General features: G+C 40.9%; 1 protein-coding gene across 1 annotated transcript; it reads left to right on the top strand.

Moving 5' to 3' along the window:
* The first annotated feature begins 4291 nt into the window (after positions 1-4291).
* Bdnf (brain derived neurotrophic factor) lies at positions 4292-34770 on the top strand. Its single transcript, XM_051144303.1, is given in 3 exon segments — positions 4292-4630; positions 4632-4787; positions 32983-34770. Coding segments are annotated over 3 exon segments (1086 nt in total). The 5' UTR covers positions 4292-4468; the 3' UTR covers positions 33751-34770.
* Positions 34771-72089: the final 37319 nt, after the last annotated feature.

Raw genomic sequence — 72089 nt, forward strand, 5'->3', positions numbered from 1 at the left:
TCTGTCAATACTGGGCCTGCCTGTAACAGGTGTTGGCCAATTTGGCTATGTCTAAGAATGCCATAGAATTATGCTTATGCTTTATAAGAATCTTACAGAGAAGTGCTATTCAATGAATAAGGAAACTGTTTTTCCCTTAAGGTGTTTTTCTCAGAAAAAGCCTTATTCAGTGATTTCAAAGACTGTGAATGACACAGTTCAAGGCCAAACTAGACCTTAGAAATCATGCTGCATGGATTTGAAAGCTTCTCTGTAACTCTGCTCATCAGGGAAGTTTTCTGTTTACTTACTATTTTCCCTATGTTAATTACTTTCTCTAATTTTCAGCAGTGTTTGGGGTCAATTCATTTGATACTAGACTTTTTTTCTTTTTCCAAAGAAGAGTGAAGGCAGGAGTAACCAAGAAACTTCAATAAACACAATTAAACATAAAATGCTTAAAGAGATCGTAGAATTGACCTCATCCAATTAAAATTATTAATAGAAAAACATGTCAGTATCAAATCTGATCCTACTGCCTCTGTTCTCTCTTGGGTAATGAGGATTAGTTTGTACTTCCTGACAAGAATAGATGGGAAGTCACATTTCTGCCTCACTTTTGTCCTCTTGAAACGTTAAGTTAGGACAGTATTAGGCAATAAACCAAAGGAATTAGGACTTAGACTCACACAAAATTAACTTTTAAGCTCCACAGTAATGGCATATCTTTTCTTCATAGTTTTTTCCTCCTTTTAATGGTAAAAAAAAAATTGGTGTCAAAAACTTAGAAGGAATGCTTGTGCCCCAATCACCATCTTTTATGTCAGAAACCAATATTTAAGACAAAAAAATATGTGCTTCATTTTATCAAGCATTGCCTTTGAGCATAATATGAAAATAATGTTAGTGCTTTAGCATGCACCTGTATCACAGGGTGCTCAAGAATACAAAGCGAACTTGAGCTAATAGTAAGACCTGTTCAAAAATAAAGAAAAGAAAATCTTTCTGTAAAAAGCTTGATCTTAAGCCCTTAAAACTAGTTGAATATGTTACTAAAATATTTTTTAAAGGTTGCATGACTTTCTGCAAAGTGCTAGCACTTTATTCATCTTGGTTTTGTTGTTCTGTGTTAGGGGAAATTTCTATGGCAAATAGATAAGTTTCATAAGTCTGGACTCTTAACTGTTCAGGTGTTGCTATAATCACAAGTCAGGGAGTTGGAAAATACTCAAAAGTGAGAAGAAATCTACTTTCTCAGGGTTATCTGAATTAGCACCTTGATCTTCTATCCTTGAATGCTTCTGCCTTTCTGACTCCTTTGGCTTTTCCTCAGTAAAAATGCACCACCCACTGGAAAGGAAAGACACCAACATTTATTTCTATAATGTCAAAGGAGAGTAGGAATAACAAGATCAGCCATGTATTCAGAGCCTTAGGATGAGAACATGGTTTTCTTCAGCAGAAATGCTAGCAGGGCAATATGAGTGTGGTGGAAGAAAGATTTGACATAACATCTACCTGAACAACAATGACAATGCTAGCAAAGACATTTGCTTACAAAGTAGTTTTCAGGAAAGAAGTAAATTACAAGCAAGTTTGAAAACCTGGGCTCAGAACTCATTCCTAATAAATGTGAAGTTGGAAAGTAGGCATCAGCTTGAAGCTGACTTAAAGTTATTTTCTTTTTGAAATTGAGGGTAGGATTCCTCCAGTCCTTTTTAATAATATACAGGTAGTTTTAAAGATTATAATATAGTGACCTAAGTTATAACCATAGAAGAAATCATAGTTGCATTCAGCCTATATTCCCAGGAAGAAATAGAGGGTATTTTGGGTGGCCCAAGGCCAGCTTCACATCCTCTCTATTTCTCTCTATTGCTCTCTATTTCTCCTGCACATTTCATATACATTATTTCACAACAAGCAGCACCGGTCTGTGCAGTAGGGTCCTTTGTATTGATCACGTGTGCCATCAAATTGGCAGAGGTGCAAAGCTAGCTGTGAGTGACACTCTAAGAATGTGCATATATTTAAATAACTTGACTATTCAGACAAACAGTTTGCAAACGGACTCTAAAGGACCTTGAATTCTGATAACTTCCTTTTACTGAAGGACAGAGAGTAGAAGCAGGGGGCATTTCTAACTGGAGCTTTTGAGACCTTTGAAGGTGTATCTCTGGTATGTGCACTTGGGTAATCACTATGAAGTATTGAATCTCTGGGTTTTCCACTTATAAAATAGAAACAATGATTTCTGTCTGCAGTTTTTAGAAACTTTCAAATACTGAATTTTAGTAAGTTCACTTTGTTAACCATCAACCCTCGGGCAAATGAATCTCAGCATACGATACTATCATCTATTCTGCTCAGTAGCTCACTCTTGATAACCACAAGACATCTGGGAAAGGGAACTGTTCAGATCGCTTTTCCTCTGGCAAATTTCATATTTGAACATTTAAAAACATATTCGTACATCGATGCCTTAACAATGATTAAGTCATTTGGATCCCATAAACATACACAGTCACACACAAGGGCCCACAGAAGTTGGGGTGCCAGAGTCTGTGATACTCATTTTTGCCTCTTCTATGAGTCACAGATGACAGTCTTCCATGGTATGACATGAGACTGTCTGTAAAGGAATTGCTTATTAAAATGCTAATCCCTGGGCCCTGCCTCAGCCATACTAAAGGCCAACCTCTGAAGAAGGAGCTTCCCTTTTGACTTTCAGCCAAGTGATATGTTCACAAGAAGTGGTGACTCCGTGATCAGTACTGCCCTCTTGTTCCCCTCCCCCGGAAAATTAAGGTCTCCCCTAGCATTTACTTAACGTCTGGATTAAAGGGGGAGGGGCTTTAACAAAGCAGGAATGCAGGTAGATGCTTGGCAGAGCTAAAAGAAAATAGTCCTCCAACCCCTAGCCATGTAATTCTCTTAACTACAGGTGAAAACAGAAGCCCAAAGGGCACCAATCCAGAGAACAGGGGCTTGGTGAGCTACTCACCTCATCCCACCCACCCCTCGCCCTAAACTCTGGTTAAAGATTTTTTTAAAATGTGTTGTTGCTGCCCAGATAATGACAGGCTTGGCTTGTGTGTGCATGAATTCGCTGGGACTGGAAGTGAAAACATCTACAAAGCATGCAGTGCTCTGGAACGGAATTCTTCTAATAAAAGATGTATCATTTTAAATGCGCGGAATTCTGATTCTGGTAATTCGTGCACTAGAGTGTCTATTTCGAGGCAGAGGAGGTATCATATGACAACTCACGTCAAGGCAGCGTGGAGCCCTCTCGTGGACTCCCACCCACTTTCCCATTCACCAAGGAGAGGACTGCTCGCGCTACCGCGCTACCGCTCCCCCCACCCACCCCCGGCGAGCTAGCATGAAATCTCCCAGCCTCTGCCTAGATCAAATGGAGCTTCTCGCTGAAGGCGTGCGAGTATTACCTCCGCCATGCAATCTCCACTATCAATAATTTAACTTCTTTGCTGCAGAACAGGAGTCCATACCGGCCACCAAAGACTCGTCCCCCTCCCCCTTTTAACCGACGAGAAGGAGAAATATATAACAAGAGTCTAGGACCCTGGGGACCGGTCTTCCCCAGAGCAGCTGCCTTGATGTTTACTTTGACAAGTAGTGACTGAAAAGGTGGGTTTCTTTTCTTTCTCTTTCCTTTTTTTCTTTTTCTTTTCTTCTCCCCCCCCCCCTTATTCATTTCTTTTTTTCCGTATTTGGTCTGCTGGGAAGCATATGGCTTTAGTGAGGTCTGTTATTGCCTAGGCTTCCCGGCTAGAAACAGTAACTTGGTGTAATGCTATCCGGAGTTATTCATTAATAAAAAATACTGTTATTATCTTGATTGAATTCTATTAGGCAAACTCCGGAGAGGTCAGGGCGCGAACTCTGGTTAAGCCTGTGTGTTTAAAGAAGCGGAGTAAACCATAACCCCGCACATGCACACACTGTGCAGTTTCATTGTGTGCTCGCTTTTTCCTAGCTCTGTGGTGCGGGAAGGTGCGGGAAGGTGTGTCTGGGGCGGGGGGGGGGGGCGGAAATGCACGCCCTCTCTCACAGAACTTGGGTGTTGGGCTGGGAAAGATGGGGAGAGTTAAAAAGCAGGGGAGAAAGATTTGGGCGAGTGCTAGTCACCCGCGCATCCTCCTGCTCTAGGGCACCCTGCCGAGATCAGGGTTCCTGGGAATTGGGATTCCACCACCCCTCCTAGTCCAGGGCACCCTGCGAAGGCCGCAGAGGGCAAGCACAGGGCTTTGTGGGTTAAGTGGCGAGTTCCCGGGAAATGGAAAGAAGGAGGTGCAGGATGATCAGGGGTTCCCCAAGGACTCCCAAGGGTTGAACCCCCGCGTGGAAAAGGCGCGGCGTCCCCTTTAAGCAGCCGCCCCGAATGGGTATCGGTGGCGCGGCGGAGCAGGGAGGGGATAGGGGCGGCGCTGTTGGACCAATCGAAGCTCAACCGAAGAGCTAAATAATGTCTGACCCGGGCGCCTGGCGCTGGCTGAGCTCGGGGTGCCCGCCACTGCCGCTGCGCCCGGGCGCACCCGCTAACTGGCTGTCGCACGGTCCCCACCGAGCCCTGGACTTGCGGGCCTGGAGAAGGAGGCCGCCTGGGGCGACGCGCCACCTCCGCCTAAGGAGGTTTTTGATGAGACCGGGTTCCTTTCGCTGCCACCGTTGCTGTCGGGTGGACTGGAAAGCTCACGGAGCCGGGGGCAGGGCGCAGGGGCCAGGAGCGTGACAACGATGTGACTCCGCCACAGGGGATCCGAGAGCTTTGTGTGGACCCCGAGGTAGGCGACTGCGGGGCGTGGGGCTAAGCGCGGGAACCAGCAGCGCGCGTGCACCCGGGAAAGTTGACTAGGGGACTGAGAAGTTGTGGGACCGCAGAACTCCCGCTTCACCTTGGTCCTGGGACAGCGGAGGGGCGGGGTTGCTCCTAAGGAGCTCTCTCCCTGGAGCCCAGGTCGCGGAGGAACAGCGGGGACCCCGGGAATCCCTTCAGTGAGAGAGAAAAGGCCAAAGGGACTGGACGGCTAGTGGCATGGGAGCTAAGCCTGCGTCCCGGGGATCGCTGAAGTCCTTCCGCAGACGAGGAAGGGTGGTGAGAGAGATGTAGGGCGACAGCTGTTTGGGGCTCAGACGGAAGGCACCGGGTTAAGGCTGGGATGGGATCCCTTACCGCTGTCCACACGGACTTGGACCTGGGGTGGTTTGTGGTAGGAGGAGTGGGTCTTTGCGCCCTCTGCCCTCATCTCCTTTCCTGGGTATCACAACAGGCTGTACACTGTCACCTGCTCTCTAGAAAGTAATACCAAAGCTTACTTAAAGCTCTAAGATAACTGGGAAAACTTGGGACCGTTCTTGCCTCTGGAACCTGAAAGGGTCTGCAGAACTCCGGGACAGCCTGCATCCAACCCTCTGCCCATCCTGCACACCTCCCTTTGGGCATCCTCACGCGGAAGTGAAAGTTTTGACTTTCATCGCTGAGTAGGTTGGGTGTCTATGGAGGGTAAAAAGACTGTTTTGGGTTTCTGGGGATGTTGGAACAGGAAGAAGAATGGATGAGAGCTCTACATCTGGAAAGAAATAGCTGAGGAAGGGATTTTGTGTGTGTGCTTGATGACAAGGGAGAAGGGGAAATTTCTGCCCGGGAGGTGAGCCACAGGCTGCGGGTGAACTAGTGTTTTAGTGAAAAGGGTTCGTGAGTTGGGGGTGAAACCCGGACTAGGAAATCGAGTGTAGGGAATGCCGGAGGGGGGTTGCGGAGGCGGGGGAAAGGAGGGAGCAGGAGGTAGAGAGGGAGGATCCAGAGGAGGGAGGAGGCCAGGAGAGATGAGCTAGGAAGGTAGAGGGTGCCCTCTGCCGGCCACACTGCCAAGAGCAGCTCCTGGGGGAGGTCGGATGGGGGTGGGGAAGAGCTTAGGGGCAGCTGTGTGGATCCTTAGAGATGTTAGGTAAAACTTATTGAATGGTGTTTCTGAATAGCTTCCTGAGATGTGCTGCTCAGGTTGGGAATTTTGACTTGCTGCCCTTTTTTCCTCGAGTTGCCGGGTGCTTTGATGAGCCACCTTCGACAATGTGCTGGGATGGATCTTACTTCAGAGTCCTCAGGGTATCTTGCAGTATCTGTCTCCTCAGCCTCAACAACAAGCAATGAACATTTCTCTCTCACACACAAGAATGGTTCTCGGCTAGAACCGTATTTCTGCCTGTTTATTTCGTCTTCTAAAAGTTATCTTTCGAAAGAAAGTGGTGTATAATTAAGAACGATGATTGTTATCTAATTCTTTATGGAAGGATCAACTTACTGAAAATGTATCTCTTTTAATTCTTCTCCAAAGTTGATTTTTTAAAAAATACATTAGTTATAAGGTCAAAAGCCATTTTGATTATATGAGTGATTTGTTTGGTTGGTTGGGTTTTTTGTTGTTGTTGTTGTTTGTTTGTTTTGCTTTTGCATTATTATTTATCTATTTACGGATTTGATTCCACTAAGTGTTAGGGCAGGCCACTCTTAAGTTTGCAACAGGCGACCCTGTTCTCAGGTCAGAGGTATCTGAAGTTAGAACGAGAGCGCTTCAAACTGTTACACATAATAGATTTAAGTCGGTGCAGGGGCGGGGAGGAGGGCAGGATGGGGGGCTGAAATTACACCACAGAATCCCTGATTTTGCATAAGGCTTGGAGTTTTGTTTTGTATTTTTCAAGTATACCTTTGAAGGCAAGAAAAGAGGAAGAAGGAGAGAGGAGAGAGAGAGAGAGAGAGAGAGAGAGAGAGAGAGAGAGAGAGAGAGAGAGAGAGAGAGAGAGTCGAGAGGGATGAGAGTGACCGAGAGAGAGAGAGAGAGAGAGAGAGAGAGAGAGAGAGAGAGAGAGAGAGAGAGAGAGAGAGACTTGTTGAAATGTAATCTTTACTGGAATTTGAAATATGGCAGTTACCATTATTGGAATTCCAGAATCATAAAGTTGTTTTCTATTTTCTTCTATACTATTTTGTAAAATGGGATACATATTGGTAAATATTCACAGTAAACACTATGAAACGGAGTGCATGTTGTATAGGGAACTATTTAAGTCATTAAAATTTTCCTGCTCATGAATGATTTAGGAAGAAAAGAAATAGTTTCCAGATAAACAAGACTGTTGTCCATGACGTACATGTCTTGAAGCATGAGACCACTGCAGACACACTTAGACATAACATTTTTTAAAACAGAGTAACAGTAATTTTTCACATGCTTTCAGAGTCTCTCATAGCCCATTCAGAGCTAAGTTGGTAATTAGAAATCATATTTATTTTTAGGGTGCTACTTAAGGTCATTCATGAGAACTGTAAACCTTTATGTATCTAGAAATTAGAGCATTTAAGAAATCTGTTTTAGGATGCCCTGGAAATGTGTAACTTTTATTTGCAAACAAGAGGATCCTAGAAAGTGATCCTTTGCCTAGAGTGCCACCGTTCTTGCCTCAGTATACTTTTATTCTATGTAAATTGGTTGCTTAAATTTCCTGAAGGTCCCAAGAGAGAAAAGAAACTGGGTTATTTCTAGTTCATTTTGACTTGCTGGGAAGGAGAAATCGTGTTAAATGGAAATGTATATTTCTAAATTCTTAGCACAAAGCCTTAGATTTTCTTTTAGAGGGGGCACCATCAAAATGTAAGCTGTTCCCTGCTTCCTGTAATGTCTTAAGAGTCCAATATTTTAGTAGTCAAAATGTAAGTGATTGGTAATCTTATTTCTTCCAAATATAAATAGCTCTGGGTTGTAGCTTGGCACACCAAGCAGGCTGAGCACGCCCACCTGATAGTATAGCAACCAGCTTGCTTTTATTCTTTTTTACATTCATCTTTGAAGCCTTCAGTAAAGTCCCTCCCCCACACAACTCTACATCCCTATATGTTGTAAAATGTAGGACAGTTGGCAGATTTGAGTTCCATAGATACTACCTTCTAATCATCAAGAGAACCTAAGATATATTCCATGGAAGGAGAGTTCACACACAAATAGTTCATTAAAGATGTAAGATGTAGGAATTTAGTCCCAGAATAGAGCAAAGAGGTTGTGGATTTCCTGAATGAAAGCAGAACCCAGAGAAGGGACTGCAGCTGACCCTCTGACTGCCTTGCATGAAAGGCATTCTGGTTGCAGCAGTTATATTCTCTACTGATTTCATTCTAATGGTTAAAACATAATTTTCAGCCTGTGTTTGTCTCATTGTGGGAACATTTTCATTTTGTTTGAGGGGGCTCTTTTAGCCCTGTGAAAGTGAATATATCTCTTTAATAGGGTAATTGCTCACTTGTCTCAACTTGTTTTCAAACAATTGTTATGGAGCACTCCGTTTCCACTAATTGCAAAATTGCTGCTTAATTGAAGGACTCTCAGCAGCCTAGTGCAGCCATTCAGCCCCTGGCAGGCTTTGCGATCTCAAGCTGTGAATTGCATTTTAAAGAGGAATCAGGAGAGAATTTTGCAGAATTCCAAGTTGAAAATTCTGGCTGTTGTTCAGTGGAGGCAGAAGCCATTTGAAGGCTAATCACTTTTAAGTTGCATTATGATAAATTTGCGTTATTAGGATGGATAGCATGCACAGATGGGCGTTAGAAGTGAATGAACAGACATACTGGTTACATTCTGCCTCCATTTATTCTGTCTAGTATGGAGCAATGCTAAGCAATAAATGACGTTGACAAATGAAATCCGTCTGTCACTAGCATGGGGGAATTAACCCTTGAAAATATTAGTAAAGCTTTACTGCTTTTATACTTAGGGATGTGCTTCCTTAAAGTTCCTCCAACTTCCATGAGAGAAGGAGAGAGAGAGAGAGAGAGAGAGAGAGAGAGAGAGAGAGAGAGAGAGAGAGAGAGAGAGAATATTACAAGTAGTATGGCAAATTTCATTTATGTAAGTCCTCGAGTGCAAATAAAAACTGTGAGGCACACTCTTGCTGAGGCAAGTCTGACCAAATACAGTGAGTGGCTATGAAGTTGCTCCCTGCCCTGAGCTTTCATTTATAGAAGGTCAAGGATGGTTGCATTGGGTGAGTGAGGGGGCAGGGTGTAGAATAGGAAAGTGACTGAAGCGGGCCATATAAATTCACAGGCTTCAGTGGCAGGCAAAATAAAGTAAAAATTCATCCCCAAAGTTCCTAGAGAGGAACAAATGTTATGTAGTTTTCCCCAAAGCTTCACTTGAAAGAACTTTTCATTGGTTGTCAGGATCGTAATGTCCTGGGTTTGAGAGCTTACAGGACCTTGGAGCTTTTAAATGTGCTTTCATCTTGGATGCTTTGGTCTGACTGGGGTTTTATGACGACCTTCTGTGTTTTTGAGATTCCTCTGCATTTTTGGAGGGAGGAAGGCAGGCAGAGGAGGATATATTAATTTCAATATAACCAGAAAAAAATTTAAATTTTCATGATTTAAAAAAAAAAAGCCGTACTTCAGATTGTTTTTCAAAACCTAAAACAGCAGTCTGTGGGTTGGTTTTTTTTTTTTTTAATTTCAGCTAGTCTATGTGAAATTTCATAAATATGTAATAGAAAATCAGAAAAAATTTAAATTAATTTAAGGAATTCATCAAACACTGAAATCACAGTGGTTACTAAAGACTTACCCCAGCCTTACCAGTAAGTCAGCTTGTTGCCACACAAACCACTTTCCAGGCCACCTTCGGCAGCTTGGGGAGCATGTGTGTGAGGAAGGCGAAGGAGAAGGGAGGGAAGGGCAACACTTATCACTGCAGGTGAATTTTAAGGTAAGCAACTCCACAAGTCAACTTATACACTAAGTCTTTTAAGACTCTTAAAATTGGGTGCCAAGAATCAAGGCCCTCCCTCTCTCTCATTTATTGTTTTCAAGGGGTTTGCGCTGTCGCTTTGAATCCAAACGTTTTGATTTTACACCGCTGCCACAGGCAGTTCACTCCACTTTCTGAGATATAATAACACCAAATAAATGAAGTAGAAAAATCTCAAGGAATGTCTTTTTATCTCTGATCTAACTTTAACCCTAATGATTTCAGAAGATTTAAGAATAAAATAGGCGATAATAGGTGGGGTGGGAGTTTTAGACAGCACTCTGCCCACTGCACACCACTCCCCTCAAAAGAGGAAAATACAAGAAGTAGAAAGAGATGATAAAGATAAACATAACGTAGGAATAAATAGCATCAAAAAGTGATGAAAACAGGAACCAGTAATTGTAAGCCTGCTTAAACTTCTCTCCGGTGACAAAACTTGGTTTAGTTAGTGTGCCGCTGCATGATCCCACATCAGCATCCAGGTCAGTGTTAACTAGTTAGCCCTAATTAGAGGCACATTGGAGAGAGCTGTTAAAGGAATAGATAGAGTCATCGGTGGTTGTCTGAGTTTCTGCATTGTTAAATGTAGTTGGTGAAAGGGCTTAATGGTTTTAGGTGGAAATGTTTATTTATGTTGCTGGCAAGGAGGCAGAAACTGGAGGAAATGTTTAATACTCATTTTCCCCCAGTACCTATTGTAAAAGTCATTTAGTTAACTTAGTTCTAAAACTTCTCGTGCATAATTTCCTTTACTCATGAAATTATGTTTAGAAACTTTGACACCTTAAAGCTGATTGAAGTGGAAACTACAAGCTTACTGGTGGCACTATTTTTTAATGTCTTCCAGTGTTAGGGTGCGAGCAGAGCAGAGAGGCTGGTTCCTGTGTATTTCAGGGACTGAACATCGTATGTGTTAAGCGTGTGCCAGTGTCTGGGAAGAAAGAACAAACGGCATTGCAACCCAAAAAAGTAATTGTCCTCTACATGCTTTGTGTCATCTGTAGGAGAATCAGAAAAACATTCTTATTCAGGAAAAAGAAGAAAGAAAGACAGGCAGAATAAGAGAGGAGCAAGCAAGCAAGCAAGCACTTGTACATACCTCAGCTCCCAGCCCCCACTCCCCAGGAGAGAGAGGAGGACACATGAACGTAGCAGGGAAGCACCTTCAGTAGGTCTTGCCACCTGGCATTGAGTCTAATCAGTCTTGGATTTGGAGTTTCTGTCTCAGCGATTACATTTTCTGTGGACTCCTTTGCCTTTGAAACCTGAAACTAGGCCCAAATTGAAACAAGTTTGTCTATGTTTTCACATGTGCATTTGTTTCTTGGATGTGTTTTTTTTTAAACACAGACTACTTTCTCTTACGTTACATGGAATCTAAAAGTCGAGAAATCTACAGTCACGATGCTGGAGGGAGATGCTTGGCAGAGTCCCAGGCCACATTCCTAGACCAAAGACTCCAAGGTGTTCTCTCTTATGCAACATTGGGAAAGTACACCCAGCGCGAAGTGTTGGCTGATAATGTGTCTGAAGGCACAGACGATATGCTTATCACATCAAAACATAAAGCCAACAGGCACCGTAGACGTTCTGCTGCAAGATAAAAGTTGGATCATATATATTTATTTAATGTAAAATACTGTAACTAATGTGTATGCGTTGTGTGCATGTAAAATATGTTTATGTGTGTGTGCCTGCGTGAATGCATCTGCACATGTTTGCCTATAGAGACCAGAGGAAAACTTTAGTGTCATTCCTTAGGGATGTCATCTGCCTTGCTATCAGAGACAGGGTGTCTCCTTGACCTGGAGGACATCAAGCACACTACAATTGCTGGCCAATGAACTCCAGTTGTCCCATCTGTCCACTACCCTAGTGCTGGGATTACAAGTAGATGCCAATGCACTTCTTGTGTGGGGTCTGAGGACAGAACTTTGACCCTTGTGATTTGAAGGCAAGTGCTTTATGACTGAGCTATCCATTCAACCTCAACTGCACCACTCCTGGAGATTCCCTGATTACTCTGCTCCAGGAGTCCCTCTAGGAAAGTGAATTGCTTTCAATCTGCAGCCAGTAGGTAGAGAGTTCCATAGCAGGGTCATCCTGGAATCTTGTCTCTTGTCTATGTTGTGTCATTCTCTCAAAATGTTTCTGTGCCAATTTCTTGTTCAGACAATTGCATCTGCCTCGTGGTTAGAGTATGCAGAAAACTGTAGCCTCAAAAGTAGATTTCGCTTCCCATTGTAGAACTTTGGAAATCACTGTTTTTAATGGAAGAAAAGCAATAATTAAATCTTTATTCATCATTAAAATGTGCCATAATTAGCATTACTGTTTATTTCAAAATGTTCTTCCTGCATTTACTGAATATTTTATTTTATTTTATTTTTGTCCTTCCTATTTTCCACTAAAGATTAAACTCAAATTCCTGTGCATGCTAAGTAAATGTTCCCACTGGGTCACACATCCAACCTATGATTTCCTTATAGTGCAATAATGTTGATTACTTAAGTCTCTGGTTTTTCTTTACATTCAATATCCTATAAAGCATAGGAGAAGATCCTTCTTGTCTCTGGCCAAGCAGTATGAAGAATTGCCTTGGTTCAGTGCCCTGGGCAGGTGCTGCTATCAGGACAGAAGTTCATCTGCTCTTGACTGGTTTGTTGTTGTCACTACAATTCTAACATGGTTCCACCAGTTGTAGTTCAATGTAGGGAGGCTCGCATGCATCGATAACAATCATGTCCTAATTGGTAGTTATATATACAACTAAAAGAATCAGGTTTTTTTGTCATTCCATTTTGTCTTACAATTAACCTTCCAAAAAGATAGAACAGACAATGTATTCCTATATGACAGAAGAAGAAACTGAATCCCAAAGAAGCTAAATAATATTATTATGCAGCACACAAGTGTATAGAACCAGAACACTGGCCATGATGCAATGATTGCTCCAAACCCTGGCCCATGATATTCAAGTGAGAAGACATACAATGCATTAATATGAGGTTCTTGGGCCTGTGTCTCCTATTCATCATAATCCTAGTCTAGTGCCTATCATGCTCCCTATTCAGAGAAGCACCCTTTCCATCTGTTTATGATGTGTTTTGATTAGTTTCTTCCCTACATGCTTTCTTATGTCCTTCCCATCCCTATCACAGGCCCCACCTCCTCACTGTAATGCCAGTGGGCACACAGGTGACCCTGGTTAAATTCAACGGGTCACAAAAGCAAACCACAATTCATGAATCTAGAAGGAGCATGTAGTCTAAGGGATATTTCAGTGCATTTTATCTTAGTTTTTGGTAGACAAAAGAAGAAAAAAAAGGAAAATGGATATAGGATTCGGAGCACATATTTCATAAAGCTGTAGGTGAGGGTAAGCGAACTTTGAACAGAGAAGTAAAATGGAACGTAAGGAACACTGATTCCCAAGCCAGGTGACCATCATAAATGCCTTTCCAGTTTTTAAAAATATATACACAAGACACTAGACATCTGAGACCAACCCTGGGAGTGTGCTGTGCTTGGTAATTTGCCGTTGTCTCAAGCGTAGAAAAACATTTGAGATCTCTTGAACTAGAAGCCGCATACACGGAATAGTCTGTGATTTACAGGGACTTATTCATTTCACTGCCCAAACACAGATTAGAACATGGCTACAAGAGATTGGCAACTCTCCAAATAATCAGGTGTTTAGAGTCTCTGAATGAGTGGCCAAGTAAATATTGTCCTGACTTGGAAGGACTTTTCTATCAGAGACTTCCAAAGAAGAGCGTAAGATCAAAGTATGTATTCCCGAATCCAAGGGTGGAGTCGATCGACCGTCTACTAAGCCTGTGATCCCAGGCAGTCACTTACTCTGTGCCTCAACCTCTTGGCATGGTAATGGGGTATTAAATGTGTTAATACATGTAAAGTTTAGACTAGCACTTGCTGTTATCATTGTGCTATATTTTTTATCACTTCCCAATTACCAAAAGAAGACATTTTAGTACTTTATCATCAAAACAGTAAAATGCCTCACTGGCACACTTCATGTCTAAATGTGCTTTACTTTATGGCAAAAGCAACAAGATCAGAAATCTATTCTGCTACAATTCTGAGACTAATTTATTTATTACTTTCTTGACATACAATTATACCAGTTCTTCAAGACACATCAGGAGTTCTGTTTCCACTAAAAATACTCCTGCCCATGATAAACCTCCCCTGTCTGACTTGTTTTCTGCATCTCAGAGCACAATGATTAATTGTACAACCATTAAATCATTGTGTATCGTGTCTGTGTCAGATTAGATGTTAGGAGCTTTGGAGGTGATGCCTAGTCTGAAAACATGATTTAGAACATTTTAGGGCAGTCCATTCTCTTCATATCACAGAAATATTTCTGAAATAGAACTTGCATGAGGTAGCCCAATACTAGTAACTTTCCTGGATCTAATGATTAAATTTGATTCCACCCTCATTCTTGCTTGTTGATCTTGAGAAAGTTGTGTAAGTTCTGAGGTCTACAAATATGTTTAGGAAATCATTTGCCCATCCTATGTTGCTCAAGAGGGCTTGCTTCAAGCAAGCACTGTCTGAGGAAGAATATCCCTGCCATACCAGCATCCGTATCACTTTAATATTACTGACAGGTCCCACTAAAATCCATCTTCTAAGCTGTGTTGCGTGTGCAGGTCTCTTGTCTCGTTAATGGGAGGTCCACAAATACGTTGTGTGAGTGAGTCAGCTTAGACACAGCTGGAAACAAGAACCAGGAACTTCACAAAGGGTCCCTCCCTAATCAAAATAGAATGGAGGGCTCTATTTGCTTTTACTGGGTTCCAAGTAGCTGGTTTCCTGTCCCAGCATCTGGATGTTGAGATGAAGTTAGAACAGTGCCAGTGAACCCCAGGTTACAGCACCAACATGTGGTCATTTCCAGCCTCTTGGAATGTTTCACTCTAGGAAGGTGAGGAAAACAGTGCTTAGATTTCTGTGATTAGTTGAACATTATGGGACAGCTTTGACTATCCGTTTAATGGTAAATCTGCTTTCCAGATGACTGTACATATGGAGAGGAGAAGCATTTTTGGAAAAGAGGTGCTTTTTTTTTTTTATTTAAAGAAATGGTTTTTCATTCAGTCTCTAATTTCGGGTAAATGGTCCTCTGGGGAACATTTTCAGAAATGTTTGAAGTTTCCATCTGATTGTGGAAGTAAGTTGGAAGCCACCTGTGTGAAGTGGGCACTTGCTCCAACAACTATGCTGTTCACAGAGTAAGGGCCATCCTACTGAGTCCTTCCTTCAGCATAGATCTCATGTGTATATTCAAGTTTGTGTGCTTAGAGCTTCTTCTATAGCTGCCTCCCCAGTTCCCCTGCTAGACTTTACAGAATTTAAAATACTAAGGGTAACCACATATGGAGTCCTTTAGCCACACATCTTCCTCTTGAAGTCTATGTCAGCTTGTTCTTGTTTTCTGTTTGTGTTCAGGAAGCTTACTTACTTAGTCACTGTTTCAGTGCTTTAGATAGTTTGGAAAACAGGTTGTACTCCCCTCCTCTATTTGCCTGTGGTGACCTCTCAGTCTTCTTCTGTGTTTTGTAACTGTTGCTTTAGAGTTGCCCTTGTAGTTTACAAGTCCCTAGGCCATATACCAGTTCTTTTTTTTTTTTTTTTTTTTTTTTAAAGTGTGCACAGAATCCAGAAGGGTTAGTACTCTCAGTATAAAGCAGAGTTATGGTACATCCTCTTAAATTCATCCACCTATGAGTTTGTTCAGTTTTCTGGTTAAAAAAGAAAGTCAAATGACTATTTAATGGGGTTAACTTTCTATGAAATGTAAGTAGAAAGAACAGACTTCATGTCTCCAGTTCCCAGGTTCCATCCCTGACCTTGTATTAATTGCTTCCAGGGAAATGTACCAAAAGATGGAAAAGAAAACTCAGACCACAGCAGTTGAAGATATTGATCTTAACATATAAAACCCCTAGGTTAAATGTTTTTGTCTTTAACTTTCTGCTTGGTGAGTTAATTAGTTATTAGTTAATGTTTTGAGGCAGAGCTCTGTGGAGTATAGGCTGAACTTGAACTCACTTTGTACACAGGTTGGCCTTGAATTCTTATTCTTCCTGCCTCTGCCTTCCAAGCATAGAGATTACCAGCAAGTACCATCCTGGCCTGGAGTTAATTTAAAAATTTGTAGTTAATTTATTTATATAATTTAAATGTCAAAATAGTATTAAAAAGCAGGTCATACAAAGGAGTCTGCCTTCACTTGCACCTCCTACCCTACACACACCACCTGTATTTGTTTTAAAACCATTATTGTCTGCTCTCTAGAAATATAAGTACACATGACTGCGATTGTCTAACCACTCATTTCTAAAGGAAAGATGGCACACTGTTCTGCACTGTGATTTTAGCACTTAGTTAGCAAAGTATTTCAGAGACCTTTCCATTGCAGCTTACAGGGGAAAGAGCGTGTTCTTCATGGCTCCCTGAATGTGACTTTAAGGCATATGGACTTGTTCTAATATACAACTTATTGTAATTAATGACCATATATCTAGACTATATGGGCTCATATGCATATATGCACTTGTCTGTACATTTGTCTTAGCAGTGGAATTGCTGTACTGTAGGAAAGCTCACTTACAGTTTGGATAGTTATTCCCTAACCCAGGCTGCAACAGTTTGTACTCCCACTAACTGGATGAGAATACCCTAGCTCTCCATAGAGTTACCTAAAATGTGCCATGGTGAGATGAGAAATGGAGAGAAACTTCTAAGTGAATACTCAGCCTTTTATTTTGTCCCTGGCTTTCAGTGGGACTATGACACAGTGGAGATAATGTCTCACTGTGGGCATGGGCTTATGCCAACTCCAGTGACACACATAGAATAGGCCCATGTCGCCACTTGTAGAACTCCCTGTAATGGAAATTTAGGCATACTGTCACTATTCACCTAACTAGCAAGGTTGGTTCTGAAGAGCTCTAGTGTTTACTGGAACAGAAAAGAAAAAAATTTCCACCATGATGCTCTGTATGCCAGGCTTTCAATGCTCTCTTTTCCTTACCAACCTTGTTTCCAGGACAGAATTCAAAATATACACTTCAGGGCACAGAGAAGTCTTGCTTAGAGCATTCACACTCAAGGGATGCTCTTTTGAAGAATAATTCTGTGCTTCCTCCAAGGCTTATAATTAAATAATTAGTATCTTATACAAGAAATTAAAATTCCAGAGCAGTCTAAAAACTGAACGGTGGTTCATTGTCAGTACACTTTGTCCTTGGTGTTGCCAGGCAGCCTCCTGCATTATACAAATAGGGAATCATATGAAAGCAGGATGACTTATGACTAGATAACATCTACACATTGTGAATGGTCCTCCCATAACTCTTTCAATTCTCATTGGATTGACTCTTGGTCTCATTTTTCTCTAAGGATAGTGTGCCTTATTTAGAGAAACACTATTCCACCAGTTCCACTGCCTAGGAGAATGTGGCAAATGGAGCATGGCAGAGTGGCTATCCAATTCAACTAGGCATTTGTGTATTTATCTGCTTACTCATTTGTGTGCATGTGAAAGAGATTTTGCTCTAGCTCTGGCTGGCCTGGAACTCAGTAGGCAGTCCAAATTGACTTTGAACTTGTGGCAATTCTTCTGCCTCTGCCTACTCACTGCTTGGATTCCAGGTGAGCCACCATGCCTGGCCAAACAAGATTTGCTAAAATAGAATTTTGACAGGGCTGTGTTAAAGGGGTAAATTCACTTTCTTCCCCTCCATGGAGCAGGTGAATTTGGGTAGTTTCAATGATGAGTGTGTCTGGTCTGCCTAAGAGACCATCCCTGGGTCTATAAGTAGACTTCCAAATGCTAGCTGATGCACAGTGACTAAGACCCACTTGGTTTTGTTAATGACTGCAAAGGCTTTCACAACAGGCATTTCCAGTTTTCTTCTCAGGCTCCTTGAAGCCGCTTCTCTCAAAGTCTCCTCTCTCCCAAGGGCTGATGATAGCCAGGAGCAAGATGTTCTATTTGTGATCTAACTCAACACACACATTTAGGGTGCCAACCACCCCACCCCCACCCCCAGCCCAGCTCCAGAGTGCTGCTTTTCCAGGCTGGACCATCTCTTCTGCCATCTTTGTGGTTTTTACTACTTCTTGAGAATACATTTGAGATTGTCTTAGCCTATCTTAGCCACCCCCCAAGCTACAATCTTAAAAAGTCAGATAAAGGTCACAAATAAGATGGCGTATAGTATTAGACATCCAGGCACAGGTTTTTACAAAGATGTTATGTTATGGATATATTTTTAAAGGCACTTAATACTTGGGTATTTATTGAAATAATATTACTCCAGCAATTAACAGAAAAGCATGTGGTTGGGGTGTTCATTGTCTATAAAGTACATGGTTCTGTTCCAAAGTCCAAAGAGTTCCCAGGCAAAAATGTCTCATACATCCAATGAAATACCTTCATGCATAACTTTGACACTCAGGCCTGTTAAATATGTATGTATGATTGATAGTTAAGGGAATAAGCCATGTTAGGGACAGGGTAGTGGCAAAGAAACTTTTGTGTTATATTCACACTCCATGGAATCAGACTTTAAACACACCATGTATCAGAAACTCTCATATAGGATGTTGCTGAAGTAAATTAAAATGTGGAATACAGAGACTACAGAATGTTTTTGCTATGCAGACTTTCAAAGACACCATATTCACATCTGAATCTATACAGAAGAGATAAATTCTATCTCCATCATGTTGGGCATAGGCAAATTTGATGGATCTTTCTGTATCTCAGATACCACAGTAGCAAACTGTGGTTCATTTGATTATATGGCTCATAGTTAATGAGAGTTAACCATCCAGTGGTTATTTTTAATTCAAAAATCATATTAGTAATCTTTAGTACTTATACAGCTGCCCAGATCATCTTCTAATGTCCATCCTCCATCCATATGACTGCTACCAACAATGCTTTTTTATTTACAGGTAATAGGTAAAAATGTAGTTTCAACCCCACTACTTAGGTAAAATATATTGATATGATTTTCATGTAATTGACTCAAACTTACAATTGATGAAAAGAGAGAAAGATGAAACTCACACTGCCCTGCTATTCATGGCACGACAGGTCTTACTATTTCTATACTTACCAATGCGTAAGTGGTGGTGGCATTTTCTAACCAGCCATATAGATAATTTGTTTTCTGATATGTTACTATTTTCCTTATGTTCTTTAGTGGTTCAAAGCACAGTATTTTGAATATGGTTCACATGGATCATTATGCACAGTGCACAGAAATTTCCTTACAGTAACACTTAGAAGAGTTGAGAGCTGGAGTAAGGTAGTGGGCAGGGAAACATATTTTATTTTTCCTCCCACATTAAGCTGCAAATAATGAGCACTTTCCTGTGCATTGCAGTAAGCAATTAAAAGAAATTATAGAGTTGGATGCAAGCATAACCCGAAGGACAACTGGATGTGTGGAACCACCAGTTTTCTCCATGTGTGCTGGCTAATCCTTGTTAATACTCAGAATGTTGAGTTTCTACAGAATGGGTTGCATGTCTGTACATGCTTTGGCATCTACCCATATACTTTTGTGTGGTATGACTGTGCATCCCTGGAGGAAGGCTGTGGTGTGTGCTTCTGTGCCTCAGTGGAGTAGAACAAACTGAATGCTGAAAATGGTGTCATAAAGGTGAGCAACAAAGAACTAGTAACCTTCTCTTGCTAATGTAATCTTTCCCCCGGATACTGTGATAGCAATTAGAAAAGGAATGTTGTTCTTCTGTTGCCAGGAGCAACTTATCTTCTCATTACCTTCCTCTAAATATATTTTTTAACCTCATTTTTTAAAGTTTGGCATTCTATGTCTTCAAAAGGTAGGGTCTAACCCAGAATGGTCCCTTGTTAAGACAAAACATAGCCATCTTTCTGGAGGGATGATGTTGAAGCCTACAAGTTTGGCTCTAAAATGGGTTTAAATGTATACAAATATTCTTTCCATATTGGAAATTGTGCTAATAGCCACAGGATTATATTGGCTATGGACAATTTCTGGAGCATCGTCTCTAGAAAAGCTGGCAAGGGCATGTTTTTAACCACAGCTCTGCGCTCCATTAGGTGTGTGGCTGTGTGGCAGTGGTTTTTGGTAAGGTGTTGGCTCTCAGCAGTAAGAATCCTGATAACACATAATGGCAGGAAGATAGGGGTATCCAACAGTACTCTAAAAACAGAATTTAATTAAAGTAGCTAATTGTTTTTTAAAAAAAGAAATTGAAGTAAGACAGACTGCTTTCGCTTCCTTTTTTTTTTTTTTTTTTTTTTTTTTTTTTGGTCTCTCTTGTTTTGAATTTTGATGGTTCTGGAATGTTTCCAATTGACATATAACAGCAAACAACACTGCTTAAAAGGGAATTCCCTCCATCCTCTGATCTAAGAGTTATCACACATCCTCCCTTTAGGGACAAAGAATGCAAATGCATCCATCTTGTATTCTGCTTTTGGTGCACAGCACACTTATTGACGGGAAGAAGACAGTGCTTGGCTTTCACACTGTCCTCTGCCTGTGTGCTTGCACATAATCTGGAAAAGGCAATCTTTTAGTGTGCTGGCATCTGTGCCTTTCAACTTGTGGTTCAAGGTAGAACTCCACAGTATCTGAGATGCCAGCTGAGAATGTGAGACAGTGCATGTCAGCCCCATAAATCTGCACACAGTTTGCTTCACTGGCAGGGTTCCCAGTGCAGGGCATCTTCATGTGGACTGATGAACCTGGTGAGTTCTTGGTGTTTGGAATCTAGCAATCCTCACAATCTTTTGTCAGGAGTTCAACAGTGGAACGGTCTCCAGTCTGCTCACAAAATTGTTTCGACAACTCCCTCATATTTTTGGTCAATTCCAAAAATTGTAAGCATTTCTTTCATTTTTAACTTTAAAGAAAACATTTAAGGTACTTGTCTTGAAGCAACTGATTTCAAATATAAATTGTGCTACCTACTGGACATTTGTTGTAGTGTCCAGCCTTAGTTGGAGGAAGGACTCTGATCCTTGATACACACACACACACAAACACACACTTTATATATAAATATATATTCTATATATATATATATACTATTTATAATATGGTTTGTTGCCAGCACTGTGTTAGTGAGACCTTAATGATATTTTGAATTTTGTGGTGCATAAAATGTACACATGGTAGGAAAGAGTAGGAGAACTGTTGGCTTCTGGACCAACTCTAAAATAAGAAATCTGCCCGAGTGGGTAAGTTCTCTCCACTTCTGACTCTCCTTTACCACTTCAGAACACAAAGGACCAGAGACATCTGGCTGAAAGCAATTTGACATCTGGCTGAGTGCTTGGAAATCTACTCTCAGATCTAGTTAGTCATGTCATCTCCAGTATGGTTCTCATTGAGTGGGTGGTATCAGACTGTGTGAACTGATTAGGAGAGCTAAATGTGTTTGCATTTGCCTCATAGCACTGGGGGAAAATTAGTAATTGAATAGCAGTTCAGATTTATATCAGTGGTATCCTATGAATGCTCATTTAACAATTCACATTTATTAGATATCCTATAGTCTATGGTATGGACAGAGTAGAAAATCCAGCTGGCAAAAAGAGATCCAAGGTTTTCCTTCAGGAGGAGAAAGGGAAAGTTGCCATGTTGCATTTCTTATGAGCTTCTTGGTGATGCCTATGCAGCTTGGTCATTGAGCACACTTTGAGAAAAAGGGCTCATTTAGTTGGAGTACATACCTATGTGTCCTAAAACTCTAATTTAAGATGCCATAAATTTCTTATTTTGTTGGAACATTTTTCTTAACAAATTTTTATTATTACTATATTATTGTTCCAATGTGCAATGTGTGTGTGCTTGCCTTCACATTTACAAATGTGAATGTGGGTACATGGGCATCACAGTGTCACAGAACAGCCCTGAGTGATGGGCCTTACCTTCTACTTTGTTTTGAGATGAGATCTCATCACTATTGTATACACCAGGCTAGCTGGCTCAGATGCTTCTGGCTGGTGGGGGTGGGTGGTGGGTGGGGGTGATTCTTGTCTCTGCCTGTCATCTCCCTGTAGGAGATGCTAAAATTACCAATGCTCATATAGTGCACATGTCTTTTACATGGGTTTTGAAAAGTCAGACTCAGGGCCTCCTGTTTGTGAAACAATTGTTTTATTCACTCGGTCATATCCTCAGCCCTTTAGTGACAATTTTGAATTGCATTAATAAGCAATTAAAAATGTTCATTGAAAATGTTACCTGATGTTTGAGACTTTAGGCTGCATAAAATTAATTTCAACCTTGAATTTTTTCTGTACATTCAAAAGTATATATTTAAGTACAGTTTAGTTGTAAGTTTAGTTTAGAAGTGCTCATCACTTTCAAAGCTATCGTTTTCTTCCATAAAAATTCCACCTATAGGGCTATAGAGATCGCTCAGCCATTAAGAACACTAGATGCTTTCCCAGAGAACCAGGGTTCAATTCCCAGCACCCATAAGGTGGCTCACGACCTTGGAACTTCCCAGTTCTAAGAGAATTGGATGCCCTGTGTTGACCTTTGTGGGTACCAGGCATGCACTGTTTGACAGGCATAAATGCAAGAAAAACACACATAGATAAAATAAAATGAGATAATTTTAAAAATCCCACCCATGTAATTGATGAACATCTGTCACTACACATGATGCTTACGTGATAAGGTTATAGGTTGTGTAATACAGGGTGAGTTGGTAAAACTTAATCATACTAATTGAAATTAACAATATTTGTCTACCACATATGAGATTCTGGCAAATAATGCATTGTTAAATCTAATTTTGGTGAATGGTAGCAAATCTTTCATGGACTTCTGAAAAAAGTAAAATCCTACTTTTAAAAGATTTTACTTCTTGATTGTCAGCTGCCAGTTGGGTCTTATAATTAAAAATAGCTGCTCTGCAGGATATGTAGAAATGCATGTTTGATATGTAAGCATGGTAAGAGTGCCTGGTGCTGAGGCTTGTTATCTAGAGTCATGTGCCACTTAGGTAAAGGAGAAGGGCAGGGATGAACAGGTCTTTCTAGGGGACTATAGCAGTCAGGGACCTCCACTGGTCAAGAGGAACAAGAGGTTGCCTGAGACACTGTTAGTGGCAGCCCATAGGACCTCTGGAAGGGTGGCCACTGTGCCTAAGGTCAGGATGTCAAGGTAGAGAGTTCTCTACCCAGATCTCGTCTTTGTATAAGATTATTTTTTATTCCTTTTGCCCAAATCCAACAGATCATTTCAGTTGATACTAAGACTTATGGTTCATACTTTAACCAAACCTTCCCCCAAATAATGTGGTAACGGTGCCAACATAAAAACTACTGACTCATTCAGTAGCTAGAGAATCTGGTTGACATAACGTACTCTACAACTCACTCTGGGTAAGGAATCCTGAGGGAAGGGTCAGTCTCTGTCCTATGGAACAAGTGGTCTTGTTTTGCATCAAAAGAAAGGTAAGTCTCCTACTAATAGAAAAAAATCATTGTTTATTTTTTGTTTATGTCAGGAGAAGGGAGTTAAAATAAGGTAACAGAAGACTGGTATTCTATCAAAGATATGTGTAAATTTGTCTGTCAAATTAATGATTCAGAAAAAAATACACATTTTTCTCATGATACTAACCTATACTTCTTGTTACAGGCTCATCAAATTTTTCAGTTATTTTAGTATCATTAAATAAGGTGTCACTTATTGCCATGCAAAAACCAGAGGTTAGTATACTCTGATATCAAAGACTATGTTTTATAGAAAATTATATTAGGGCTTTCAGAGAGACAGAACCAATGTAGATATAGGTGTTTGAACACAGACATATTACAGAAGTTAGCATTTATGTCTCTGAAGGGAAAGGGGCACCGTAAGTGGTTTTCTGCAAGCTGTAGTCCCTGTTGTGCTGTAGCACGGCTTGGTCCATGTCTGAAGGCCCGAGAGCCTGAGGATACACTCATACAAGTCCAAAGAGCTGGTAGGTCTGACGGCTAGCATCAGAATTTGTGTTTATATGACCATGAATCTTGGAAATGAAGAGTATAAAACAGTTGTCAGGAGGAAAGTGATTCAATTGTCCTTCCTCTCTTGTTCTGTCTGAGCACCAACCAATGATACAGATCATGTCCACCCACAACTGAGGACACGCTTTTTCACTGCATCCACCAATATTCTGACAGTTTCTTCTGGAAACACAATCACACCCCCAAGCAACATTATTCAATCAAATTAACACCTAAATTTAACTCTTACTCAAGTGTATTTGAACATCTTGAGACCCAAATAGTTTAAACATTACATTTTGAAGGTATTTCTAAAAGTTTTGAAACACTTGCATTATCTGATATTGCTTTCAAAAATCACTTATTAGCTTTAGTAAAGCTGACATACAGCTAAGTAGGTGAATATCTGTAATGAACACTATATTTTTCCATTTTAATTATGAATTTCAACTTTAATTATTTTCTTTGAGGAATGTGTGAGTGTCTTTAATGTTGTCTTATTTTTTATTTGGTTATTCTTGATTTGGCAATACATGAGAAAATAACATGGAAATGATATAGATATGGATGAAACAAACTAGTACCTTTATTGTAAGGCTAACCTTCTTCTGGAATCTAGGTTCTGAATCTAGGTTCTGACCTTGTTCTATCAAGGGAACCACACTGAGTGGATGAGTTGATTAAAAACTCTGGTCCTCTTTTCTTCAGCACAAAATGGGGATAATTATAGTTACCTGCACCTCTTGGGTCCTATGAGTCTTAATTACTTAATATTTGCAAAGCACTTGGAGATCTTTGAATTAAAAGTGCTGAGCCATAGAACCAAAGTTTAGCACAATTATAATTGGAATGAAAGTTTAGTTTCTCCCCATCTCCTTCTCTCTGTGTCCCTTTCTCTTGCCAATGGAGACATTCCTGATAGCTGCTTCTTAATGCTGCCTACCTCTGTAACCACTTCCCGTTTGGAAACATATTTCAATAAATAGATTGATCCAGATGCATAATTCTACATGTGCAACTATGTAGTATTTATTTTCAGAGCTCACCATTCAATAGGAGTACAATTATTGAATTCATTTATTTCTTCTAGTCTGACACTCTTTGGAGTCTTTCGGGTACAGCGTTAAATAGCCCTCTTTGCTCAGAAACTCATTCTGGCTCTTCAGTGCCACAAAGCAGCATCCAATCTCGCCATCATCCTTAGAACTTTGTGGAGTTGGGTGATTGGTTTTGTTTGTTGCCACCTCCAGTCCACAGCTCTTCTCTTCATATGCTGACGCCAATCCTTCTGTCACCTCTAACCCATTCAGCAGCCAATCATCATCCAATGCTGTCTTAGTCAGAGAGCTCTGAATTCCATGAAATCTTGACAAAGCATTTCTTTTGTTTTTGTTTTTGTTTTTTTTTTTAATTTGGAAATAGAATCTTTCTTCTTGTAAAAATTTTATTTACTCATTCTCTGGATCATCATGATTATTCTCTTCCCTTCCCTCCCTCCCTCCCTCCCTTCCTCCCTCCCTCCTTCCCTCTCCACCCTCTCTCTTTCTCATTACACATTGGTCATACCTCCTTCTTAAACTATGTAAATAGAAAATAGATTCTTCTTATTATAACTGAACAAAGAGAAGTAAGGTTGATATATGGATGTGGTGAAATCAGACACAAGTTAAACATTTTAATGTTATTTTACAGATTTTCATTAATGTGGTTTTAATAGGTTTGTACCCTGTATCATAGAATTAAACACTGATTGATCTTCCATTAACATTGTTGTTATCCTTGCTAGTTATAGAACTCTCTAAAGTGAGCTACCCTGTCATTAAGCTGTGTTTTCTTTAGTTACATCCTTATATAGAAAAGCCAAAGGGATTAGGAGTAGACAGAGCTCTCACCGCCATTTTCCAGATTTGCCTGTATGGTTATTTGATTCTTCTCAATTTTGACCATGAAAATTTAGTTCTAACATGACTAACTTAAAAGAGAAAAAAAAATATTTTGGCTTACACTTAAAATGTTTCACTTCATGCTCAGCTGGCCCACTGCTTCTAGGCCTCTACAAGGCAGAAAATCACATAGTCCTTACTTCCTACCTCACCCCATTGACAATTTAATTAATTAATCTATCAGTGGATATACCATTAATGAGATCAGAGCCCTCATGATCTATTCACTAAAAGCTTCACCTCTACACATAGCTGTGTGAGGACCAAGTCTTCAACTCACGAGAGGAAGATCTAAATCATGACGAAGATTTAAAACAGTTCTACTGCTATCTTTATGGTACTAGCTTTAAAAAGTTGGCCTCTGTGATATGTATGGCTGGAGAAAATGATGCCTAAGTTTTATAAGCTCCATCTTTGTCATTCCCTTTCTTTTCCCTGTGATTAACAGTCTAAAATTGGCATTATGTTCTGGTAGCAAAGGCTTGTGTGAGGAGACAATGATATATTAGTTTTGTGACATTTGACAGAGTACTTCTAAGAAGTGAAAATTGGGGTAACTGTGTTGTGGGATCATATTAACTGTCTGCTCTTTGTGACAATGCACTTTGATGAAGATCATGAACGTTCTGTAATCTTTCATACAACACAGGTTACTGTGGTACTGCAGTAAAGGAGCAAGCTGTCACGCACATTCTTCTGGTCAGATGTTTAGGCCTTCTGAGTCATGATTCTAACTAACCTTTCTTTTCACCTTATTGTTGTTGATGATGATAATGTAGCACACAATATATTGACTTCACTGAGATGGGGCTAAGAAAGTCTTCCTAGAACTCTATAGGTATGGTGGAATTGATTGCTGTTAAGCCTTGGGGAAAAAACCAGCATCAATAAAGTAAATCTAAGCAGAGATAGACTAATCATCTATTTAGCAGCACTACATGACCCCTTTTATCTTCAGATGATGAGACTTATCTTGAGCTGTATAGGCTTTTGGTGACATCAGAGGTATCTAAGAGTAAATGTTGGGAGGAAGAAAGATTTACTAGAAGTTTCAACCAATGGCTGGCATGGGCATAGTGGAGAGAAGCTTCTCATCTATGGCATCCAGAGAGCAAACAGAAAGGGACCAAGGACAGAATACCCTTCTCAGGTGTCTCCCATTGACTGCTTTCTGTAACAAGACTATACTTCTTAAAGTCCTCACCACTTTCCAAAATAACAATACCAGCCGAGCACTGAGCCCTAAACATGAAAATCTGTAGGGAACACTTCATATTTCATATTCAAAGCATAGCAGGAACCCTCGCTAGTTTTTATGATTTCCTCACACAGTGTATTAAATCACGCACTGAAGAATTTAGAATACAAACAGGAAACTAGGTGGCAGGGATGCCGAATTCTGCTATCATTATTATTACTTTTAGCACTGGCTACTACCCATTCACTGATCCACAGGAAACAGTTGTAAATGGCTGTAAGTTTTAGTGTTGTTTGCTTTTTAATCACTCAAAGTTTCATTAAAACGCAAGAAGTTTTTGGTAGGTGATAAGCATCAACCTCAGAGTTTAAAATTTGTGATTATAATTTGCCTAATATATATTATATTAAAAGTTACCAATACTTTACATAGAAATTTTAGTGTATTCAAATGATGTTTTCTTATGAAAAATGACATTAGAGCCCTTCTTTCTCTTGGCTTGGCTTAATAAATGGGTGTTTATAGATTCTTACTTTTAATTTTTCTTTGTGAGCATTATGAGAAATAAGACATGATCCCTCTCCTTAGAGAACTTTTTTCTTACAGACGAATGGCCATAACTAGTAAATACTTTTAAATGGCAGATGGGGAGGGCATGAAGTATCAAATACAATACTAGTGTAGAATAGAAAAGAATAAAGAAAACACTGTGTGCTGGAGTAATTAGAGTAGGTATAGCAAATTTTAGTGCTTAAATAGGGTCATGAAAAAGATGACCAAGACTCAGTTTTCTTGAGATAGAGAGGAGAGAATGCTATTTGCAGAGAAAATCAAATAATTTCTAGTGATGAAAAAGGACACCAGAGACTCTGGCCTGATCACTAGAAAATTTTTGTGTAAGAGAATAATATAGGTGTGCTTTGTCAGGAGATTGATAGGGAAGAATGGGTGTCCCACGCAACAAGGAGACATTATGGTCAAAAAAATGAGATAATAAAGACTGGGCCAGTTTGGTGGCAGTGTAGTGGAGAAAAAAGTGTTGGGGTATAGGTTTAAATGGAGACATTGGCAAAATGCCTTTACCAACTAGATTTGGAGTCTAAACGGGAAACATGTAATCAAACTTTACATCAAACTGTATTCTGAATATTTTAGTCAACTCCAGGATCACCCAATGTATCAGGAATCCATGGTTAAAAAAATAAAGTACAGCTTGGCATGATGATACCTGTCGATATTCCCAACACTTTAGAAGCTGGGGCAGGAGGATTGAGACTGGAGCCAGGTCCATCCTGGGGTACATAGCAAGAAACATGCAATAGACAGGCAAAGTAGGTCATGCCATTGTGCTCACAGAAAGGATTGAGTTGCTCTTCAAGGCATTTTCTAAAGCCTTGTCAGCAAATAGGTCAAAAGAACTGCTGAAGTACCACTCGGAGGGTGCGAGAGAGGAGTGGGGCTGGATGTATTACCACCTAGCTAATCACCGAATCTATTTAGATGCTCAGCATGGAGTAGTACCTACATGTAGACTCAGAGTGAAAGCCAACTCATATTTACTCAGAAGCCAATTGTTTGCTTGGAATTTGTGTATGGAATTGATGAGATGATGATACACAAAGCATTAATTAATTTTCTTATCAGCACATTCAGAATAAAATCAATAAATGGGACACATGAAAGGCTGAGGAGACTTCTTTAAATATAAAAAAGGTATCACTAAAAGACGAATTAGTATAATAGTAATAAAACAAATTTCTAATTCTGTCACTAAGATGCCTCAGTAATTCCAGCCATTTAGTAAATGCTTACTAAATATGCATCTCATTACTTCTAAAATTCACTTTTTTGTGTATGTGTGTGTGTGTGTGTATGTATTTCAACATTTCAAGTTGGATTGTATTCTCCTGTAGATATCATCTTCCTGTTCTTGGCTAGCCAGTCACAACTACCACTGCCATCACCCTTTTCCTTTGCTTGTCTATTTTGTGTATGCACCAAAGTTATATAGGGTGAATTATGTCCAAATAAGTCTAAAAGAACTCTGTTAGTAAAAAAAAAAATCAGTCTCAGAAAAATTGAAAAAGCAAAGTTTAAAAGCATAGTTTCATTCTCAGTGGAACATAAATTGGTGGGTTTTTTAACATATATGGATGGTGTGTGTGTGTGTGTGTGTGTGTGTGTGTGTGTGTGTGTGTGTGTGTGTGTGTGACTTGTATACAGTGCCTATAGAGGCCAGAAGAGGGCATTGGGTCTCCTGGAACTGGAGTTACCGTTATGAGCTTCTATGTGGTTTCTAGGAACTGAACTGGGTCCTCTGCAAGAGTGCTTTTAATGGCTATCTCTCCAGCCTCAAACTTGTGTACTTTTAAGTGAAAAGTATCTTAGATTTGATGAAATGTGGTATAACAATAGCTGGTAATGGAAAATCTTCACCAATGTGCTGTAGATAACTGAAATATTTGTTTATTTATTTATGAGATAGGACCTCACTGTGCATCCCTGGTTGGCATGAAACCCACTACATAGAATAGGCTGGCCTCAAACTCACAAAGATCCACTTGTCCCTGTCTCCTGAGTTCTGAGATGAAAAGCACACTCCAATATAAAATAGTTTAAATATGTATTATTCCATTGGCCTGAGTTTGAAGAGCCCCTCAAGCTCTTTGAACGTGGACTTTGTGTATTAGAAGGAAAGATGCCCTCAGTAGTATGAGCACTACATGCCCAGACCAGAAACCTCCATGCATGATCCATTCCTGAAATGGTGCTGGATACAGAATACTCCTAAAACTTTAAATAGGAGTAGGATTAACAGGTGCTGTTTTTTTTTTCCCTCAAACCAATTTGCCTTTCTAACTTAAAATCACTATGTGGTCCAAGCAGTCAGTATCTCTCTCTCTCCTGTCTCTCTCTCTCCTGTCTCTCTTTCTCTCTCTCTCTCTCTCTCTCTCTCTCTCTCTCTCTGAAAATTTATAGCTCTCTTATTAGCAATAACAACCTTATTATTCATATTGCACTTCTGCTAGTCAGTAGCACAAAACATACAGGCAAGCAAACATAAATAGTTGTTACTCTCCTCTGAGTAATTTAAAAACTGCTACTGACTCATCGTCACCAGGCTAAAGGCTGCAAAGAGAGTCTGTAGAACACAGTGACAACAACTCCTAGGACACAGAGAGGCAAGTGGCTCAAGACCTTTTGGCTGAGGGTGAGGTGCTTACCAAGTGGTGGAGTCCTGCATAGAACAGGGCAACCGTCTTTGGGCAGGGGACCTAACCTCCTCAGGGAGGGGTTGTGAGCCTCCTTCAGAGGAATGCTGCACTAGTCTCAAGCCATCCTCTGCACTGTGACTGTGAAATGCTGTCCCTCTCACTTTCATTCCTGTCTGACTGCTTGGGGGAGCTGGCTCTTTGGGCAACATCCTCTTGGTGTGGCTGTTGTGTGGAGGCTGTGCACATATATGAAGTCTGCAACTGTTGTGTGCCTTTCTCTCCTGAGGAAAAGAATCTCAAGATAATGTTCATGTCAGTGTAGATTTGGGGAGACCCTGAATGTCCCGCTTTGGTGACAACTCCCACAGCATGTGCTGCTTACCGCTCTCTCTGCTACCTATTTGGGGTAACACACTGGATTGCTGCCCTCTTCCCCTTGCTAGGCTGTCTTCCCAAGCTGTTCTGAATGTGTTTGCCATTATGCAAACTGAAGGTGAATATATTTGGACATTTGCATTGGGGGTGATATAAAGCCTCTTGGTAGTAGAATATGCTATCTCTTTCAAAAGTGGGCAAATAGAAACTTTGATTTTTTGTACTAGGGTCTTGGGCCATTGCTGCATTGTGCCCTTGTGGCTGGAGGTAGGTTGTTTCTGTGTTCAGAAACACATCATGGGCAGAAGCACATTTCCTTTCCTGTGGATTTACCCAGCATAATGAGTAGTGTGTGTGTATGTCTTTACAAGTCCATGTTCTTGAGCTGAAAAGTACAAGTGAAGTTAGCGTGTTAGTGAGCAGGGTGCTACTCATTTCTGCTAAGGGGCACAGGCGGCCGGTAAGAAGCGGAAGGCGGCCACCACGGGAGGAACCGGGGGGGGCCGGAGGGAGGGGGAAGGGGGGGGGTAGGCCAGGGGAAGGGGGGGGGAGAGCAGGCGGAGAGAGGCAAAGCGAAAGGCGGGCCAAACGGAAGAAGGCGGAACGAGGGGGGCAGGGAAGATCGCGGGGAGGAAACGCGAAAGGCACAGAAAGAGGACTAGCGGCAGGGCCAAAGGGGGGGAAAGACGACGCAGCGGGGGAAAGGTACGGCAACTCACAGGACACACACACACACACACACACACATATACACCCCAAACACACACACAATACCACACATACACACACACGCCACAATACACACACACCACACACACACACCACACATACACACCACACGCACACACATACCATACACACACCACACACACACATACACACCACACCATACATACACACACACACACACACATACACACCACACATACACACACACCACACACACACACATACACACACACCACACATACACACACACCACACACACACACATACACACCACACACACTCACACCACACACACATACACACCATACATACACACACACCACACACACACATACACACACCACACATGCACACCACATACACACATCACACACACACCACACATACCACAGACCACACACACGCTACACACACACCACACACACTACACATACACCACACACACCACACATACACACACACACACACACACACACACATACACACACACACACATACACACACACACACACACACACACACACACACACACACACACACACACACACAGAAAGAGAGAGGGGGGTGGAATTCTTCGGTTAGCCAAAGCAAGCCATCAGAGTAAATGCCTTCAGACAGTTGGGCGTCATGACTGCCATCTATATGTACAAAGCACTGGTGCTGGCTTGAATGCTTTCAGTGCTGACTATTCCCACTGTCTCTTAAGAGATACATTGTTTTTATATTGGCCTCCCACACATCATTAAAACAAATCTATTGAAAATGATCCCCAGCACTCGGGAGGCAGTGGCAGGTGGATTACAGTAAATTCGAGGTCAGCTTGAACTACAAAGCAAGCCCAGGACAGCCAAGGCTAATGCAGAGAGACTCTGTCTCAAAAAAACAAAAACAACAACAACAAACAAAAAACAAAAACAACAACAAAAAAAAAAGATAAGAAAGCGAATTGTTTGGAAATAAGAAAAATCTTTTCAGACATAGTAGAACCTTATAGATGGAATCTCTAGTTCCACATCTGAAGTTTCTTCATGACACCAGTCAAGTCCTGTGTGGCCTTAAGCTTCTTTATCTGCAAAACACAGTGGTCCAATGTACCATAACGTTGCCTATGGAGAGAAAAGGGCCCCTCCCTGCTCGCTGACTGCTGTTTCATCGTACTGTCCCTGCTTAGATTCCTCAGGGCTATGGAGACCCATCCCACCTTCAAGCCACTACTGTTTCCTTCACACCCTCCTCCTAAGGACTGTGCTGCTGACTTGAAAGGAAGATTACTATTCCACTTGCAGTTGTTGCTTAGTAACATTTGTGATTGTGTTTCTGGTGACAGCATGTGCAGAGATCATTAAAAATTAAACTCCCAAAGCTGCTAAAGCAGGAGGAAGTGGGAGCCGTGAAACCACCATTGTGTTCACTTGCTTAGAAACCATTTACTCTCAGGCTTACGTGTAAATCTTGGGAAAAACATTGCATATCTCTGGTTTATATTAAGCTACATAAAGCACACTGACTGACAGTGATGTGTGTCCCTTGCAGCTGGAGTGGATCACTAAGGAAAACAAAAGCAAAAACAAAAAACCCTGCAGAATGAGCTGGAATTACAATCAGCGTGGTATCCCCGAAAAAGCAAGCTCTAACCTGTTCTGTGTCTGTCTCTGCTTCCTTCCCACAGTTCCACCAGGTGAGAAGAGTGATGACCATCCTTTTCCTTACTATGGTTATTTCATACTTCGGTTGCATGAAGGCTGCGCCCATGAAAGAAGCAAACGTCCACGGACAAGGCAACTTGGCCTACCCAGGTGTGCGGACCCATGGGACTCTGGAGAGCGTGAATGGGCCCAGAGCAGGTTCGAGAGGTATGACGACATCACTAGCTGACACTTTTGAACATGTGATCGAAGAGCTGCTGGATGAGGACCAAAAGGTTCCGCCCAACGAAGAAAACCATAAGGATGCGGACTTATACACTTCCCGGGTGATGCTCAGCAGTCAAGTGCCTTTGGAGCCTCCTCTGCTCTTTCTGCTGGAGGAATACAAAAATTACCTGGATGCCGCAAACATGTCTATGAGGGTTCGGCGCCACTCCGACCCTGCCCGCCGTGGGGAGCTGAGCGTGTGTGACAGTATTAGCGAGTGGGTCACAGCAGCAGATAAAAAGACTGCAGTGGACATGTCAGGTGGGACGGTCACAGTCCTGGAGAAAGTCCCGGTATCAAAAGGCCAACTGAAGCAATATTTCTACGAGACCAAGTGTAACCCCATGGGTTACACGAAGGAAGGCTGCAGGGGCATAGACAAAAGGCACTGGAACTCGCAATGCCGAACTACCCAGTCGTATGTTCGGGCACTTACTATGGATAGCAAAAAGAGAATTGGCTGGCGGTTCATAAGGATAGACACTTCCTGTGTATGTACACTGACCATTAAAAGGGGAAGATAGTGGATTTATGTTGTATAGATTATATTGAGACAAAATTATCTATTTGTATATATACATAACAGGGTAAATTATTCAGTTAAGAAAAAATAATTTTATGAACTGCATGTATAAATGAAGTTTATACAGTACAGTGGTTCTACAATCTATTTATTGGACATATCCATGACCAGAAAGGAAACAGTCATTTGCGCACAACTTTAAAAATCTGCATTACATTCCTCGATAATGTTGTGGTTTGTTGCCGTTGCCAAGAATTGAAAACAAAAAGTAAAAAAAAAATTAATAAATTGCATGCTGCTTTAATTGTGAATTGATAATAAACTGTCCCTCTTTCAGAAAACAGACAAAAAAAAAACAAAAAACAAAAAACAAAAACACAAAACAAAAAAAAAACAAATCTGAACCAAAACATTCCGTTTACATTTTAGACACTAAGTATATTCGTTCTTGTTAGTATTCTGTTTTACTGCTTTCGACTTCTGATAGCGTTGGAATTAGAACAATGTTAAGGTGCTGTCGTCATTGCTTTACTGGCTTAGGGAATGGGGGACGGGAGGGGGATATTTCTGTTTGTTTTGTGTTTTATTTTGTTTGTTTGTTTGTTTTGTTTTTTAGTTCCACCAGGAGTAGGGATGGAGAAAATTTCTTCAGTATCCATTCCGGTCGATAAAACGTTATATTTGTATGTTGTAAAGATGTTTGCAAAATCCAAGCAGATGACTGGAAAATGAATAAAAATTAAGGCAACTGAACAAAGTGCTCACACTCCACTGCCCATGATGTCTCCCTCTGATCCCCCAGTTCACCCTTCTGGCAGGGGTCAGGGAAAGCTGCGTTTATTGGAAAGACCCACATTTGTTCGAAGCACACTCTTTCCTTCCCTCCTCCCCCTTGGGTCCCTTCTTTTTGTTTTATCTTAAGAAAGAAAATTATGTTCCGCGCTTTGAAATATTTTATAACTGCTATGAACAGATGAACAAAGTGTCATTTCATGGCACTCATGGAAAACAGTGATTTTTATTTATTCATTTATTTTGTTTTGGTTTGGGTTTTTGCCCTAAAGAGAAAAAAAAAAAAAAAAAAAAGAAGAAATAACCCAAACTATCCTCTTTTAAAATAAGGCATAAATATTGGGTAAATTGTAATAGGCGTAACAATTTTCTGCAGATAAAAGTTACTGTATACAGCCAGACACATAGATTAGAGCAGAAATCCACACTGCCACTGAAATGTGACTGACCCTGCAGAGGGTAAGCAGAGCTGACGTACCATTTCCTGGCAGTGCGGAAGGAATTTCTGAGTGGCCATCCTGAGGTCTAGGTGGAGGTCGGGAATGGTACTTGAGACATTCCTAAAGGAAAGCTCAAAAGCACCCTTCAGAGAAGGCTCTGCAGTGCTGCGTCAAGTTGCTTAGACCTCCTGCTTTAAGTGCCTACATTACCTAACAATGCTCAAGAGGTTCTCGATTGGAGAATCACACTCAAACCCTCTTATGGCCTCCGTCCCATTCCTAAATGGTCGTGTATAAAGTTGGATTAACCTGGAGTGGGTTTGGATCCAAACATGGTATCCGTGATGATGAGATTAATGCAATGTGATAAAAAAAAAAAAAAAAAAAAAAGATATTTGCTATAAAGATACTTAATTTGCTTTGAACCTAGACTTGGAGAAGCCTACATTTTATTTTTTGAGATTTTTTGGTAGAAGGAAAAAAAAAAAAAAAAAAAAAAAAAAAAAAAAAAGCACAGGAAAAGGCACCAAAACTCAGGCTGAATGATCAGCATCTGTAAAGGCTAGAAGTCCTGTACAGAGACCCCACTTGTGAAGCTGCTTTTACTATGGTAAGAGCACAGGAGGATGTTTTGCTTCAGCGAAGAGCACAGAAACCTCCTGCCAATTCTGTCTGTTCATCACAAGGGTCCCTTCTGTACTTTGTCTTTGGAGTTAGGAGAAGTCAAGGTGGTAGAATGAATAAATGGACCCAGTGAGAATTAGCGCTCAGCCCATTTCCCTCTTCAGGCTTTTTCCAAGCGTGAATGTGTTAGTGGTTACTTACCTGGATTCCTGAGCAACCGGAAAAAGAGGCAAACAGTTGTTTCATCTTAGGAGGGGAAAGGATGGACAAACGTGGATGTCCACTGTGACTCAGGGAGTGAAGACACCATCAGCAAACAGTTTCTTTTTGTCTAGTCTTTCCTTTAGTTATAGCCTGTCTTTTGGAGTACCACTGAATACCCTGTCTTTGAAGAAAGACTTTATATAGTATAGATTGTTTTGTGCCGTTTGACAACATTAATCTTTGTCATTGTTTTTTAACCTATTAAGGAATGCTTGGGATATCTGCTATATGTTAACTTTTTGCAGCTGCATTCTGAGAGACATTAGTCAAACAAACAAAAGGATCCCCATCACAATCTCACAGTATTGCAAGGGCCAGGCCTGTTAAGTGGCTTCACGGAGACACTCAGCAATTGTGTGGTCAGTGGCTCGCTCTCTTACCCACTAAGATACATCATAGTTTCATGTTGGTGGTTTATGTTGACCTGAGATTTATTTGTTAAAATCTCCCTTTTCGTTTCTGTTCGTTCTGGTTCTGGTTCTGTTCTGTTCTGTTTTGTTTTTTAAAGTCTTGCTGTGGTCTCTTTTTGGCAGAAATGTTTCATGCATGGCAGCAGGCCTGTTGCTTTTTTATAGTGATTCCCATTGAAACTGTAAGTAAATGTCTGTGGCCTTGTTCTCTCTATGGTAAAGATATTATTCACCATGTAAAAGAAAAAAAATATTTATTGTATTTTAGTATATTTATATAATTATGTTATTGAAAAAAATTGGCATTAAAACTTAACCACATCAGAAGCCTATTGTAAAATACAGGTTCTATTTAAGTGTACTAATTAACATATAATATATGTTTTAAATATAGAATTTTTAATGTTTTTAAATATATTTTCAAAGTACATAAAATCTGGGGGTTCTGGGTTTTTTCTCTTCACTGTAAAATATGAAAATGTGTTTTATTATAAATACATGTGTTCCTCGCTTTAAGACCAACTTGACTAGTGGTAGCAAATGAACAGTGTCCACACAAGAATCAGATTTCAAAGCTTGGGGAGGCCAATCCTATAGTCCGTAAGCTTCGGAGAAGCTCCAGGATTGGGCCTGTCTTCTGTGGTAGAAGATGGGAGTGTTCTAGGACACTTGAAACTTTTCCCCTTTGAAATGATATACTCTCATCAAATACCAAATCATGCATCCTAGCAACACCAGGATCCATGAATCAGGACTGGCAGGCTCTATTTGATTATAAAATAACTTTAAAAAAAATCAAAGTAGGTTTGCTTAGGGCTAATGAGAACAAATTGGCTCAAATTTAGAAAGTCAATGACTGAAAACCCAGCAGAAATTCAATATTTGGAGACAGGTCATGTCCCCTCGGTTTGGAAGTGATGCCATTTGCAGCATGTGCTTGTATCCACTGCACTGATTTAATTTTTGCATGTGGAGCATGCAGATTTTATATCATAGTATCCATGATCTAACAGATTGCTACAATCTCTAAAAAGATTTGCCTCCATGATGGCTGCCAAGCCGCTGGGTAATTTAGTTAAAGTGTTTAAAGTTATCACTAAATCTTAGGGAAATAAATGGAAAGATTTTAAATTATAGAAAGGGCCATTAAGGAAGAAAGCATCTGTTCTGACTCCTAAGGCTCCCTATTCAAGCACTGACAGCCCATCCCAGAGAGTGGTGAACTATGTCCATACAATGCATCATTTCTATTTCGAACATACACACATGGTTTCCTCATGTACTGTCTTATAAATAAGGATCGGAAAGTCATAACAAGCACTGACGTGTGTGGTGTGTATGCAAGAGCAAATCAAATGAGATGAACAGCTCTAATCTGCCCAGTGCATTTGCAGAACTCTCTAACCTCTGAGAACACTCTTCCCCCTGTTCCCACCCCCGACAGCCAGCCATGACAACCCAGTCATAAAATCACAACTTTGCAAGACTTCAAGGCTTACCCAATTTTCATAGTTGACAAAGACCAAAATGGTTTTTTTTTTTTTTTTAATGAAAGGATAGAGTAACAAAAGGCAGAAGTTAAATAGGACCTCCATATTTGTGACATTAAATGGGTTTGGCAGATAGGATGAAGTTTTCATCAGTGCCAAAGGTCAGATTAAATGCATAGTTTACTTAGCCAACATCCAAGTCCACCTATATCCAGACTGTTGCTATGACCGCAAAAATGAGAGAAAAGGTGAGGTGAGAGGAACAACAACAAAATGGAAGCATTGCTAAATTACTCAAGTCGGAGTTTAGCAGGAGTAACCAGTTTGCACTGGACTAAACTTGTTTAATCATTAAGAGGCTTGAAAATTAGTTGCATAATGCGATCTGTTGCTTTCATCACATTAGTGAGCCTCTGGGGCCATTCTCTCTGTCTACGAAGTTCTTTTATCATCTATACCGATTTTTAATAATAATATCACAACTCTTGGTGAAAAATCTGAAGTAGGTCTTGTAATGAACAAGTGAAATTGTCCGCCGCTCACTGAAGTGATTAGCAGGCTCTAGAAAACAAGTCAGAACACCTCTGAACGGCAGCAATCGACACCGGGCCTTGCCTCAGTTCAGCCAGCGAGCAGCATTTATTTGTTACTCCTGTTCTAAGATCAAGAATGCTCCATAAGCCAGTCTCAATGAAATGTCCATATTTTAGTAAGCTACTTTTAACACAGCTAACTAAGGTTTAAAAGAAAACCACACACATGCATGCATACATACATACATACACACGTAGGTAGGTAAGGTGGAGTATTTAGTTTGGAAAGAACAAACATGGATCTGGTTAACTTTAACATGCCGACCAGAAAGATTAGTACCTGATGGGACCTGGGCCATTCTTTGAGCTGTGTGTTAACCTGTTGCCTTAAAGGTCTGTCGTTTGGTTTGGGAGGTTGAAGGGGAGTAGCTGTGCCTCTGGCTCCTTTTAGCTACTTTGAACTTTCTATAGCTGATGAACCAAGGATAGAGATTTGAATGGGTCACAGTCAGTGTCAAGCACCCAGCATGCCTAGACAGTCCAGCTAGTGAACGCCCCAGTTGCATCTCTATCACCAGTCTTTTGAACATCATCTACTTCCTTTTTATTATTATTAAAAATTTTGGCAAGTATTCTTTCTAGGAGAGAAAGTGCAAGTGCCTTACTTTTTAACATATGACTAAGTACAGTATATTATTTGAAGAATATGTTTACACATCAAAGAAGACAATACTGTGGCCTTTTACACATTCTGTCATTCATTAACAAAAATCTATTTATGTGGCATGACATAGAATTTCCATAAGCCTTTACTGCTGTTTCTTTTATAACTTGGTAAGCCACCATGTCAAAAGCTACTAATCTGACATTTGCATTTGGAAAACAACAGTTCTGCATGCTTGGGATGGCAGTAGCAACAAATTACTAAAAGCTACTAAAAAAAACTGTAAAAGCTAGTCTTATAATTCATAAATCAAACTGCACACGCACACACACTAAAACAGCCTTTGCATTTTTTTCTATATTTAAGTGTAAACTACTATTTGCTTTTAATCCTGAAATATGAAGAAAGTAGTTTCCTTCAGAAAAAAAAAATGTTTCCTTTTCATAAAAAGAGTCTCACACCAACTGCTGTAGTTAACGGCAGGATGTGTCTGAAGCACGTTAATGGCCAGAGTGAGTTGAAACAGCTTGAAGTGTCCACATTTCAAAAAGACATAGGGACACTTCTGCAGCCCTGTACTTTGCTGCTGTGTGTTTTTTCAAATCACTCCTTAGCAACAAGGAGCCACTCTGTATATAATGTATGAGCTAAGGGGAGATAGTTTTGTTTAGCTTACATGCTCACAATTTATATATATAAAAAAATTTTATCAAGCACAATAGTAAACATTCGATCTATTTAGTAGAGATGTGTCTATTCAACCAAGGCCCAATATTTAAGAAATTGTTGCTGAATTGGAAGTCAGTGCAGATCAGAAGGGGGAAATGGCAACAACATAAAAATAGACACGCTTAAACAACACTCTAAAACCTATTAAACAGTGTTCACCTGGTGGACATATTATTTTCCTACTGCAATAGTACAGTGAGTCCCAGACTCATCTCCCACCACCAGCAACAGGAGCATCTCTATAGGCTCTTTAGGAATGTACACTCTTGGGCCCTATTCTAGACTCTCAGACTGGGAGGCTTTGGGGCTACCCACAAGCCTAGTTAATGAGCATTCCAAGTGAGTCCTGAGTATCACAAGAAAGGGATTCCAGCACCCAGTCTACTACGTGTTTACTGGGTAACAGGGTGTTAGCATAGTCCAAGGGTTTGGAGCTGTGGCCTCTGATCCTGCCAGGACACTATCTTTCTCCAAGACTCCAGGCTCTCCCATCTTCAAATCATCTAGATTTCCACGTCTTGGAGTTCAAGAGCAGTGGATGCTTAAAAGTGGGACCAATCTCAGGGCTGCACTGATAGTTTAAAAGCCAGCATGGAAACACATGCCAGAAAAGCTCACTCCAGTTTATAGTCAACATTTTGTTTTCTTTCTTTTCAAAGTCACAAGAGTAGTGGGGTCAGGGCCCAGAGCACGCAATCATTTATAACACATTTGCAATGGCCAGAAGTAAGAGGCAACACACAGCAAAACCTTAAGGAAAAGCTTAGTCTATCTGAGGATGTGGGCTCTGCACCTGCCAACAGGCCTGACACTCTGGAATACTGTTCATAAGCTAAATATCACCCTGTCTTAATTATCCATCCACAGGATGAGGAGTCTTAGTTTGACACTTCAGAATGACCAAGTGACTTCCCCTGTCTTTGTAGCTTCCTTTTTCCTTGTAGGAATTGGTTATGGAAATGAGGGCCTATCCCTTTGCCCATGTCATCACTATGTGTGCATGTATGTCTCCGTGTGTGTGCATATTCTCGCATGTTCTAGATTGCAAGCTGCATTTGAAGATGTTTCTGTTCATTAGATGGAGGGGAGGCTGTCAAAAATTATTTCCAACTGGGAATATGGAAGACTGAATTATGGCAAACTTGGCTTCAAAGCCAAGGAGTCTGGTTAATTCAGCCATAACTAGGTTGGCCAGGCCATTTTTGGGTCTCTAAGCCTTTGTTAAGCCTTTGCCACTCACAGGAGAAGGCCAAGCTGGACCGTATTATAGTAAGATTTTAGTTCAAAGGCAATTTATCTACTCTGTGTCTTGCAGTAACGAGACCACAAAAGGGATTTCTGAGACATAAGATGGAGACCATCTTGAGATGCCCTACCTCCCACCTCCCTACGTTCCTGGTGCTCTTATTCCTTGGCAGATGCCACAAGACCGTGGCACCTTGTGGCAGAATAAGGGTTGTGGTTGGTAAGGCCCCTGGAGAGTTTTCACTTTAAATGCAGCTTGTAAAGTTGTTGGGTTTTTTTTGGTTTTTTTTTTTGTTTGTTTGTTTGTTTTGTTTTTTTTTGTTTGTTTGTTTTTTTTCCTTAACAAAATATGTAACAAGGTAAAAAAAAAAAATCTTTGGCAAAGCTGACCAACCACAAGGTGTGAACTTTTTTGTCTGATTCTAAACTTAGTTTCGAAGCCAGGCAATGCTGCTCACCTGTGTTTTATTTCTTCCCTCCTTGCATGCCCTATTACTCGGTGCCTGGCAAAGAGAGGTCCAGCGTGTGACTAAATTGAGGTGAGGAGACACCAAGTTGAGCTGGTGGATCTGCATGCCCTTGTCACTGTGTCTGGAAGTCTTTCTAACCAAATGGGCTTCTATGTTGTTTCTAGTGGGCATTACACGGATGTGCATGCCTCAGCTTGCCTTGCTGCCACCTCCGAACACTAAGTTGATTCTCTACTGGCTTGAAAGTGTTTCATAATTAGTTGTGGGCATGCCGTTTTTATGGTCAGCATAGGGAACCCGCTGATGGGCTTGCCACGGCCTAGAAGGCTCATCCCAGCCTCCAAGCTTTGGATTCTTCCTGGCCCAGAGTCCTTCAGCCCTGCATATGTCAGAAATCTGTTTCCTTTATAGCTCTACCTTTTCCAATTTTTATTTCATACCTGGCTTTTCCTCTCGGTCCCATCTACTCACTTGTCAGAAGGCACATGCTATGGCTGTTAAGGCTACAGATTTTGAAGCCTGGTTCATGTGTCTGAATTCCAGCACTGCTACTACAACTCTGTGACTGAGGGAGAGCCATTCACATTCTCTGGGTCTCTCTCCTCACCTATAAATAAAACAGGTAAAAACAAAATTACATATCTTAGGATTTTGTGCAAATCAAATGAGGCAATACACAACATTTTGAAAAAGTGAGGGTTCACAGAATATACCCAGAAAATGTTCCACTACACAACAAGGACATATGCTCAACCATGTTCATAGCAGCCTTATTCATAATAGCCAGAACCTGGAAACAGCCTGAATGTCCCTCAGTTGAAGAATGGATAAAGAAACTATGGTACGTTTACACTATGGAATATTATTCAGCTATTAAAAACAAGGAAATCCCAAAATTTGTGAACAAATGAATGGGACTAGAAATGATCATAATGAGTGAGTTAACCCAGAAACAGAAAGACTCACATGGTATAGACTCACTTATAATTGGGCACTACCCCAAAAGGCACATCCCACAAAAGTCTTCACTTACCAGGAGATTGGGATGGATGTGAGGACATCCTACTGAGACTCTAGGTAAGAGAAATATAGGAAATGGGAAAATAGAAGGACCCAGAGGGTCCTAGAAACCTACAAGAAGAACATCGTGATGGGTGGATCAGGCCCCGGGGCATCTGTTCAAACTATTGCACTAGCCAAGGACAATACAAATAGTAAGCATCGAACTCCTACTCTGATCTACTGAATGGACAGGACATTCTCCACAGTTATGTGGAGAGTGGGGACTGACTCTGACATGAACTCTGGTGTTCCATATTTGACCACCTCCCTTTGGTGGGGAGGCCTCATGGCACTCAAAGAAAGAATAAGCAGGCTACCAAGATGAGACTTGATAGCCTATGACCATATAATGGGGGAGAAGGTCCCCCTCGGTCTTAGACGTAGGGGAGGGGAATAGGGTAAAAGTGGGAGGGAGGGAGGAATGGGAGGATACAAGTGATGGGATAACAATTGAGTTGTAATCTGTATAAATTAACAAAATTAAAATTAAAAAAAAGTAAGGGTTCACAGAAAACTTCAAAAAGCACCGCAGACTCTTAGGGGACATTCTGGAAAGTGTGTCTTGTCCAGCATAGACCTCAGGGATCTTTCTCTGGTGTTCTCTGGTTCCTCAGAAGATTCCAATTGTGCCTGTGCAGGGTTTAAGTCTGCTTGGTCTTTTCTAGAAAATAAACCCTTGTTTATTCAATACTTCTTGTCAGTTAAGCAGTGGCCACTGAACATACATAGACAAATGGAACAGAAAACTAAAAATTTTATTTGGGATTCATATTTCAAATGGTAGACATTGTCCCTAAAGGTCTGTACCACAGGGGGGGGGGGAACGTAATCACTGAGGCTGTAGTAAATGGATGAATTCATGACATCTGAAAGAAAAACAAAATCACAGTCATATCCCTGAAAGTGGCATTAGGACATAAGAAGAGCCTGCCTCAGTCTCCTGGCTCATCTTAAGCATCCATCCCATGCCATGATGGCAGAAAACTGAATACCATGAGTGGGCAGCATCCATGGCACCTGTGCAGAGTAACTCTACCAAATCCATGAAGAGTCAGTGGTCCCAGTACTCTTGCTCTATGAACCCAGAAACTAAGACACAAGGGTACTTTCTGCCAGAGTTCTCAGTGCTTATGAGTAGTAGAACAGGACTTAGACTTCATGTGGCCTGCCTGCAGTCACTTTCCTACCCACTATCAAAATTAAAATAACATGAAGAAAACTGGGAAAATACAAGGGAAAGGGGGAGGGGAGAAGGAGGGAAAAGAGGGAAGAAAAGGGAGAAGGGGAGGAGGGAAGGAGAGGGGAAGAGGGAAGGACAAAAGAAGAGAAGAAGGGAGAGAAGGAGAGAAGGGGGAGGGAGGGATTTGAGCTTCCATTAGAAAGGAAAAACAGTGGTGATGCTTATTCTTTTTAACTTTCAAGAGAGCGCTGACTGGCTCCTCTAAGGGTTAGCATTCAAATAGGCTCTTGTTACATGAAGGTCCCTCCCAATGTGCATGCAATTCAGCTGGGTCTGTGCTGAGAAACCCTAGGGCAGGGTTGCATGTACTTTACACCAGCTGTTTTCAATACCTAGAAATGGGACAGTTGTCATCCCTTCAGCTTTGTAACAGATATGAAACCTTCCTGTGAGTTTCTAGGATTGGATGGGTGAGTGTTTTGGAACTGCTTGCTGAACTCAGGAATGCTCGGTCCTTCCTAGGTCAGTGTTCTTTGAGTGGTACTAAGGATTGGCATCATGTATGGTAGGCCTTCCCAAATCAATATGTCCAAAGATATTTTATATTTACGGTTGGTGGAGGAGAAGAAGGACAACGGTGCAAGCCCTGATGGTCCGCAACAGTGGACATCCATCACCCACCATCTCTTGACTCACTCTTTTATATATATATCATGCATCACTGGAAAGTTCTAGCTGAGCTCGGATTTACCCCCAGAATGTTTCACATGGTGTGTTCTGTGTGATCACTGCTAATTGACTAGAATTGATCCAAAAGATGAACTTGGTTTGCTGTTCTAGTGTCCCCCACCCCCATTTTTTTTTTTTTTAAGAACAGGTCTTCCAGGTGGTGGAGTAGTTCTGACACCAAAGTCAAGGTGCTGAGGACTGCAGCACCCAGGGGTTGAGCACATGTCAAGCATAAAAGGGTGATACATGCTCTATAGGCACTTACCTTGGAGTGATATCCATGCACTTCAGATAGACAATCCAGTGAGAAGCCAGTAAAGAATGACTGTTCTAAGGGTTATTTGAACAGCTCCAAGGAGCAGAGTTTGACAAGAGACTCTAATTGTATATCCTTAATTTGTACAAGATACCATGCTAACAGCTGCCCATGCTATGTAAAATACTTATCAAGCACATGACACTGTAATTTTATAGACATGACAACATGAAAACTGACAAAACAGGAACCTATATAAGTTGTCTACGGTATCACAGTTAATAAAAAAATATAGTCAGGGTTGAGCTTGCATCATTACTGTCCCAAGGCTTCTATCTTAAGTAGACCTATGGCTCTTGATTTTGACTGTACACCTGAATCACACAGAGAAACTTTAAACGTTCTAATGCCAACCTCAAACACATGCTGGTTAAATTAGAATCCTGACAGTGGGGCCCAGGCAACTATATTTTCCAAAGGTCTTTTCTGTGGTTGGCCAGGCAAGGTAGAAGAGTGACCCAGAGTTCCTTTTTTTCGGGGTCAGCTAATGGGATTCTAATGACTGAGAATTAGCCAAGCATGACCTTAGTCCTAGAGTTAACCAAATGCAAATAGTTGCATCATCATGGCAACAAGAAACAGCCATTCCAGAAGCTAAAATCAACATTTGAAGTCATAACTCAGTTTAACATTGTACTGTTGGGCCAAGGTCTATCAACTCCTACAGGTGCCCTGGACAAAACTAATACAGGAACAAAAGCTTTGGGAAGCCCAAGTTCACAGATGAGGGTCTCTGGCCTAGGGGTATAGAAAATGGAGATACATGGGTTTCTCACAGGCAGGTCATCAACTTCTCTCAGCCAATAACACACCCCAGTGTCATTTCACTAATGCCTTGCTTACTCTGTTGGACTCTGAAATGCTTTAAAAAGTTCAACTCTAAGGACAAAAATAATCTATCATGACTATTTTAAGAATTTTCCCTGTTTTCAAACATGACTATTAAAAATACTATTTGTCCTTGTCTTCTGCTCCTTCGGATATTTTTGTCTGCTCCCACCCCTAGCATAAACTTCCACAGGCAGTAGTGATTGACACTTAGAAGAAGAAGAAAAAAAGCTATGAATCCTATAACCCCTTCCTGAAGGGCTTCTTTTAGAAGCAATGCAGGACATGCCTGGCTTAGCCAGGCCACGGGACTAATCGAATTTGGCAGATGCACTGCATCAGCAGGCACCAGGGTGCTAATGCCCCAGGTCAGCTGCTTGAGAGAGTAAGTGGGCAAGTGCCTGGCTTCTTCCCCATGTTTTCAGAATAGGAATCTGTGTCTCAGTAATCACCCGACTGTGGGACCAGAGGCTATTTTGGGCCATCTCTTATCCAATGGAAAGTTAGGGGCAGTGTCATTTGAAACTGCGAGGTAGCATCTGATTTCACCCTTATCCGGGACATGTCCCCAGAGTAAATGGGAGCAATGTCAAGGAGATCAAAATGCAGGTGTCAGAATTTCTCTTTGTTTGTATTTCTGGGTTTCTTTTTCATCTCATCCTTCCATTTTCAGCTTTCCTTTCCATTACTTCAGCTAAGGTGCTCCTTACACCGCACCTGGAACAGAGCAGCCTTCCAGTGCTTGGTCTCCTTATTCCCCACCTGTTGTCTATCATTTCTCTCTTGCCTTTAGTGGTATGATCTCTCTGTAGGTTCAATGGAAATGGGTGTAAAAATGTTTTGTATCAATCACATCATTCAAGGCACAACACCCATTTACACACAAATGTACTCGTTTGGAAAAAGCCACAGGGATGCCATTCTTTCTTGAGGGTGCCTTCACAGGAGCAAAGTCAAGTGATATTTTAAGGGTGTGTGTGTGTGTGTGTGTGTGTGTGTGTGTGTGTGTGTGTGTGTAGCTTCAAATGAGTACCCTGAAAGCATTCATGGTACCCTTGTCTGCTTGGTGATTGTATGTCAGAAAGAAATGCAGAATGAATCTCTAATTATAATAATTTATCATGGAGCTAAGGCTGAGCAAGGCTCTAAGTTGGAGGTAATTACTGGTATAACCAGGAGATAAATTCAGAGGACATATGCTCACTAATATATCTTACTGATGGATGGATGGCTTATAATTACTGACAGCGTACACACCAGTCATAGTGGCATTCAAGAGTTTAAAATTTTTTTTTCAAGACTTTAAAAAATTTTTTTCAAGACTTTTATAACGTGGCTTGAGGTTACTCTCGCTACTGTGTACTCAGAAACTCATAACACCCTTTACATGGCCCTCTGTCTCCACATCTTCTTTTTCCCTATGTAGAATCTCAATTTAATCTATGCCTTTAATTTTTTGCCTTTATTATTTTTTTACGCTTCCTTCCTTCATCATAAAATTTCTAGCCAGCCATAACCCACAGCAGGAATGCCAGGTAAAATGCAAAAAAAACTCAATAAATTTGGAGGTCCAGGCAAATACTTATTTTTTCAAACAAGGAGATCCAAACATTGACCATCAAATGCTGTAAATAAGATTTTATACAAAGGTTGATGTGTTGGGAGCTGTGGTCCTCAGGATGGTAGAATTGGGAAGTTAGGAAATGGAAGTGAGTCCAAGGTCCCAAAAGAAACTAAGGCCACATCCTTGAAAAAGATTACTTTTCAGGAGATTTTCATGAATTGTTACAAAACCCTGAGTTTGGCACTACCCAGAAGTCATTGCTTCTTGCCTTAAGATTTTGCTTCTGCCTTACCATGTGAAGTATTTGACAGCAGCACTGAGAAGAGTAACTAATATACTAGGTATATCTCATAGTGATGAGACATTAAGGCAGAACATTTGTTATTTGTGTTTATTTAAATTCAAATTCCAGTAGGTGTCCTGAATTTCTTGAGCCCTTTCACAAAGTAAAGCTTGCTGCTTGTTTACTTCTTGCGCTCACCATTCACGAGCAATGCATAACATTCCTTAGTTAAGCTAAGTAATGGGATTGCTTTTCAGAATGCCCAGCATTTCACTTTCAGAAGGTTTAGCATAGCCTGATAAGCCATTTCTCTTAATCAGAAAAAAAAAAAAAAAAGTGACTAAGTGTTCCTTAGACTCTTTTATGCCATAGAGCTCAGCTTTCTGCCTCCATTTTACAATAGAAAATACTTCCGCTTTCCAAATCCAGATATAGCCCAAGGCATTTTATGAACTTATCAAAGCATCCTTTCAATTAATTATCTCTCTTGACAAAGGAATTCCCGCCCCCCCCCATCATTTTTTTAAATGTTGCTAAAAGCTACACAATCCTCGAAGACTTCCGTGAGGCCTTTATGATTTCTCCTCTCAAACAGTAACTTACTAGGCAGTAATTATTTCAACTGCCGGTCAACTTCCCTGTTTTACCATATGCTCTTCTTTGGTACTAGACATTTTTACTCATGGGTTTGCCTACCACAACCCATTTATCGCCTGTCAGAAAGCTCTCAACATGTGCATTTTAAATGAGAGACGCATGGGAGAATAGCAAAATAAAAGGATACAGAGGGTCCTAGAAATCTACAAGTAGAACAATATGATAGGCAGATTTGGGCCCAGGGGTCCCGCTCAAACTAAGGCACCAGCCAAGGACAATACAGGAGGTAAACTTTAAACCCCTTCCCAGATCTAGCCAATGGTCAGAATATTCTCCACAGTTGAGTGGAGAGTGGGATATGACTTTCTCACGTACTATGGTGCCTCACATTTGACCATGTCCCCTGGAGGGGGAGACCTGGTGGCACTCAGAGGAAGGACAGCAGGTAGCCAAGAAAAGACTTGATACCCTATGAGAATATATAGGGGGAGGTAATCCCCTCAGGAACAGTCATAGGGGAGGGGAATAATGGGAAAATGGGGGGGGGGAGGAATGGGAGGATACAAGGGATGGGATAAACATTGAGATGTAACAAGAATAAATTAATTAAAAAAAAAGAAAAAGAAAAAGAAATAAATAAATTGAATGGACAAACACATTTCAAGTACACCTAGCCCTAAATGGCTATAACACAGCAGTGGATCTCAGAAATAAGGAAAACCTACTTAGAAGTCTAAGTGAGTAGTTCTGTACTCTTGTTGTATGCTGGGCATCTGAGTGTTTAAAAGAAGACAAAAACATGATGTCTAGACCCAAACCAAATGAAACAGAATCCCCTTGGAGTGATGCTGAAACATCAATATTATTTTGAAAGCTCACATGTGATTTTATCAGACGACCAAGATTGAAAAATATACAAATTTTCTAGCTATTTGGATTAATATTACTCTGTGAGTCTATTCCATGGCAGAAAAGAAAGAGTGGGGTTATAAGGAGAAGCTCTCTGGATGTCTTTTGGTATTTTTTTAATAACTTGCGTCAAGCTTTCACACAAACGTATACACTTATCATACACAACCTTCGCACAATCTGCCCCTTGAGGTCTCAAATGTATTTCTTCTTCATAACTGGGAGAACAAGATAGTTCCAAAGTGCTTTGCAAATAAGTGGCCTGGGATTTAGAGGGCCTGGGTTTGCTTTAACCAGGACTCCAACTCTACATTCACTCTTTGGGGCTCAGGTTTCACCAGAATAATGATGATACTTTGTGGGAATAAAACAATTAAGAATTTTCTAACGCTGAATTGCTCCATCTTGCACATCCACACTCCTACTACACACCAACGTGAACAGAAGAAAACGAAGCCCTTGGTTTCTTCCTGGTTTGGATATGTTCCACTTGACGCTCTTCCAGGCATTGTGAAGTAGAATTCCTTTCAGTGTATGTGACTGTAAAGAGATGGATTCTTGAAATGGAGACTTTAGGAAATAAGGATAAACATGTGCGAGGAGAAAGCGTGGTTCTGGGAGTCAGGCAACTGGAATCCTTGACCTTGCTCTGACCCTCTCCAATCATATAAGCTGGGCAAGTCCTTCCATTTCTTTCAGTTTGGGTCTCTGCACAAGGAATATTGTAGTATATTATAGTGCCATTTTAAAAAAGGCCCAAGACAAAAATGTATAAACTCTAAATATATTTCAAACAGGTCTGGAGATAGAAAGATATAAGAGAAGGCTCCAGTAGATTCCATTCTCTGGTGAGGGCTGTTTAGCAGATCGAAGACAGTGCACTGATGCTTTATCTCCCAGAAGGAAGGAGCACTGTATCTTCACATGACAAAGAGACGACAGAAAGTAAAAAAGGACCAAACTTTCCCCATCAAACCCTTTCTGAGAGCATCAATGCATTTATTAATTCAGAGCCCCCATGACCCAAGGACTCCCAAAAGTCCCCCCATGTAAAACTGTTGTATTAGAGCTTAACTTTTTAACACACTGATTTTGGTGAGACACATTCATGCCACAGCAAGAAAGTTGCTAGATGGGACATCTTAAGGTTCCCTTTGGCCTCTAAATACCTCATGGATCTGAGGTCTTGAAACAGTACCAGAGAGTTATGTTGGAGATCTATGAGTCGTTTCTTAGAGGCTAAGCTTTTCTCCAAAGCACGGGTTATTTATTCATTCAGACAATGTCTTAAAATTCCAATCACATGTTCTTCCATTAACTACATCCTTGAAAGCAGTCATGCTACTTCGAAGTGTCAATATTCTCAACCTCGAGGTGAATGTTGCGCTAAGTCATCTCTACCACCTCTTCTAACCACACCAAATGGAAACCGGGAGTTTAAATGGCTGAATGTGAACTTTAAACATAAACCAAATTTTAAAACATGAAGAAGTCAAAATTACAGAACAAACATCAGTTGTCTAGTAAAGATGAATGGTCCAATGAAGGAGAGGAGGAAGAGCCAGAGAAAAGAATTCATAGGTAAAGGTCAAATTCTGAACTTTTTAGTCAATCAAAAAATGTCTACAATTAGATCTTAGCTTAAATATGTAAGGTGGATCACATTTCATAAAGAATGCTTGAATTCTTCAAATAAGCACACTCTGGAAAATCAAGCCCCATGTTAAATTTAAACAAAAAGATTCCTTTTTTTTTTTTTTTTTTTTTTTTTTTTTTTTTCTTTCTTTCTTTATATCAATGTGACTTTTGTTGAAAGAAAAGCAAGCAGGTAAACTAAATGATTATTTTGCTAATTCTTACTGAAAAAATAATCACTATACCTCAGTCTTCTATCTTAATTTTTACTCTTTTTATTTTGTCATTTGATGATTTTATGACCCATTCTGGGGATGTGATCACTGATGTGCAAATCCTGTCTTATACTTATGACCAATCTGACCTGTTCACCTAGGTAGGGCTCAGTAGCCAATGCACTCCTGCCCATGCCCCAGGGACCAGAGTTACTAAACATGTGGCCTTTCTCACTCCTACATAAATAAACCGGTCAAGACTCAGACCCATTGCCATCTCCTCCCTGGGGCTTCTTTGATGTCTTCATCTAGGACCAGTCTTCCATTTCTGACCTTCAGTTGACAATGGTACCTATGTCACAGGAGTAGGGTCTGGCCGGCCCTGTAAAACTGCATGTAAAATAGCAGTCAGCATAGTCTTGACTGCAGGTCAGACACTATCAGAACCTGATATTTATTAACTTCCTGCTTCACAACAAGTACTAGTAAGTACCCACTTGATCCATAAGAAAACTAAACCGTAAAGAACTTTACTAGTCCGGACTTTCACATGAACTCTGGTGCCCCATATTTGACCACATCCCCTGCATGGGAAGGCCTGGTGGCACTTAGAGGAAGGATAGCAGGCTACCAAGAAGAGACTTGATATCGTAGGATCATATTCAGGGGGAGGAGGTCCCCATCAGTCACAGTCATAGGGAAGGGGAATAGGGTGAAAGCGAGAGGGCAGAAGGAATGGGAGGATACATGGGATGGGATAACAATTGAGATGTAATATGAATTAATTAATAAAAAAATTATAATGCAAAAAAAAAAAAAAAAAGAGCTGGGCATGGTGGCACACACCTTTAATCCCAGCATTCGGGAGGCAAAGGCAGGTGGATCGCTGTGAGTTTGAGGCCAGCCTGGTCTACAAAGTGAGTTCAGGACAGCCAAGGCTACACAGAGAAACCCTGTCTCAAAAAACAAAACAAAAAAACAAACAAACAAACAAACAAAAAACAAACAAAAAAAAAAGAAAGAAAAGAAAAAGAAACCAAAAAAGAAAAGAAAAGAAAAAAAAAAAAAAGAACTTTACTAGTCCTGTTCAGGAGCCTGGAGAAGAAGCTCAACAGTAAAAAGCACTCACATTGGGCAGCTCACAATCATCTGTGACTCTAGTTGTAGGGAATTTGATGATCTCTTTTGGCCTCTGCAGGCACCTGTATACACAAGGTGCACATGCATGCACTCAAACCTACACACAGACACATAAAATATACAAATACTTCTTTCTTTTTAAAAAAGCCACTTGCTCGAAACCTTAGAGACAGAAGGTACTTATGCTGACTCCCCAGCCATAGTTCTTGAGCACTGTGTAATGCTGCCTCTGTTATATAAGTGTTAATTACTTTTATCTGTAAATTAATTCCTCACAGAACTGGACAAACTGTTGTCATGAAGTAGAGCCTCAAGAAATAATTATTGAATACAATGACCCGATACATTCATTTGAAGGGATTTGCCTGCTTCGGTGTATCTTCGCTGCTTACCAGCAGGTGCATTTGTACTGAACTATCAAGCCACCATTGGGTAGGAAGGCTCTTTTCTAGGGCACTCCTACTGCCTTATTTCTGAAAGCCCTATCCGTTCTCAAGTCTAAGATCCACTGCATGGGTTCTCGGAAGAAAATATTTCATTTCAAAAATTGTTCTCTTTCCAAGGAAATGTCAACAACACTGAAGACATCAAAATATTTCAGAAAGAAAGTTCTCATTAGGAAAAGATTACTGTTTTGCTGTGTGACCTTAGGCAAGCCACCTCATGTCCCTTAGACATCTCCTCATCCGTAACATGACTGGGCTGAACATAATGATCTTTAAGCTCTAACAGTTCGTGATTCCATCTTGTTATGGTTTTTTTTTTCTTTTTCTTTGATATCTCAGGACATGCCTTGAGGCTCCCACAGGTTACAGAACTGTAGTAATATGATCTATAGAGGATGTCATTGCCAAATGTAAAGAACAAAACAGAAATAGAAGGGTATTTGCTTAAACCATTTTTATTTGCATTAGTGCTTGTGAATTTGCATGGCGTTAGTAGTAGGAGCACCTACAGAAGGGGTTTTCAAGATTTTTCAAAGGCTTTACCACCACTGTTAGGAAATCTCTAGAATATTGAGATAAAAGCGGCAACAAAAGCACTGAAAGACAGATACATAGACAAGCTAACTTTATCTGTATAGCTAGCATGTAGTCAGCATCCATCACCTCTTAGCCCTGTAAAGAAGCTTAAAAGCACACCCTAAGCTCAGAACCCCTGCCACCTAAAAAGGAAGAAAGGGCAAAGTAACACACTAAGAGGATGAAAATACTGAGCAAACAAACAACTTCCTAAAACATTCTGATAGGTAAACACAGGTCAAGGCTCATGCTGAGACTTTCTGCCACCATATTGATCTCTCCCAAGTGTGTGGTGCCTTGGAGTTTCTAGAACATTTAACGTGCATTAATCTTAATCTTCTGAACACATGTGCATCGTCACCAGCACAGATGGGGAAACTGATTCAGAACTATAATAGCAATGAGTTTTATTTCAAGGAATTATTCAAATCCAGGTCTGCTGACTTCAAACCCTGATTCACTTTTTCAAAACTGTTGATGTGAGCTCAATGGAAATCAGGAGAGATATGTAAGTTCTTCTTAAAGTTGGGAGGAGGAAAAAAGAACAAAAGTCCTTGGGAAGCCTCAATACATTTTCTAAGCTTAAATATTTTAAGTAGGATAGGTATTTTCACTTCCAGTTAGGGATAAGGAAGTTGAGATTCAGCATGATTAGTTTAAAAGCACAAAGCAAGTGGAAACCTCAAGTCTAAAACCAGGTGTGCCTGGCTGTAGTGATTGCAAGCATTCATTTTGATTAAAACTCTCATCTCTACATAAATTTTGGTCCAGCCAGCAGCTCAAGGGTGATAGGAGTCTTCCCTGTGATATGATCCTAGTAATAACAGTACACACTGGTATGATCTTGCTTTATGTAAGAGGTGAAGTCATTCTCTGATGTTTAATCCAGTATTTGGTATAAATATCATGCACAGTAAAGAATCAGCTACTCTCTGCTACACTTCAGTGCCTATCCTGAGTTTTGTTCCTTTGCTCCTCAAGGTTACATGGGACTGTGAATTGAAGAGAGCCTATGATGTGGCAGAATATATGTAAAGCTGTCCAGAACACATTGGCCTTCTCTGTAGACTGTTTCTAATCCATCAGTTGAGATTTGGTGGATGGGCAGAGCAGACTAGATGCAAGGTGAACTCTGGCACACCTAAACACAAGCAATAACAATGAGGTTCTCGCTACTGGGAACTCAACCCAAATACGACAAGTCTTGTATATTTCTGAAACTATTGCACTGAAACAGAAGAACAGTGCAAGAGGAGAATGTGTGACACTTTAAATAAGGTGGTAAAGACAGGCAGTCTTCAAGCAGAAAGAATGAAGGCAGTCCGCAGAAGAAAGCAGGAAGAAGCCAGAGTTTACAATCTTGGTCTGTTCTGAAGACATGTCCTCGAATTCTGCTTCTACTTCCTCCTGGTTGCTGAGGCTGGACCACGAACTTACTGTGGCTGTGCCTATGGGATCATGTACCTGTGTCACTTTGCCCATATTCCTCTACAGTTCACATCTGGAGGCGTAAGGCTTGCTTCTTTAATAAAGACAACACAAGTTGAATAGCAAGCACCCAGAGGAACACTTAAGCCATCCTGTATCTGGGGTGCGCCTGTGTGGTCAACCTACTTCAGATGATCTGGGCTTTAAGGACACACAAAGTGCTACATCCTAAGATTCCAGGGGTTCTAACTTAACTCTGAACAGCATTCATCCCTGAGATCCATCACATTCAGTGCAAACATGCTAGGAAAGGATTTGAAGAGAGGAGTGAAGAGCCACTTGTGAGAAAGCTTTATATAGGAGAGGGCAATTGTCATTAGTCTGTATGTGGCAACAAATCCTTCATCATCAAATGAATGAAACAACCTCTAATTCAGTATTGCATTTCTCAGCCATGTTCCCCTTGGCATTGCCTTTGCATCCTGCAGGGCAAGAGAAGAAGATACACAGGGGAAAAGGGGTGCTAAGCACCTCTGCTATGTGAAACCCATATGATCTTAATACCTCTTGGCAGTGGTTTCATGTAGAACACTGCCATTCTAGTAAAAGTTGCCAAGGAGTCTTGGCAGAATGAGGCAGGTGCCATATAGAAACCCAGAAGGCAAAAGACCTGGGATCCATGGAGCAACCTCTGTGGGCCCCCAGAAATAATTGGGAGAGGGAAAACTTTTAAAATAATAACAGAAGCACTGCAAGAGCAATTAAAGGTGAGAAGGAAGTGGAGGCAGTAAAGCACAGGTTAGAAATGGCAGTAACTCATGGGACATAAATATGCACTCAGGCAACCACGAAGATTGGGACCAGATGACCTGAAAGAATTTAATGAAGCTGAAAATTCAGGCCAGTGATGTGAGGTGCAGATGGCTGCTGAATTGCCGGGCTGAGAGTCACCCAACATCTCTTCATGCAAATGGTAACCTTGGTGATATACAAAGAAGTTGCTCCTATTCTATTTGAATATCACTGCCTACAATCTGATTAGGGATTCAAAGATCAGAGAGGATGCCAACAAATAGGGCAGAGGAAACTCCGCTTGGATTTTCCTGGTGTCACAAATGGTGACTGATACAATATTAAGTATGAGATAGCTGACAGGTTATCAAGAGCCCTAAGGATACAGAAATATGTGGGTGTCAGTCACTTGCATATGGAGGTGCCAGGTGAGGCCAGCATATAAAAAAACCAGAATTGGGCTTTATGGAAGTTGGAACAAGAAAGGCCCAACTTCAAATTATGGTGCCCTACCAGCCACGTGCTTATTATAAACTAACCTCTCTAACTTCCAGCTTTTCTTTCTGTAAAACTGGAATAATAATGTAAAAACAAAATGGCTTTTTTTAGGTGTCATTTACTTTTCCATTATAAACTAGGCTAGCTTGTAAGCCTTTGGCCTATTGTTCTTTCCCCAGGGGACTGGACAGTAGCTTAAGTGAGCTTGATATCACATGGCAGACCTTGGCACACAGGATACCACCTGTCCCATCAGAAGATGAGCTTTAAATGAAAATACTGTCCCAGGCTTATCAAATATTAATTTCAAGAGAAGCCAGAAATCTGGAATTTCTAGGAAGTCTCATCTAAAATGTTACAAATAATTCAAAAGATTTTTAAAAAACAAATAATATGATAGTTATGTTCTGTGACTCTGATAAAATACTATGATCAAAGACAGCTTTAAAAAGAAAGGGTTTATTTGGGTTTGGATCTCCAGAGAGTCCATACTGGACAGGGAAGCATGACTGCAGGTGGCCAGAACAGAAAGCTGGAAAATCACATCTCAATTGTGTCTAGGAGGCCAAGAGAGTGAACTGGAACCGGGCAAGATTGTCGACTTTTTTTTTTTAAATTTTAGAAGATGAAAAGATCTCCCACGTTCATTGATAGGGAGCATCCACATAGTAAAAATGGCCATCTTACCAAAAGCAATCTACAGATTGAAGATTGCAAACTTTTAAGGCCTAGTCCTTAGCGATGTGCTTTCTCCCCAGTGGTGCCCTACCTCAAGGTTCAGTAACCTTTCTAAACAGCAACACCAACAGGGGACAGGAAACCAAAGTGCTCACATATGTGCACCTGCGCAGGGTATTTCTCATTCAAAGCACTACAAACACTTACAAGGCAAATCTCAAACAAGCTGCATTCAAGCCACAGATGCTGGCTGTATTTTCAGGGAGAAGGAGATCACAAGATTTCCGCCTTAACCTCTCCTTGCTTAAACCCTCTAAGCCTCAAAGGATCTCAAAGGTCCTTTGAAGGTCAAAGGACCCTTTCACCGGGGCCACAAATCAGATACCCTGCATGTCAGATATTTACATTACAATTTATAACAGCAGCAACATTATAGTTATGAAGTAGCAACGAAAATAATCTTATGGTTGGTGCCTACCGCATGAGGAACTAATAAAGAGTCACAGCATTAGGAAAATTGAGAACCACTGTAAGGCATCATTGACTCAGAAAGCTGTAATGTGGGAGGGGATGGTTTCTGCTGTTGCTCTCTAAAGGGATTTCAATGTACACTGGGTCGAAGGTTTCCATGTCCCAGCTGGAGTTCCTGGTGGTCCCGTGGGATGGCATTCTCTACTTGAAGCTCCTCCCACCCACCTATGCACAAGATCTTATACACCAGCAGGGGCTCACTCTAACCTTCTGGGTCTTTTCAGGGCCCCTCTACTTCAGTGACAACTAGATAATAGAAATATCTCTCATGCAAAGCCGGGGGAGGGGGGCAGTGGGGACGTGGGGATGTTATTTGCAATGCTTGTCAAGGGATGGGTTCATTTTTGACATTACCTCTCGGGCTGTTCAAGTTCAAAAGCGAAACAAATTATCATGGGAATCAGGTAAAGAGGAAATGTCACCAGAAACAGCTACAAACAAATGCAGATTGGAGGTCCCCGGGGAAACACTGGTGGCAGAGGAAGTCAACACATTAAGCTAAGGTGATAGCCTCGATGGAGTAGGAGGCTGTCAAATTCACCAAGATCGTGATGAGAGTTAAATGAATCCCAGCTTAGTGAAGAGGAGTCCCTCTTCAAAGAATTTTATCATCAATAATCAGACAGCTGCAAAAACAAACAAACAAAAAAAAAAATCTGTGGTCAGCTTTGCTTGTAAAGAAGGGCAAAGCCCGTACACGTTAAGCACTCACTCTAGCCCATGGTGACCCCTTATATATTTTCTTGAACTGAGGGGCATGAATAAGTTATTCACTGTATCTCTGTAAAATGAGAACCATACTTCCTATGTACAGTGACTATACAAAGTAAGACCAAGTACATGAAAGTACCTAGTACTATGTTTTATACCTTATCAATGTAACGATTCTCACAATAGCTGTGGGATGTTATTTATATGGCAGGATGAAAACTTCCATGATGAAAAGTTGTACTGAGTGACTTTTCCTGGAGAACCCTGAACAAATGTCTATTTACTCCCCAGCAAAGGACCAATGACAGGTCAAAAGGCAATTATTTCACCCAAGTCTAGTTTGCTGAAACAATTAGTTTAATTGGGGTTACATACGTGAGCATAGGCAATTTACAGGCTGCTATGCCACCAAACAGAAGTCTCCCCTCACTCCAGTAATGGTTCATCACATACATGTGCTCAGGGAGGCATGCGTCCTGCTGTGCTTCCTAAATTCCCCAAGCCTCCACAAAGCAATGCTGCTCAGTCCAATCTTGTGAGGGTCTCATAAGGGAGATTACAGGTGCCCTGATCTCAAGGTGGCAACTGTCATCTTCCACAACAGATTGTGTAAATCACCCAAATGCTTCCAGTTTGCAATGTCAAGGAACTTAAAATTCAAATCTGTTTTTTTAATGATTTTTTAAAAACAATCTGTAATTTTTTGGGGGGAGGTAATGATATTAACAAGTTACGGTATAAAAAAAATGGCAACTATCTTTAAGTTGAAACAGGCAGTGTTTATATGTGGCTAAACCTTGCTTCAGACCCTGATTTCTGGTCAATGCCTTTGTCTCTACCACTGCAACAACTTAAATGTGACATCCAGGGCTGGACTTGCTTCTCTTGGTGTCCCCTTGTCCTGTATGTTGATTTTGAGATGCCCATCCCTGGCCAAGTCACACCACACAAGCTGTCATCTAGGAAAAGATAAGAGTGCTAGATGTGATTACACCTCCGCCCTAGATTCTTACAGCCCACTTCCTTCTTACTCCATTCCTGAACTCCGCTGACTGTTGTCCTTTTGGTGTTTGGCCAGTTGTCTTTTCACATCTGATTTGGCTTCTTTGCCTTGGTCCTACAGATGCTGTTCAACAGTGTTCCTTTTTGCCCCTTATATTTGGGACCCCAAAAGTCTGTCTGCATTTGTTTGATATTATTCCAAAGATATTAGTCTCAGTGAGACTGAGCAGAATCTGTCCCTGGCACTATTGCAGATGGGTGGGGCAGAACCTCTGTAGAGTGAGTCAAGCTGATCCTGGGGCTATGTCAGGAGGAAATGGTATCCAAAGCACGGAGCATGAGCACAACATCTCAAGAGTGATTTCTCCTTGAAGAGAGACAGAGAACTATTTCCAAGTTCCCCTATACTCACAGATCTAAACCACACATTGTCAATTTTAATAGCAGAGCTCAGTACTTATTAGTAGCTTCTTTTAAAGAATACAAGTACACAAGATGAAACGTAAACTGTGTTATGACAGCTTCAACTTGATTTAAAAAACATCACAGAGTGGTATGTCAAAAAATCTTCAAAACAGAGTGATTATCCAATAAAGTATACTTAGGGACTAAGGAGGTGGCTCGGTTGCCATGAGGATGTGTGTTTGATCCCAAGATACCTTGGACAAAGAAACCAGATATACTTAACAGTGCTGGAGAGGTAGAGGCAATTGGATCCCTGAGTGCTGTGGTATTGTGATGACCCAGGATTACGGAGGAAGCGTCTAGGAGAGCTTCAACCCTGGTTACCTCAGGTGAAGTTAGCAAGAGTTGCTCTCTCTCCCCTCTCATCCTGGTGCCACAATTCACCCTACTAAGAATTTATTAACCTGACACTTAACAGACTCCTTGTTTGGCCTTATAAGGTTCTCACACACAGAACCCCACCCCCTATGATACAGATGAATTATCTTCCAACATCTCTATCCTAGCCAATTATACACTGCCACACAAAGCTTGGCCCAGAGACCCTAGTTACTTCCCAAGGGGCAGAAATACCCCTCCCTTCTCCCAATAACAAGCCAGTTCTCAGAAGCTGTCCCCAGGCATGTGTTCTTTGCACTCAGTGCACTGACCATGATCCTGTTTGCACCTACCTGCCCTGGCCAAGCTTTACTCCCTCCCAGTCCAGCCTGGTGTACAACAGGTCTGACTATCCTGAGGGGGAGAGGTGGACATGGAGTGGCAAGATTTCACTGGCCAGTCATGCTAGCCACTTGATGAGTCACAGGCCAATGAGACACAGTATCTAAAAAGCCTTGCAGTGGTGGTGCATGCCTTTATTCCCAGCACTGGGGAGGCAGAGGCAGGTAGATCCCTGTGTGTTCAAAGCCAGTCAGGTCTACCGAGTTCCAGGACAGCCACAGTTACACAGAGAAACCCTGTCTCAAAAACAAAATAAAGCAAACTCAAAGCCTCAAGACCCACCTATTACCATACCTGGGCATATATTCAAAAAATGTTCCACCATACCACAAGGACACTTGTTCAACTGTTCATAGCAGCTTTATTAGTAATAGCCAGAAACTAGTAGCAACTTAAATGCCCCTCAACCCAAGACTGGATTAAAAAAAAAAAAAAAAAGTGGTACATTTACACAATGGAATACTACTCAGCCATGAAAAACAAGGGCATCTTGAAATTTGCAGAAAAATGGATGGAACTAGAAAATGTCATCCTGAGTGAGGTGTCCTAAACCCCAAAAGGCATGAACCATATTTACTCACTTATAAGTGAATATTAACCATAAAGTATCGGAGAGCCATGCTACAATTCATAGACCCAAAGAAGCCAAGAAGCACCCAAGCAAGGATGCTTGAATCTTAGTCAAAAGGGGAAATAAAATAGACATCTGAAGTAGATGGAGGAAGAGAACTCTGTGGTGGGGAGGAGGTGAATGGGGGTGGAAATTAGGTATGGGGCAAGATGAGGAGGGCGGGGAGAGAGAATGGAAATCAGTGTTGGGGGCATCTGTGGGATGGCAGAATCTATGGTGGTGACTCTAGCTAAGACTCCTAGCAGCAGGGAATATGAAGCCTGAAGTGGCCACATCCTACAGCCTGGAGGAACTTCCAGCACAGGAAGTGGGACACCAAACCACACACAAAACCTTCAACCTAGTCAATCAATGGCTGACCCAACTTGAGTGGCATGCCATGAGAGAGAGAGCCCACCACTGACACTATTACTACTGATACTCTTGCTAACAGGAGCCTAGTGTAACTGTCATCTGAGAGGCTTCACACAGCCTCTGATCAAAACAGATGCAGAGATTCACAGCTGAACATTAAGAGGAACTTGGGGAATCTTATGGAAGAGAGAGAAGGACTGAAAGAACCAGAGTGATCAAGGACACCACAGGAAAACCTACAACATCAACTAACCTGGACTCATAGGGACTTATACAGACTGACCCACCAACCAGAGAGTATCCATGAGACAGTTATATGCCCCCACATATGTAACAGATGTGCAGCTTGGTCCACATGAGGACCTGCCTTTGGATCCCTTTCCCCTAACTGGCCAGCCTTGTCTAGCCTCAGTAGATGTTCCCAGTCCTATTTGATATGCCAAGGTGGGTTGATACCCATGGGAGGTCTCTTCTCTGAGAAGAAAGAGGAGGTGTAGGAGGAAGAGAGGTGAAGAGAGAGGAAGGGACTGGGAAGAAAGGACGGAGAGTAACTTCCTAGCTGGATATAAAGTAAATTAACAAAAACAAAAACCAGAACGATACCTTAGGAACACTTGAGGCTGTCCTCTGTCCTCTGCAGATATGCACAGCCCACACAAATGAACACCTGCATACACACATGCACATACACATTATATGACCAAAAAAAAAAAAAAAAAAAAAAAGGTGTTTATATTTTAGTTGGTAAAATTTGCATCTTACTCAAAAAAAAAAAAAAAATCGTCTGAGAATGAGTGAAATCAGGTGGCCAAACCCTGAATTAACCTCAGGGACTCTAGGCCTGAATGAGCCACAGTGACACCTGGAGATCTCACCCTTTGTGAAAGACAAACCTGCGTATGAAAACTTACCGTAAAATATTTCTTTAAAGGCCCGTACCCTTTATTAAGCCTGAAGTCTTGGGGAAGGACTCATCAAATCATTGTCACTCAGTGGCAACTGAAAGGTAGTAATATAATAGCTATTGTAAAAGTTATTGAAGTCTTATTAAGTGTTGGGCACTGCTATATTCCTAACTATTTTGTGAGACAAAAATCATTATGTGTGATGGTTTAAATGAGAATGGCCCCATAAGCTCTTTTGCTGTTGTTGTTGTTTTGGTTTTGTTTGGTTTTGTATTTTTGTTTCTGGTTTTTGTTTTTGTTTTTGTTTCTGTTTTTCCTCCCAGCTGGTAGAACTGTTTGGAAAGGATTAGGAAGTGTGGCTTTGTTGGAGGGCGTGTGTCACACTGGCCACAGGTTCTTTGTTTTGTTTTCTTTTTCTTTTTTTAATTAATTATATTTTATTCAGATTACATCCTGCTTCATATCCCCTCACTTGTATCTTCCTGATCCCACCCTCCCTCCCTTTTCTGCTCTTTTACCCTTCCCTTGACCTCTGACAGAAGGGGACCTCCTCCTCCATCATATGACCACAGCCTATCAGGTCTCATCCAGATAGGCTGCTTACTCTCCCTCTGTGTGCCCACTGGTTCTCCCCACCAAGGGAAAGTGATCAAATTGGTGGCATCAGAGTTCATGTCAGAGGCACCCTCTGCTGCTCTCCCCACAACTGTGGAGAATGAAGTATCCACTGGCTAGATTTGAATAGGAGGTCTATGTTACAACAAAGACATTTGCTCAATGATGTTCATAGCAGCCTTATTTGTGATAGGCAGAATCTGGAAATGACCTAGGTATCCATCAACTAAAGAATGGATAAATAAACTGTGGTACATTTACACAATGAAATACTATTCAGCTATTAAAAAAACAAGGAAATCTTGAAATTTGCAGGAAAATGGATGGAACTAGATATGATCATCCTGAGTGAGATAACCCAGACCAAGAAAAACACACATGGTATATACTCACTTATAATTGAATATTAGCCCAACATACATGTCCTCTGAGAGACTCCACTCAGTGACAGATCAGGACAGATGCTGGAATTCACTGCTGGATTCCAGGTGAGAGTAGTATGGAAGAATGAGGGGACAAAAGGACCCAGAGGGTTTCAGGAGCCACCACAAAGAGACCATCAAGGCTGACAGATCTAGACCCAGGGTGCCTGTATGAACTGTTGTACCAACCAAGGACAATATATGCAGTAAACCTGGCTCCAAGTTTTAAGGTTTCAAAGGACTTCTGTTACGCTCTCTACCTCCTTTGAAACATGAGCTCCTGCTATCTCCGCTACATCTGTGCTGTGACAGATTCAAGACTCACCAGCCCAAGGAGGCAATATCTTTTATAAATCTCCTGGGTTGTGGTATTGAAGACTCCTATAGAAGCCTTAGTAAGTGTCAGGCGCTGCTATAATCCTGCCAACTGTTTTGTGAGGCAATAATCATCACGTGTGATGGTTTGGGTGAGAATGGCAATAGAGAAACAACTGATATGCCATTATGTCTCTTTTAAAATGAGGAAATAGGGGCAAAGAAAGCTTAAGTAATATGTCAAAAGTCAGTTAACTATCAAGTAGTAGAGGTAGGACACATATCTCAGAAGCCTTGACTTATAAATTAATCAGAAAACCAAAGGAGAATGAACAAGGTATGTGAAGGTGCAGAAGAGTAAACCAAGACAGATGTGAAGGTTGCACAACAGCCACTATTGGTGCTGTGTCATGTCTGGAGAGCTCTACTCAAGCAGTTGACCTGCAGTTTCTAAGCCAGCCGAGATAGCTTTGCCTTTGCGTGGCAGCCTAGATATGCTAGCAATTAGCACATTAAATCACTTGGGTGTGTTGATGGGAGTTGGAGCATAAACACCTCATCTCCCGTGCTCTTCAGGTTGGAGCATGTATTTCTTAGCTTCACCCTTGGGGATTAAGCTCTCTGACAGCTGCCTGGGTAATACGTCTTATACAGGCCACCACCTTGCACAGTATCACTTCCTTGTTCCATACTGACCTTGCACTTTCTATATTGAAACATCTTACATTTGAATGCTTGTCCCAGGGATTGGTCCTAGTAAAATTAAAAGTGGAAGGCTAAAAATACATAACAGGGTCAGTGTATCCCTAAGTTTGTCATGTACCCACAGACAGATGCTATTTGCCAGTCTGACACATGGCCCATTTTTAGACTCTGAGGATGTATATAACTTTAAGTGTGGTTATGTAAAAACCATCAAATTGGAGGCATTAGACGTAACCCTCAGTGAAAATTCCCCTTCCTTGTTTGCTTCTCAATGTAATTAATTGTAAGTCCTAGTTGTTTAATTAAAAAAATGGAAAATATTATTTTTTCCAAGATGTGGTCCTGGATCTTCAAATTTCTGTCAGATTCTAAAACTCCTAGACATTTTTAGTCCTTCAAACCTTTTCCCATGTGACCCTCTGTGACCTTCTACTGATGGTGCTTGAGCAACAGGGACCGTTTTAAAAGAAATGTTATTCTACTGAGCATGACTACTGACTTCAACTACCAGCTGTATATGATTTTGTCTGACACGGACATGATGCACTCTCAAGAGCTAATTTCTACCAAAATAATAGGTAACCAAATTGGTCCACCTGAGAAGCACTCTTCTGCTAGTGAGCCTTCACTATAAAACACCACTCAAACCTCCTCCAACAGGGTCCTCACTGCTCAGTTGAGGTAGAAGTCATGGTCTCTGCTTTCCCAACAAAAGCATATTTGTTTATTAGGCTTCTCTCGCTTTATCTGTCTAGGAATCTAAGAACCTGAACAGAAAGGGATATGACCTCCTTGGCCAACATCCCTTTTATCACTGCAGAAAGTCCTAGGAGAGCATCTGTCTTTCCCATCTCCATTGTGTAATGATCCATTTGAGATCTAGCATGGAAAATGATGACAGTCCCTTAGGTGATGGTTGGATAGCTCAGGCTCTTGATGCCTCAATACTGACAGTCCTGCTTGCTCACTGAGGAATACTGCAGGGAGAGCTAGGACTACCTCTGCATTGGCCCCATGACCTTTATTAAATGTGTAAAAATTAGGACCTTGAGAAACTCATCTTTGGAATCCATCTTTCCTGAAAACCAGCATGCGATAACCAACCCAAGGGAACCAAGGTTAAGAAACAGGGACCTCTTTTTGCACTTTAATATTAAGAATTCTTTTGAATGTTTAAAGTTTTGTTGTTTAAAATTTACTCTCAGAGTAGAGGGTGAAGAGAGTCAGAAAGCTCAGGATAGGTAAGAAGTGCTTTAGAAGTACAGTCTGTCGCCTACATTCCAATACAAATCCTACCCTCAGCTAGGCACTGGGTAAGAGAAGGATCTCAGTCTCTGGGATTTCATATTTTATGGTTCCATATCACCCCAGACCCAACTGTTACAGTAAACACTTTAGACTTATCAACTTGACTTCTATTCTCAAAACCTTATCAAAACATTTCTTTTAATAATAGCCAATTCGTTGAAGTTATCCTTTTCATCCCTTTGGCTATTTCCTTTATTCTCCCATGTGTGAAGTATTAAAAACATTGTCTTTATTGGCTGCTCTAATTACATTTTCTTCTAGTCAACTATTGTTATGGTATAGATTTTTACTTCCTAAAAAAACCATTTTCTTCTTTGCTCAGCGACTAGTACTGAATGTTTGCAATTCATCATCTGCTGGTGCCAGGTATCATGGCACATGCTTGTAATAATCTCTCTCTGGAGGCAGAGAAAAAGGATCAGAGTTTGAGGCCAGGCTGAGCTACAAAAGGAGGCTCTGTCTCAAACAAACAAGTAAAAACAGCAAACAAATAGACAAAATTCCTATGGCCTGAGGATGCAGCTTAGTAGTAGAGCACTTCTTTTGCATGCACAAGACCCTGTGTTTGAGCCCCAACAGTATAATAAATACATAAATACTAACCATATTATCAACCTATTTCACTTCTAGGAAGGAATAATAGAAAACCCACAATGACATGCATATGCATATGTGCACAATACGGCATTTTTTGTGAGGGCAAAACAACAGAAACAAACCAAATATTCATCAAGGTAGCAATAGCCAATGTCACTGAAAAAAAAATAATCAAGAGATATATCTATGCTAAACTGAGTGGAAGAAAAAACAAATTGCAAATATATTTGTACAGTATGATTCTCTTTTGCTTAAAAAATTAGCTTATGTATAGTTAGATATTTTGCATTGCGGGTACAAGAAAATTCTAGAAAGATACTTGTGAACCTGTCAACAGTATATGGGAGTATAATTTTTAGATATTAACTTGCATTTATACTCTGTGGTTTTTCCTCCTTTCTTTCTTTTTTATATTTATAAGTCTCTTTATTAAGATTTACATTGAAAGTAGAGACCTAAAAATACTACAAAGTAACCAGTGCAACCTCAGCTGTGTTACCACCAGATTAAGAACCCTAGAAATTTCATTCAAATGATCATATTAGTGTGATACTTCGCTTTTCATTCTAGTGAGAATATAACAGGAAAAAAATATTTATCCTCACTTAAGTTGAACAAGACAAATAGTCAAGTGGAAGTCCTATATGAAGTGAATATGAACTTTAGGCGTTGTTTCTCTTGTTACAGTGTTGGAAAGTAATGATGGCTTGAAGAAGGCTTGATACTTTTTCCCTAGAGGCTGGCTGTATCAGTTCTTGGAAGATGAATCACTTACTGTGAGCTTGATCTTAGGTGCTTAGAGTAAAGGGCTAGAAAACTGTATTCAAAGCAAATGGACCCTTCTTTCTATTGTGGGCAGATGATCAGGCTTTTGTGTGGCCACTAATCACAGTGCAAATACTTGCCATGGTCCAGAAGCCAAAGTTGTCTACAAAATGTTACTGACTACAGCCTTGAATTCCATAAAACCTAACCCCACTGAGGGCCTGGTACTCAGCATCCTGGAAATGCTGGCAAGAAAAGGCAGGGTGTAAAATGGAGCTAGAGTTCTGAAGTACTCTTCTCCATGGGAGGACTTCTGAAAGACTGACCTCAGGAGCTTGCCAGTGACTTTCCTGACAGGGAGTCAGAAATGGAAGAAGCTATGACATATTATCTGAGGACATGGAGAGCTCAGCAGTAAATACTATAGACAAGTTCAATGGCTAAGGAAATGTAACTTGAGCAACATGCTAACAATAGCCTCTGGCTCTTTCCTATCCTTGAGGATGATAATGTGATTGGTGCCCAATTCCTAATCACCGGGCAGGATGAAGGGGGTAGCCACAGGATCACAATTGAACTTAATTTTATGAGAATTCTCTCATGCATCTGAGTTGGTTTTTTTTTTTTTTTTTTTTTTTTTTTGGAATTTTAAGATGTATGTTAATTCAGAACATTGGCCGGTGCAACACATTGCCAGGTGTCATTGTTACTTTTCTGTTCTGTGATTAAAACATAATAACCAAGACAACTTATAAAAGAAAGAGTTTATTTAGGCTTATGGTCCCAAAGGGATGAGGTCATCATTTTGGGGAGGCATGGCTGACAGTTATGGCAACCAGAGCAGGAAGCTGAGAGTTCACATCTCCTGCCAAAAGAACAAGCTAAAAGTAGTTCAAAGTTATACCTAAAGCCCAGCAGTGACATACTACCTCTGGTAAAGCTATGTCACCTAGACCTTCCCAAACAGCACCCCAAACTGGGGACAAAGGGTTTAAATACAAGTGCCTATGGAGGACATTTATCATTCAAACTCAACAGCAAGCCAGCCATTCCTCTGAACCTCTGTAGGCCCGTGGACCAGGGCCTACAAACTATCTTCTTCCCCAGCAGCCTGGGCGGCATCCCTGTATTCACTGTACAACACCAAGACCTCAGCATGCAGGTCTCACAGGGCCTGTCTACAAAGGAGTCTATAAATGCCACGCTTTCATTTCCCTATGTGACTGCACCCTCCTGGAAATCATCACTGCATCATGGAACTGTGTCCCTGTGGAAGTCAATGAGGCCACATGTCCATTAAACACAAGGAAAAGCTACAATGCTGAGAGGTTGTCTTCATCCATTTGGCTCCAAGCAGCAAGAAGAAGAGCTGGTCTTTTAGTAAACTATCAGCTCCTCATGAAACCCAACACTCTTTCTCCTGGGCTTAGGGAAGATTTTACAGGGAGAAAGAGACAGAACCACACTGGAGGTGGCACATGGCCTCATAAGATAGCATTTCAAGGGGGCATAGTACATTAGAAGTAAGTCTCAAAGAAAGGGAAGGGTCAAACCTGCAGTGCTCTTAGCCTCCAACATAGCATGAGGCCGTCACTGCAGCAACTCTCACCATCAAACACACATTGAAAGCGTTTGAGAAGAAAAACCAGGCATTCAGATTTGCTACAAGTGATAAGATTGGAAGTTCAGAGAAGGAAATATAATTCCTTATGTACTGTAGTTTTTAAGAGGTAAAACGATGTATGACTTTGGGGTGGTGATTTTGTTTTGCTGGATTTTGCTCCCTCTGCTAGCATTTCTCAGATTGCGTCAGTTTATTTGCTTCCATTTATTTATCCCACCCTCTCAGCCTAATGGTGACCTCTCCTGAAGGACAGGATCTTCTGTAAACAAACACGCCATTTCTTACCTTGAAACATGGGTTTGGCTTGTTCTTTTAAGCACTCCTAGAAAGAGCCAAGTGATTAGTGGCTTGTTTGATAGGAATGGTCACTCATATGTACTTTCAGAAAAGAACCATTCTCACTCCCTCAATTATGTTACTTTATTTTCACACTCCCTGATTCTTCAAGGTCTCTTTGATGAGACTTTTTTTAAAGGCATGGTTTCTCTGTGTAGCCTGGCTGTCCTGAACTGGCTTTGTAGACCAGGCTGGCCTCGAACTCACAGAGATCTGCTCATGTCTGCCTCCCTGAGTGTTGAGATTAGAGGCATATGCTACCACACCCAGCAAAAAGATTTTTCTAATGATTTATTTCATTGTTTTAATTTATGTTTATGAGTATGCCTGCATTAGTTTATGCACACCACATGCATGCATGTGCCTGCAGAGGCCAGAGGACAAAAGAAACATTGAAAGTGGAATTGCAGGTGGCTCTGCTCCTCCTGGTGTGGGTCCTGGGAATTGAACTCAGGTTCTCTGAAAGAGCAGTATGTGCTCTGAAAACTGAGCCATTCCTCCAGACCTTTATGAAATTCTTATTAGATTTCTCTAGCATAAATTTAACTTAGCAAGAAAAAATATGTTCCTAGAGATTAGAAGGCATATCTGACAATATTGTCGTGCCCAGAGACAGCTACAGATAATCTGAAGGGTTTTGTTTTCAGAGTGATACCAAAAAGATGTCTCCATTGTGTAAAAGATACATCCCCCACAGAAAGAAGAAAAGGATGAACTTCTATACATTGTTTCTGGTATCCCATCAATCCACCCAATCTTGTATCTCCTACTCTCCAACACAGATATTAGCATAGGACCAATATTCCGTTCCACAGCACAAGCACAGTTTTGTGGTCCTTGGACAAGCTGCTGCTCCTTCTTCATGGACCACACAATTGTCTTTTTCCAAGTCTTACCCTTGCTTATCTCCCTACGATGTATACTCTACCACCCTCTAGCCAGTTACCTGCTCTGAATACAGATGTTACATACAATATTATATATGGAATGGAAAGAAAGAGAGGGAGAAACGAAAGAGGGGTGTTAATGAATTAGCCCATGTATTTATAGGAGATAGCAAGTTTAAATCTGTAGGGCAAACTGATGTGCTGAAAATTTGCACAGTAGATGTTGCAGTTATTGTTGAGTCTAAAATCTATAGGACATGCAGGCCAGCAGGGATAGACGCTTACAAACATGGTGTTCTGAATGTATTTTTTTTCAACTGACACAGCTAGGGTAATCTGGGATAAAAGAATCTCAATTTCAAAAATACCTCCCTTCAAACTGGCCTGTAAGCAAGGCTGGGGTGTGGTTTCTTGATTAATAATGAATGTGGGAGCACCCAGCCTGCTGCGAGTGACAAGGTGGTCCTGAGTTGAATAGGAAAGCAAGCCAGTAAGAAATGTTTCCTTGTGGCCTCTCTTTCAGTTCCTGTCTCCAGATTCATGCCTTAAGTTCCTTCCGTGGCTTCCTTCAATGATGTACTGTGACTATAAATCAAATAAACCTTCAGCAATAGAACCTTAACTAAGACATATGGTAGAGATGGGAAGAAAATAGGAGATGGCAGTGGTGTGTAGGGAGTGACCAGAGCACATAATGAACGTGTAAGAATCTGTGAAAAAGGAAAATTTACTTTTACTACTTCTAACGAGTAAATAAATAAGAGTTCTGACTAGGAAAGCAACTTTCGAATGATTCTTTGCTAATTGTCATACCAACTAACTTAAAGTATCAGTGTGAATAAATTGTTTAGCATTCTGATGGAAGTCGGTTTTTGCTGCTCTAGAATTAAGTCATTCGAGCCATGATAAATAATCAAGCATTCATTAGACCACCATCTTCACTTTCTGATCACTGCCTCATAAACAGGCAGACTGGTGTAGACACATATGTGCACCCCCAACACACACACACACACACACACACACACACACAGAGAGAGAGAGAGAGAGAGAGAGAGAGAGAGAGAGAGAGAGAGAGAGAGAGAGAGAGGTTGATCTTTGCCTGAATTAACACAAGTCTATTATCAATTATTTTGAAGTCAGGATTAATTTATTCATATTTTAAAAATTTTCCTTCATCCAAGTTCAGGAGATCTGAGTAAAAGAAAGGATATGAGATGGAGAAACCAAATCAGCAATGTATTTCCTCACAGTTTCGCTTCTGCTAGCCTCTGTAGTTAGCCACAGCTGATAGCAACACTTCAAAACTGGTCCCTTCTGCACTTCATTGTGACTGTACACTGTCCCACTTGTGGACTCTATCTGGTGGTGGGGTGATTTAAATGTCCCTTGGCTGTTCTTGTCCTTTTCCTAAAACTTGTCATCTCAGAGAAGGACACTATATATAAGACTTGACTATTTAATATAAAACACATACAAGTAGTAATTCATCTGCCTGTATCATGTTCCTAGAAGTACATTTATAATTTTAAGCCGTTTCGACATTCACACATTTTGCCAAATTCTAGTCATTGCGAGGGTTGTTTAAACATCTGTTGACTACAGATGTTAAACAGTGTGAGATATTCTTTTTGGGATGCCAAAATGCAATTAAAATCATAATATTTTTCCTAGTAACACACCATGCTACATCAGTTGAAAATTCAGAAAGATAAAGCTCAATGAACAATGGATAATAGTGGCTCTCTAAATTAATTAGCTGTGCCTCACGGTAGTTAACATTTAACAAAACAATGTCAGTTCATCGGTGTCAATTTTTCCCAACCCTTAAGAGAGACTTTTTTCTTTCTTTCATAAGTTGGGCCATGGTCAAATTAATTAAGATGCAAAAGAATTATGCGTTAGCTTTGTTTTATTCTTAGATGAGGATAAATCAAATGGTTACCTTAATGTGACTGGGATATCATAGAGCAGTATGTCAAAGTTTAAAATACTAAAATTGTCAGATCTCTTGGATGCCAACATGGAGATGTCTGGTTTTATACTTGGGCTCAGGATTGTAGGAAAGGTGTGTGGGACATAGCTTTGACATGCCTCAACATGGCCTTGATGAGAACCACTCCAACTAGTGCAGGAAACAAATGTCTGCAACATAAGCACAGAGCATTTCTACCCTGTGCTCCTCATGTTTGAAGTCGTCTTGTTTTGATTGCTGGGCGGGGAAGTAGAAGTAATAGTGTAATCTCCAGAAGAGAGAAAGAGCTGCCTCCTGGCCTTAAAATAGCTCTCTTCAAAAGAGAGTGGGTGAAACTCTATTTGAAGGATTTTTCTTTACAACTTAGAAATCACTGTACCATTTCTACATAGAAGAGTAAGATCTTCTGTAGTCAATGACTTTTTTGACTCTCTTCTTTTCTGCTTCCTCAAAATATGTTTCATGAAAGATTGGTCCTGCATAGGCAAATAGTTTAATCATATTAATTTCCTGACTAAGGCAGTCCAAAATGTTAATAAAAAGTTTAAAGATTCCTTCATTCTATTTCATGTGTATGTGTCCACACACATGTATATGTGCATGTGTGCAAGTGTTCATAGAGGCTAGAAATGGACATTGGATGCCCTGGAACTAGAGTTACAGGCGGTTGTGAAACATCTGATGTGCGTACTGTCAAGTGCTATTAACAGCTGAACTATGTCTCCTATTTATCTATTTTTTTTTAGCATGGATCATTGATTGGGCATTGGTCATGTGCCCAGACCTACACTAGCTGACAGATATAAAAGAGTTAATCAAAAGTCCACCATTCTCTTAGTTTAATAGAGATCTAGGCATCTTCCCAGATAATCACAGTACAGGCTGGCAGGCAGTCACTGTATGCAAAACCAAAACAATCTTTCATGGTAATGTGT

Source organism: Acomys russatus, chromosome 4, assembly GCF_903995435.1.
Source record: "Acomys russatus chromosome 4, mAcoRus1.1, whole genome shotgun sequence".
NCBI classification, from domain to species: Eukaryota; Metazoa; Chordata; class Mammalia; order Rodentia; family Muridae; genus Acomys; species Acomys russatus.